This window comes from Saccopteryx bilineata, chromosome 4 (assembly GCF_036850765.1).
Source record: "Saccopteryx bilineata isolate mSacBil1 chromosome 4, mSacBil1_pri_phased_curated, whole genome shotgun sequence".
Lineage (NCBI taxonomy): Eukaryota > Metazoa > Chordata > Mammalia > Chiroptera > Emballonuridae > Saccopteryx > Saccopteryx bilineata.
Window position 1 is genome coordinate 130,559,664 of NC_089493.1, and position 70,843 is coordinate 130,630,506.

The 70,843-nt window shown below is 44.4% G+C and overlaps 2 protein-coding genes, 1 long non-coding RNA gene and 1 pseudogene across 5 annotated transcripts; 1 reads left to right on the forward strand and 3 right to left on the reverse strand.

Annotated features, from left to right (window-relative positions):
- Window positions 1-833: 833 nt before the first annotated feature.
- FAM219B (family with sequence similarity 219 member B) lies at window positions 834-5,274 on the reverse strand. Of its 2 annotated transcripts, none has more exons than XM_066278194.1 (5): window positions 4,980-5,274; window positions 4,688-4,775; window positions 4,035-4,112; window positions 3,545-3,593; window positions 834-1,087 (listed from the first exon to the last, which is right to left on the reverse strand). In XM_066278194.1, exons 1-5 carry the CDS (start codon window positions 5,182-5,184, stop codon window positions 923-925), a joined length of 585 nt encoding a protein of 194 aa, XP_066134291.1. In that variant the 5' UTR covers window positions 5,185-5,274; the 3' UTR covers window positions 834-922. The 2 variants fall into 2 exon arrangements, with proteins under 2 accessions (XP_066134291.1, XP_066134290.1); XM_066278193.1 differs by having other exon boundaries at window positions 834-1,090.
- Window positions 5,275-13,981: 8,707 nt separating this feature from the next.
- COX5A (cytochrome c oxidase subunit 5A) lies at window positions 13,982-35,887 on the reverse strand. Of its 2 annotated transcripts, XM_066278212.1 has the most exons (5): window positions 35,637-35,848; window positions 28,136-28,252; window positions 23,380-23,501; window positions 18,019-18,141; window positions 13,982-14,210 (listed from the first exon to the last, which is right to left on the reverse strand). In XM_066278212.1, the coding sequence occupies exons 1-4, from the start codon at window positions 35,740-35,742 to the stop codon at window positions 18,028-18,030; spliced, it is 459 nt and encodes a 152-aa protein (XP_066134309.1). In that variant the 5' UTR covers window positions 35,743-35,848; the 3' UTR covers window positions 13,982-14,210; window positions 18,019-18,027. The 2 variants fall into 2 exon arrangements, with proteins under 2 accessions (XP_066134309.1, XP_066134310.1); XM_066278213.1 differs by lacking the exon at window positions 18,019-18,141 and having other exon boundaries at window positions 35,637-35,887.
- LOC136336813 (U2 spliceosomal RNA) lies at window positions 23,105-23,269 on the reverse strand (annotated as a pseudogene).
- On the forward strand, window positions 35,864-37,190 carry LOC136336490 (uncharacterized). The gene is made up of 2 exons (XR_010731462.1): window positions 35,864-35,997; window positions 36,472-37,190. It is a non-coding gene; the product is annotated as an uncharacterized lncRNA (long non-coding RNA).
- Window positions 37,191-70,843: the final 33,653 nt, after the last annotated feature.

Consider the following 70,843-nt stretch of genomic DNA (forward strand, 5'->3'; position numbering starts at 1 on the left):
CCTGTAAAAAAATTAAAAAAAAAAAAATTTTTTTTTTGAGATTATAAAAAAAAAAAATGCTGAATAGGAAGGGACCTGATGCTCCCTGCCTCCTTCTGCTGATAACCAAAATCTGCTGGCTTTTGGGCCAACCTTGAGCTCAAAGATGATGCAGAATCTAGCTAAGACCAAGGCAAAGGAGGGCGACCACAGAAAGACACACATGCACCCAGCAGAGCATTTTTTTCTGATTAGGGCTAACCAGAGTCACTAAATCTAGTCAGATCAGTTAGGGATACTCTGGGTCCAGAATAGTCTGGAAGCCTTGATCCTGCTGCGTCATTAAGCAAGCAGCTGTCTTCCTGACAACAGACATGCACAACCAAGAGGGCCAAAGGGCCTGCTTTATGCTCTTGAAGGGCAAACACGTCTTGGAGCTGGGAAGATAAGAGCTTACGGAATTTCTTGAACTGGTCCCACATATTTAAATTCTTTTTCAAAGATCCAAAGCTGCAAGCCACAAAATGCTATTCCCTGCTTCTAAACACCACCACCCAGCACACATGGGCATAGAAGCTCTTTTTCCCCTAAAGAGCATGGCAACAAATACCAGTCTGAATGTCTGCAAGTGTTTTCCTTAGCCATCTTTGTCACTCAACATAGAGCCAGCATTCCTCTATTCCTGCCCTAATTAAAGTGGTTTCACCAAACTGCTCCAACAGCATAGGCAAACTGCAGAATTCCACGTATCACCCTATCACCAAGATGGGGCCTCTGCCTGAAAAGCACCAGGTAAAGATTAACTGAAGGTCACTGACTTCCCAGAAGGTCAGTACCACAAATGATTCTGGAGCTGACAGCAGTTCCCATTTTACTCTGTGACCTCTGAGGAGCCAAAAGGGCTCTGTAGGCATGGCAAGCAGTGCCCTTGTTAGGGGATTGTCTACTGGAGGGTACAGGAAAAAGAGTCCACAGGACAGCACCAGCAGCAGGAGCAAGCTGAGGAGGCCATAGGCTTGGGGGGAATGAGGTCCAAGTCCTCATCATCTGGAATCTCATCCAGGTGATACCCATCCTGGAGCAACTGGCGGCTCACATCCTGGTTCACCTGCTAAAAGCAATAAGAGAAAATTGTAAGCTGCAAAGCAGAAATAACTACTACCCAAAACGCAACCCCACGTCTCTTCCCAGAGCTTCCTGGCCATGCTCCACCCTCAGGTCAACCCCACACAGTCCTGTACTTTTCCTACCTGTGTCTCAGCCAGCAGTGAGGGACACCCAGGGGCCTGAGCCAGCACTGTCCAGGTTGCACTGTCACCAACCCCAGGGGAGCTGCTCTCACTAAATACAGAGGAGCCTGACCAGGCGATGGTGCAGTGGATAGAGCATTGGATTGGGATGCAAAATACCCATGTTTGAAACCTCGATGTCTCCGGCTTGAGCGTGGGGTTGCTGGCTTGAGCATGGGATCATAGACATGACCCTATGGTCGCTAGCTTGAGCTCAACCAAGGTCAATGGCCTGAGCAAGGAGTCACTTGCTTTGCTGTAGCCCCCTGGTCAAGGCGCATATGAGAAAGCAAGCAATGGACAACTAAGGAGCTGCAACAAAGAACTGACACTGCTCATCTCCCTTCCTGTCTCTCTGTCACCAAAAAATAAAAATAAAAGACTACCTAGGAAACTGATATATTAGATTGCAGAATATGTTTGAAAATTATTGCTCTGACCATTCCTACTGGGAATGAAGGCTAAAAAATATGGGACAATGATACCAGAATGTTGAATAGTAAAAGAATATGAAAAGAATATGAATTACAGTAGAACAGGGTAGAGAACAGCTTTGTCTTGCACTGCCAATTAGATATATTGTCCTCAGCTGTCAGCAGAGCTCATTTCTTGCAAAGTGGAACCTGTCAGCCTAGTTTTTTTTTTTTTGTATTTTTCTGAAGCTGGAAATGGGGAGGCAGTCAGACAGACTCCCGCATACACCTGACCAGGATCCACCCCGCACGCCCACCAGGGGGCGATGCTCTGCCGATCTGAGGCATTGCTCTGTTGCGACCAGAGCCACTCTAGCACCTGAGGCAGAGGCCATGGAGCCATCCTCAGCGCCCGGGCCATCTTTGCTCCAATGGAGCCTTGGCTGCGGGAGGGGAAGAGAGAGAGAGAGAGGAAGGAGAGGGGGAGGGGTGGAAAAGCAGATGGGCACTTCTCCTGTGTGCCCTGGCTGGTAATCGAACCCGGGACTTCCACACGCCAGGCCAACACTACCACTGAGCCAACCAGCCAGGGCCTATCAGCCTGGTTTTACCAGTTTTGCTGAGCAGAAGAAAAGTCAGCTTGGGCCTGACTGGGCGGTGGCGCAGTGGATGGAGCACTGGACTGGGATGCGGAGGACCCAGGTTTGGGACCGTGAGGTTGCCAGCTTGAGTGCAGGCTCATCTGGTTTGAGCAAAGCTCACCAGCTTGGACCCAAGGTCGCTGGCTCGAGCAAGGAGTTACTCGGTCTGCTGAAGGCCCGTGGTCAGGGCACATGTGAGAGAGCAATCAATGAACTGAGGTGTCGCAGCGAAAAACTGATGATTGATGCTTCTCATCTCCATTCCTGTCTGTCCCTATCTAGCCCTCTCTCTGACTCTCTCTCTCTGTAAAAAAAAAAAAAAATCAGCTTGGCTAATTTTTCTTGTCTTAGTTTTAACAATTTTAGGCACCCAGGTATTAATTTATAAACTGCCTTTATTTTCTTTGGTGGAAACTTGGAGGTAGCCAACAGTTTCTAGGAAAATAAGGAAGAAGTACCAGTGGTGTATAGTCATGTCCCCAGCACTTCACTTACGCAGTAAACCACGTAAGTCAGAACTTTACATCCCTTGTTTCTGTCTGGGACAGTCACTCTGGAAATGTGTCTAAAAGGCCAGCCCAGGAGTATCTCAGTCTGAGTTCCCATAGATGGAACAACTGAAGGAACAGAAGTTGTCTGGCCTGGAAGAAGGCAAGCTTGGTGGAGACGGCCAGGGGAGGATCAGGAATCCTGATCTCAGATAAAACACACAATCAAAGGAAAGGAGAGTAGAATAACTGGGTGACACTGGAGAGCAGGCCTAGGACTACTGAGTCCAGGCTGCAGAAGACACTTCAAATTAATAAGAAAGACTTAGCTCTAAGAGCTACCTGAAGAAGGAACTGTACATCTGTGTTGGGAGGGAAAGGCAGGCAGCACAGTTCCTTGGAGGTAATGAGTACCTGATTACAAGAAACACCCAAGCAAATGGAGGTGAGTCAACTTAGCTGGGGTTTATCTAGAGGATTCCTTTTCTCAGTGGCCCAGACTAAATCTGTGAGGTCATTTCCATCCCTAAGGGTCTAGGGCTTTCCAGGATTTTCAATAGCCCTCCCTGGACACCTATACCTCTGCTGTGGGAAGAGGGCAGAGCAGAAGACTGGAGAATCAACTGGAAGTGTGGCCCAGCGCCAAGCATACAGTAGGCACTACACAAGCTTTTGGCAGTGGTGGTGACACTGTCCTATGCCTGGCCCGGCACAGGAAGGCACTCTGGACTTGCCTCTGCAGAGGAATACCCGGAGGAGTATCTGGATTCCAGGTCCCCATCACTAGAAGAGGAAGACAGTCAATTCAGGGGGATGCCTGTGGAGCACAGCTGCAAATGGCAAGGCGGACATCATGCAAGGAGTCTGTCTGCAGGACTGAGGAAGCAAGGACCACACACCACAGCACTCCAGCCCAGAATCTGTTGAGTATAAATGGTTCCTTCAATGGCCCCAACAGGGTCAAATCATGGTTACTAACAGTGCATGACACAACAGGGCAGGATGATGTCCTCAGACAAGGCTGGTGCTCCAAGTCCGAGAACAGCAAGAATCTGCTGAGTCCTCAAAGCAAGCCATCTTGGGAAGGGATAGTGTTGCAAGGAAGACAGCCCCAGAACATGCAGGAAGGATCTTGAGAGAGACAGGGACCTGATAAAGATACCACAGGATCTGCCGTTTTACCCAGGTCATTCCCCAGGAGATGTTCCCAGGGAGAGCACTCACCTGTCAGAGTTGAGGGACACCAGGCTTTCATCTGGACTCTGACTAAGAGCAGTATAGCCTTTGTTAAACTTCATCAACCTAAGGGTAGTGGGAGGAGAGATTACGCAGAGATGAAGCACCTGTATTCGCTGGGAAAGCCAGAATTCTTGCCTTTATGTCACGACCTGCCTTCTACCTAGTCACAGAGCCGCCACTGCCAGCCTGGACCTGGCTGCAGCTCCTCAGAAAGCGCAATATCCACACCACTCCCCCGCGGCTCCGAGGAAAGCACGACTTTCATCAATCAGAACCACATGCCCGCGCACACACATACCGCATCTAACTAGAGAACACAGAGTGTCAACTGTTCCTGGCAGAGCTACTGCACAAGGTCCATCCGACCCCCAGGGTCGACCACTCTCTCCGGCTCTTCCCACCCCGCGTGCCACCTGCGCTCCCGGGGACCCAGCCACCACGCATCTGATATAACTCTTGCTCCGAAGCCCTCGCCGGGCACTGTCACACACACACACACAAAGGGTCGTTCATACCAGTAAACCTGACAAGCTGGGGTCCGCGGTCCCTAGCTGCCCTTAACCGAGGGCCCCCGTTTCCCAGCCCCAGAACTAGGCCTTCTCCGGAAACCTTGCATAGGAGACAGCGCCTGCTGGCACCTTTTCCCTGCAGCGTCGGGGCGGCCTCGCGAGGCACCCAGCATGCCTTTTCTCCGCAGAACGGCCTTGGCCAGGTCCCGGTGTTTCTCTGAAAATCAAAGGACGCGGGTCAACGGGCTCTGCCCAGCTCCGCAGGGTCTCCCAAGAGCCAGGAACCTGCTCGTGTTTAACAGATTTTCGGGGCGGGAGCAGGCCGCAGGGGCCTCTCCGGGGTCTCCCCAGCGGGGCTCCGGAGCCGTCGGGTGGATGCGACAGGCCGCCCAGGAATAGACCCCCGTCCGGCCGCACTCACGCAGCTTGGCCTGAATGGAAGGCGCGCGCATCACCATGTACGGGCCCCGCTTCTCCATGGCCGCCGAGGTCTGCTCTCTTGGTCGGGGGGCTCCGCGGGCGCTTCGCCCGGAGGGCGGCCCTGCAGCCCGTGTCACGTGGCCCGAGGCCCCGCCGGGCCAGGGTCCCGGGGTCGAGGCACGCGCCCCGCGATCGCTAGACTCCATCGCCGCCACGGCCTGGCCACGCCCGGCGCAATGGCTGAGGCGCTGTAGACAGAAAGCGAGACGGTCCCCCTTTGAACAAGTCAGCGCGCAGGCGTGGGTCGACTCTGCAGAGCTTTCCGGTCACGCCCAGTGGGGGCGTGGCGCAGCCGCTCGCTCTTCCGGGGGCGGGGTCCTCTCAGTCGCTTCTTTCTGGTGCACTGCGGCACTGGTCAGTCTGCTCCTGAACTTTAGAGGTGGGTTGTTCTCTAATCAGAGTCAAGTGTTGATACTTGGGAGGGTCTTGGGTGTGCCCCTGTGTGCACTTGCTTGAGTGGTGCTTTTCCAGAAGAGCTAGCAGACCTGAGCGAGGGTCACGGACCTTGCGGAGGTCACAGAACTGGAGGCAGCGTCTAGGCTGTTGGCTCTAACGCCAGCCCTAGTTATCTCAACACCACATGGCGGCCTGTAATCTTGGACGAGGGCACACCCTCTCTGTAGGCCTCAGTTTCCACTTCTTTTTTTTTTTTTTTTTTTGTGTGGAGCGGAGATAGACTCCAGCAGGTGCCCGGGGGCTGATGCTCGAATCAACCGAGCCACTGGCTGGGGAAGGAGATGGGGGGGGGGGCGGCGGCGGAGAAAAGCAGATATGGCTCCCCACCGGACATTCAACCCAGGGCTCGGGCTGGAACCTAGGAAGTCAATATGCCCGGCCAATGCTCTAACCATTGAGCACCCGGCAGGGCCAGTTTCCACATTTTAAAACGGAACCAACATCACTGCTCCCTGCACAGAGAGCTACAAGCAAAGGTGAAAAGAGCTGCAGAAAGCAGGGTGGCAGTGCGTGTTGTCTGCGTGTGGCCCAGCAGGATGTCACAGCTCTTGACTTCTCTGGCCCCATGGGATGTGCCAGAGCTGGCTGGAAAGAAGTTCTGGGTCCTTGTAGGAACTGCCAAATCTCAAGAGGCTGCTGGAGGCTAATGCAACTTCTGAGCTCTAGAGCCACAGTGGAGCTGATCTGTGTCTTAGGCAGCATTGAAGAAAACAATTTAGAGCTGGAGGTTTTTTCGTTTTTGGCTTTTAATTAGAGGCACAAAGGAATGCTACTGTTAGATTCCACTTGTGGTTTGACAGAAAAAGCAATCATGGTTCAATTTGATATTTAATCTTCCTGACCTCCTAATGAAGCTGGTTGTTAGGCAATGTTAAGTCTCCCAGAGAAGGAAACCAGGCCAAACGTGAGGATAAAAACAACTTATTGGGCCTGACCAGGCAGTGGTGCAGTGGATAGAACATGAGACTGGGAAGCGGAGGACCCAGGTTCGACACCCTGAGGTCCCCAGCTTGAGTATGGGCTTGCTGGCTTGAGCATGAGATTATAGACCTTACCTCACGGTCACTAGCTTGAGCTCAAAGGTCGCTGGGGTCACTCACTCTACTGCAGCCCCCCCCCCCATCAAGGCACATATGAGAAAGCAATCAGTGAACAACTAAAGTGCCACAATGAAGAATTGATGCTTCGCCTGACCTGTGGTGGCGCAGTGGATGGAGCGTCGACCTGGAAATGCTGAGGTCGCCGGTTCGGAACCCTGGGCTTGCCTGGTCAGGGCACGTATGGGAGTTGATGCTTCCAGCTCCTCCCCCTGTCTCTCTCTCCTCTCTCTCTCTGTCTCTCTTTCTCTCTCCTCTCTAAAATGAATAAATAAAAAAATAAAAAATAAAATAAATTAAAAAAAAAAAAAAAAAAAAAAAAGAATTGATGCTTCTCATGTCACTCCCTTCCTGTCTGTCTGTCCCTATCTCTTTCTCCAAAAAAAAAATTATTTTTATTGGGGCATCTTTGTACAGATGGGCTAAGACCAGAAGCCTAGCCTAGGATGGGGTTTGGCCAGAGGCAGATTAAGGTAAAGTCTGTTGAGCGCAGAAAATATTGAGCACCTTAAATGAGAAAAAAGTTGGGGTTTTTGGGGGCTCAAGGTGTGCACTGGGAGCGCCCTCCATTAACTCTGCAGTATTTCCAGCCACAGGGCAAAAACTTCTGTTAATTATGGCAGTTAAACGGTGGGAGGGTAATGATTAATAACTATAACAATGTTCAGATGAGTAATAGGGACGTGACCAACTGGCAGAATACCCAAGGAAGTAGGTATCTAAGGCACGTTAGAAGTAGGGGCTTTGCTGTCTTCTGGCCTAACCAGCCTTACATGCAATGAACCTAGAATTTGAATCCCGTTTTCTGTGGACTCTAAAGAAACGGTTTTTCTCAATGCTGAGGTCGCCGGTTTGAAACCCTGGGCTTGCCTGGTCAAGGCACATATGGGAGTTGATGCTTCCTGCTCCTCCCCCTTCTCTCTCTATGTGTGTGTCTCTCTCCTTCTCTCTCTCCTTTCTAAAATGAATAAATTAAAAAAAAGAAACGGTTTTTCTCATGACTATGCTACCTGTTAAATTGTTGGGAACCTCACAAAAGGCCAAAGAAAATGTGATCAAAACCCACTTTGTGGATAAAAAGGGGGCCACATGCTGAACCTGACGAGCTCAAGGGAGGCCTGCATGGTAACCACACAGGATGGTCTGAACTAAAAGCAGGTCATGATGGATAGTCATGTCAAGGTCAATGCTTACCTTAATCGTGCCTGTTTTCTTTTGCATCTACAATAACGTACCTGATAACATACATCTGAAAATAAGAGTACAGCCTGACCAGGCGGTGGCAGAGTGGATAGAGCGTTGGACTGGGATGCAGAGGTCCCAGGTTCGAGACCCCGAGGTCACCACCTTGAGTGTGGGCTCATCTGGTTTGAGTAAAGCTCACCAGCTTGAGCCCAAGGTCGCTGGCTTGAGCAAGGGGTCACTTGGTCTGCTGTAGCCCCCCGGTCAAGGCACACATGAGAAATCAATCAATATGAACAACTAAGGAGCCGCAGTGAAGAATTGATGTTTCTCATCTCGCTCCCTTCCTGTCTGTCCCTTTCTCTGACTCTGTCTCTGCCAAAAAAAAAAAAAAAAGAGAGAGAATACAGTAGTCTCATTTATTGCGGGGGTTAGGTTCCAGAACCTGCGATAGGCAAAAACCCATGAAGTAGTGACCTTATATTTATCTTATTAATATATATTTTAAGGTTTTATAAACCCTCCCCACACTCTTATAAACCTTTTCAATTTTTCTTTTTTTAATTAGAGAGAGAGAGAGAGGGATAGACAGGGACAGACAGACAGGAACGGAGAGATGAGAAGCATCAATCATTAGTTTTTCGTTGAGCGTTGCCACTTCCCAGTCGTTCATTGATTGCTTTCTCACATGTGCCTTGACCGCGGGCCTTCAGCAGACCAAGTAACCCCTTGCTGGAGCCAGAGACCCTCGGTCCAAGCTGGTGAGCTTTTTGCTCAAGCCAGATGAGCCCACGCTCAAGCCAGCGACCTCGGGGTCTCGAACCTCCGTCCTTCCACTTCCCAGTCCAACGCTCTATCCACTGCGCCACCGCCCGGTCAGGCCCTTTTCACTTTTTTAGGCTAGAAAATGCATATTTTACCACAAAAATAATTACAATAATATACTGCAAAATCCCGCGATATAGCAAAAAATCATTATACAAAATTAGATATATACAATTTTAAAATCTACGATACAGTGAGACTGCAAAAAGTGAACTGCAATATAACAAGGGACAACTGTAATCTTTTCCGGCCCCCTCAGGGCAGCCACCCAACCAGAACAGAAACTATAAATCCCTCGTTATTATCATGTTAATTATCTCATGCCTGCCTATGTAAAATAAGTTTGAGCATATACATTTTTACTTTTTATCCAGTCCCATAGATTTCCCTACTTTGCTTCCTCCTGCCTCCCTAATCTATCACCAGTAGGCTTCATGTAACCCCTCCCACCTTACCTCATCATTAGTGCCCAGTTTATTGCCACATGATTGGACATGGGCCCTGAATCCAGATTGTTTGCTCTTATTGTTACCACTTATTGGAAAATTATTTATCTTTATGTCTTAAGTTTCTTTAGCTGAGAAATGGGGATAATAGCCTGACCCGTGGTCACGCAGTGGATAAAGTGTCGACCTGGAACTCTGAGGTTGCCAGTTCAAAACCCTGTACTTGTCTGGTCAAGCAAGGCACATATGGGAGTTGATGCTTCCTGCCCCTCTCCCCCCTTCTCTCTCTCTCTCTCCTCTCTAAAATGAATAAAAAAATAAATAAAAAAGAGGGGGATAAAAATAGTACCTATTTAATTGTATTGAGATTAAATTGTCAAGTGCTTGGAATAGCACTTGGTACTCCGATGTAACCTTACGAAGTTTAGTGTTCTAGGTACTTAGTGTGTATTCTTACTTGGCTTTATGCTCCCCAAGGGCAGGCAGCCTTATTTATTGTGTATCCCTTGTTTTTAGCACATAGTATCACATATCTGTTGAATGAATGTCCTATTTCCCCCTCTTTAAGATTTTTTTTTTAAGAGAGGGAGAGAGGAACAGGCAGGCAGTAAAGGAGATGAAAAGCATCAACTTGTGGCACCTTAGTTGTTCATTGATTGCTTTCTCATATGTGCCATGATGGGGAAGGGGGACTTCAGCTGAACGAGCCAGGGACCTTTGGGCTTAAGCCAGTGACCCTATGGGGTCATGTCTATGATCCCATGGTCAAGCTGTCAACCCAGTGCTCAAGCTCTAGTGAGCCCATACCCAAGCCAATGACCTCAGGGTTCTGAACTTGGGTCCTCACTGTCCCAAGTTGATGTGCTATCCACTGTGTTACTGCCTGGTCAGGTTAAATTGATTTTTCTTTTAACTTTTCCTTCCTTCCTCCTTCCCCCCTCCCTGCCTCTTTCTTTCTCTTTCCAGAGACAGTCAGAGAGAGGAACAGACAGGAACGGAGAGAGATGAGAAGCATCAATCATCAGTTTTTCGTTGTGACACCTTAGTTGTTCGTTGATTGCTTTCTCATAAGTGCCTTGACTGTGGGGCTACAGCAGACTGAGTAACCCCTTGCTCAAGCAAGTGACCTTGGGTCCCAGCTGGTGAGCTTTGCTCAAACCAGATGAGCCCGCGCTCAAGCTGGCGACCTCAGGGTCTTGAACCTGGGTCCTTCCGCATCCTAGTCCGACTCTATCCATTACACCACCGCCTGGTCAGGCCAGGATAAATTGATTTTAGGGAGAGAGAAAAGACAGAATCATAGATTTGTTTCTGTATGTGCCCTGATTGGGCCTAGAACTGGCAACCTTTGCATATCAGGACAGTGCTCCAACTTACTGAGCTATCTGGCCATAGCAGATTGTTTCTTGTTGAGTTCTTTATATATTTTGGATATTAGCCCCTTACCAGATATATTATTTGCAAATGTTTTTTCCAGTTCAACAGGCTTTTTCATTTTGCTCATGGTTTCCACTGCTATGCAGAAGTTCTTTAGTTTGATGTAGTACCACTTGATCATTTTGCTTTTGTTGCCTTTCATGTATGATCCAAAAATCATTGCTAAGACCAATGTCAAGCTTACTGCCTATGTTTTATTCTAGGAGTCCTATGGTTTTAGGTCTTACATTAAAAAAAATTTTTTAAACAATTTTATTGATTTTAGAGAGATGGGAAGATGAGAGAGAAGGGGGGAGGAACAGGAAGCATCAACAAATAGTTGCTTCTCATAAGTGCCTTGACTGGGCGAGCCCAGGGCTTTGAACCAGCGACCTCAGCATTCCAGATCAACGCTTTATCCATTACACCACCACAGGTCAGGCTTACATTCAAATTTTTAATTATTTTTTTTCTTGAGACAGGAAGGGAAACAGATGAAAAGCATCAAACTGTACTTGCATCACTTGAGTTGTTCACTGCTTCTCGTTTGTGCCTTGACTGGGGAGGGGAGGGTTCAAGCCAAGCCAGTGACCTCAAGCTCAAGCCACCAACCTTTGGGCTCAAGCCACCGACTGTGGGATCATGTCTATGACCTCATGCTCAAGGGGGCAACCCCACACTCAAGCTGGATGAGCCTGCGATCAATCCAGTGACCTCAGGGTTTCAAACCTGGGTCCTTAGTGTCCAAGTCGACGCTCTATTCACTGTGCCTCCAGTCAGGCTATCATTCACACACACACACACATTTTTTTTTTACAGAGACACAGAGAGAGACAGAGAGATGAGAAGCATCAATCATTAGTTTTTCATTGGGCATTGCAACACCTTAGCTGTTCATTGATTGCTTTCTCTTATGTGCCTTGACTGCGGGCCTTCAGCAGACCGAGTAACCCCTTGCTGGAGCCAGCGACCTTGGGTTCAAGCTGGTGGGCTTTTTGCTCAAACCAGATGAGCCCGCGCTCAGGCTGGCGACCTCGGGGTCTCAAACCTGGGTCCTCTGCATCCCAGTCTGATGCTCTATCCACTGTGCCACTGTCTGGTCCGGCGCTATCATTTTTTTTTTTAAGATTTTATTTATTCATTATAGAGAGGAGAGAGAGAGAGAGAGAGAGAGAAGGGGGGGGAGGAGCAGGAAGCATCAACTCCCATATGTGCCTTGACCAGACAAGCCCAGGGTTTTGAACCGGCAACCTCAGCGTTTCCAGGTTGACGCTTTATCCACTGTGCCACCACAGGTCAGGCCCGGCGCTATCATTTTTATATACATTTTAAACCATTTAAAAATGTAAAAAACAATACTTTGCTTGCCAGCCATACAAGAACAACTGGTGAGCTGCATCTGGCTCAAGGGCCATACTATGCCAGCCATACTTATCTTAGAGATAAAGGAGACACAGCCTGTGACAAAAAAGGCAGAACTTGTTAAGGCATTGCCATAACAAACTTTAAGGGGTTTAGAAGTATTTACAAAAAATTTACTACAATACCCATGTTTCTAAAAGCACAAATGACTTACTCAAGTAAAAACTAAATTTAGAAAAAACAAAAACAAAAAACTAAATTTAGAAATCTCAACAGAACTGAGGATGGAAAGGAAACAGTAACCACATTTTCTAGCTGCCAATTCTTTCCCTCTGCAGTCAAGTCTCCAGCATGTCAAAAAAATGCCAGTAACTTCTTCAACCCTCACCATCTTTCCCTTCATTTTCTGGACTTAACCAGTCTTTGGGAGCTTTCCTCCCTCATTGCCTAAAATCAACTTCTGGGATGCTGAGGTAGATTCCAAACCACAAGGTTGCCAGCTTGAGTGTGGAATCATAGACATGATCCCATGGTCATTGACTTGAGACCAAAGGTCGCTGGCTTAAGCAAGGGGTCATTGGCTTAGCTGGTACCCCCTGGTCAAGCACGAATGAGAAGCAATCATTGAACAACTAATGTGTTGCAACTAAGAGCTGTTGCTTCTTATCTCTTTCCAGTCTGGCTGTCTCCTCTCAAAAAAAAAAAGATTTTATTGATTTTAGAGAGAGGATAAAGAGAAAGGTGAGGGGGAAGAATGGGAAGCATCAACTCTGAGCAGTTGCTTCTCATATGTGCCTTGACTGGGAAGCCCAGTGTTTTGAACCAGTGACCTCAGCATTCCAGGTTGATGCTTTATCCACTAAACTACCACAAATCAGGCATCCACATCTATATCTATGATTATTCTGTTTAATATTTCCTCTGCCTCCCAGTGTCTAGGACAGGGGTCCCCAAACTTTTTACACAGGGGGCCAGTTAACTGTCCCTCAGACCGTTGGAGGGCCGGACTATAAAAAAAACTATGAACAAATCCCTATGCACACTGCACATATCTTATTTTAAAATAAAAAACAAAACAGGAACAAATACAATATTTAAAATAAAGAACAAGTAAATTTAAATCAACAAACTGACCAGTATTTTAATGGGAACTATGCTCCTCTCACTGACCACCAATTAAAGAGGTGCCCCTTCCAGAAGTGCGGCAGGGGGCCGGATAAATGGCCTCAGGGGGCCGCATGCGGCCCACGGGCCGCAGTTTGGGGACTCCTGGTCTAGGATTTACAAGAGCAGGACTATGTTTATATTCATCACTGGGGAAGATAAAACAGAGGAGCAAAGCGGGACCTTATACTACATGGGACAAGGGGAAAGAACTGGCCTGCAGAAGGATTGAACCTGAGAACTACAGTCTACTAAGTACATATTAAATAGATATACGTGGCTGTTTCAATAAATTTCACATTTATACTTCTTATAATAGGGGGGAAAGGGCTTTTTGGTAAGGAGTCAGCCTTCTGAAAAAGGTCATTTGTGTTAAAGCCTTACCCACACATTTACTGACATATCCTTACATGGTTTTAGGAGAGAAGACATTGAAATGTCAACTGAACATTCACTGTTCTCGGATGCTGCAGTCAGTCAGACTGGCCTCAGAAGTCACTGAGGCCTAGAACCTCCTTTTCCAGCAACTGATAACCACTATTTATGGGGCTTCTAAAGCAAGACAGGATTTATTTTATTCTCTCTAGAAGTAAATCCATTTACTCAGTTCTTTAAGCAGAAAGGCTCCAAGTCAACAACAGTAAATTCTTTGGTGCCCATGGGTAACCCCACAGTGCTCAGGAGAACAGGCAGGGAAGGGGAGGGGCACTGAGATGGGTTGGTACCACAGCACACCCTCAGGACCATCTTAATGACGGCTTTTACACTTGATTTCACCTGTCTTGGGAAGGTACACAATTTGATCTACCCCAGATAACCAATCCCCTCACCCCAGGGTTTGCTGGCCTGTCAACAAGGAAATTCAATATAAATAACCTTTAGCCTAATTTACTAGCAAGTGCACCCAAGCAGGTTTATTATATAGCAGACTTTCATGTCAGGTGGTTTCCAGAAAATTAAAATTCTCTCAACACATGACAACAAAACGATTAAACCAAGGTCCCTATAATAGTTTATTTTCTGCTTTTCAATGCAAATCCATGGAACAATATTTCATTTCAGTTCAAACTTATTTCCTTTTTATTAAAGTCCAAGTTACCATTACATGGTTTGGTACTCCAATAATGGAAAACTTGTTCAAATAAGGTAATATGTTATCATCAGTATTTCCAGGTGCTTGTTTACAATCAAGTAGCATTATCAGTAAATCCTTGGGAAGCCCACCTATAAGAGAAAACAAAGAATTAGCCAGGAAATAAAGAAAAGGCATAAACCTTAAAAATAACCTTCAGCAACAACAGCCCAGGAAAATCACTGCTTCTGTGAGCCCTTTCTATGCTCTTCTTTAATCCTTCCTACACTCACCTTGCAGGGAATGTCTGTGGCTTTTAGTTGTTCATGAACCCGATACTTCCTGGATTAGTCTTCCTTTCCAATCAGAAAAGTGTTGGGGTTCCTGACCTGTGGTGGTGCAGTGGGTAAAGCATTCAACCTGGAATGCCGAGGTCACCGGTTCGAAATCCCAGGCTTGGCCAGTCAAGGCACATATGAGAAGCAACTATGAGTTGATGCTTCCAGTACCTCCCCACCCACCTTTCTCTCTCTCTCTCTCTCAAAATCAATAAATAAAATCTTAAAAAAGAAAGAGAGAGAGAGGCCCTGGCCAGTAGAGTGTTGTGGACTGTAAATAGCAAAAAGCCATTGTAGATTCCAGGCTTAGCAAAAGGCTAAGTTCTCCCCCCTTCACCTCCATATTGGCTATGATGCTGAGTATCTGCACCCACTTCACTTGCTTGCATATGTTGCTGGAAGCAATTTACATGCCCTGCCTCTCACTTTGTTTGTTCAGATGTTGGTTGATTTCACTTATGCATGGGGGGGGGGATTCCTGTTTATGCCTTGGGAGAGTTCTGGTTTTAGCCTCAGATGTGTGACTTTGTATCAAGGACTTCCTTGATTTGCTTATGGCTATATAATAAAGCAAACTGGGGCTATGGGGCAGTCAGATATTGCCATCAGCATTTGAAGAGTCCTCCTGGTCCCATCTTTTTTAATAAGTCTGTTTCCTTAATTCTGCACCGTTCTTAGGAGCCACGCTGGTCCGCGGCAGTAGAGCATCAGCCCGGCATGTGGAAGTCCTGGGTTTGATTCCCAGCCAGGGCACACAGGAGAAGCACCCATCTGCTTCTCCACCTCTCTCCGTGTCCTTTCTATCTCCCCCTTCCCCTTCTGCAGCCAAGGCTCCAAAGGAGCAAAGTTGGCCTGGGCACTGAGGATGGCTCCATGGCTTCCGCCTCAGGCGCTAGAATGGCTCTGGTTCCAAAGGAACATCACCCCCTAGTGGGCTTGCTGGGTGGATCCCAGTTGGGTGCATGCGGGAGTCAGTCTCTCTGCCTCCCTGCTTCTCACTTCAGAAAAAGGGAGGGAGGGAGGAAGGGAAAGTGTTGGGGAGTTGCCCTTTAAAAAAATTTTAAACACATTACTACATCAAGAATATACCCTAGGCCCTGGCCGGTTGGCTCAGTGGTAGAGCGTCAGCCTGGCGTGCAGAAGTCCTGGGTTCAATTCCCAGCCAGGGCACACAGGAGAAGTGCCCATCTGCTTCTCCACCCCTCCCCCTCTCCTTCTTCTCTGTCTCTCTCTTCCCCTCCCGCAGCCAAGGCTCCATTGGAGCAAAGATGGGCTGGGCGCTGGGGATAGCTCTGTGCCCTCTGCCTCAGGTGCTAGAGTGGCTCTGGTCGCGACATAGCGACGCCCCAGATGGGCAGAGTGTCGCCCCCTGGTGGGCGTGCCGGGTGGATCCCAGTTGGGCGCATGCAGGAGTCTGTCTGTCTCTCCCCGTTTCCAGCTTCAGAAAAATGCAAAAAAAAAAAAAAAAAAAAAAAAAAAAAAAAAAAGAATATACCCTATATAACAAAGATCTTCTAGACGTCTTGGAATACTACTTGATAAAATACAAATTAAGCCCAAATGTTTAAAAAGAAAATCCATTATAAAATATGAACCACAGATAAGAGCTTTGAATATATAACTAGAAAATCTTCTATTCTGAATACCTAGTTTTCTCCCAAGTACTCATAGAAATTTTTAGTAATACACAAAAACCTTCTCATATATTACAAAGATGAGCTACCTGACTTCACGGAGGCAGTGGTTGTGGACTAAGGTAAAATTAAGATTCCTATTCCAAAAAGCAAGCCCAGAAGTAAATTACAGTAAAACCTCAGACATTTTCTGTTTAGTCTGTCAGTAGGAATGGGAAAACTGAATGTTCACTAATTCAGGCTTACTGGTTCTTTATCTTGTGAAGGATCTGATATTAGCTCCTCAAATAATTTTTTGGGTCCTTTTATTTAAGCCTCATAATGCCTATACAGGACATGCAACATAGTAAGACCATGAACTATAGAGCCAGTCGGTCTGGGTTTAAATGTGGATTCTACTACCTTGTCTTTGGATAAGATGCCTCAATTTCCTCATCAGTAAATAATAAAATGGGAATAATGTAATACTAAATACAATATGCAATATATTATTATAATAAATGGGAATGATTATAATAGGACAGTTTAGGAGGATTAAATGAAGTAATATTTTTATACAGTACCTAAAACTATGCCTGACACATATCAAGAATTATATACACTATAGCCTGGCCAGGCAGTGGCACAGTGGACAGTGTCAAACTGGGACATGGAGGACCCAGGTTTGAAACCCTAAGGTTGCCAGCTTGAGCGTGGGTTCAACAGCTTGAGTGCTGTGTTGCTGGCTTGAGCAAGGGGTCACTCGCTCTGCTGTAGCCCCCCCCCCCCATCAAGGCATATATGAGAAAACAATCAATGAAGCAAGCAGCTGCAAGAAGAACTGATGCTTCTCATCTCTCTCCTCTCCTGTCTGTCCCTATCTGTCCATCTCTGTCACAAAAGGAAATAAAAAAAGAATTATATACACTATGTATCTGTTAAATAAAATAAAAATAGTTATTGCTTATATAGTTTCTGTTTTACAAAGGATTTTCTGCACACTGCTTACCCCTTAAGACAATTTTGTGGCTAGTTTTATTAACTAAACTGATTTCCACACAGAACAAAGTATCAAGTACATTTTTTTGTTTGTTTTTAATTTAATTTTATTTTTACAGAGACAGAGAGAGAGTTAGAGAGAGGGATAGATAGGGACAGACAGGAACAGAGAGAGATGAGAAGCATCAATCATCAGTTTTTCATTGCAACACCTTAGTTGTTCATTGATTGCTTTCTCATATGTGCCTTGACCGTGGGCCTTCAGCAGACCAAGTGACCCCTTGCTTGAGCCAGCGACCTTGGATCCAAGCTGGTGCGCTTTGCTCAAACCAGATGAGCCCGCACTCCAGCTGGTGACCTCAGGATGTCGAACCTGGGTCCTCTGCATCCCAGTCTGATGCTCTATCCACTGCGCCACAGCATGGTCAGGCTCAAGTACATTTTTATTACTGATGTACATTTACCTGACTATTAAATTCTAACCTGGGCACACAAAAACAAAAACATCAATAAACCCCTGCTGTTAAAAAATAAGCAGATGTGGAGAATGGGTAACAGAGAAATGTGGAGGGGGGGGGAACACTCTCAAAATTAATAAAAATAAATAATGTATAAAAGCATGCACAATAAACATCTTGAATGAGGAAAGGATACCCAGAGGGCTTCAACTCTAGATGAAACCAATCATTTCTTGGGGGGAAAATAAAGCAAATATGGCAAAATAATCATTATCTGAAACCTGGGTATGGTTACATTGATTCTCTATGCTATTCTTTCTGCTTGAAATATTGTATGTAGCTGTTGATTAAGGAGACCTTTACTTGCCTTTACACCAGTAACCACCACAAATAACAATCCTAGCTCCTTAAAGTCACCACCATCAGTACTCTCTTAATCGCTATGCTCACAGCTTCTAACAAGACCGTTAGGAGGCTTACTCTAAGAACTCTATAGTGTCACTCCTTTACCCTCCCCAGATGCTTCTATTCTATTTAGTGTGTGCTGCTTACCCACTGGGTTTATACTTTGTCAAGGCCAAGTTCCTCTGGAGTGGAGATTCCTAGTTCATTTAAAGTTGGTCTAAGTTCCTGAATGACATAAGGGTAGATTTCCTTATGAGGTCCTGCTTTGTCCTGATGGCAAAGAAAATATTCATGTTTAGATCTCGGAAAAGCCATTTTTACTTACAAAATAAACTTGAAAATGCTTTTAATCACATAGGCAGAGACCAGTAGCAGAGAACACAACTCACTTTTTTTTTTTTTTAATTTTTAATTTATTTTTTATTTATTCATTTTAGAGAGGAGGAGAGAGACAGAGAGAGAGAAGGGGGGAGGAGCTGGAAGCATCAACTCCCATATGTGCCTTGACCAGGCAAGCCCAGGGTTTTTTTTTTTTTTTGAACCAGCGACCTCAGCATTTCCAGGTCGACACTTTATCCACTGTGCCACCACAGGTCAGGCACTTTTTTTTTTTTAAGAGAGAAAGAGAGAAGGAAATGGAGGAAGGGAGAAATTAGAAGCACTAACTCGTAGTTGTGGAACCTAATTTAGATGTTCATTCGTTGCTACTCATATGTGTCTTAATGGAGGGGCTCCAGCCAAGCCAGCTTGGGTCCTCAGCGTTCTGGGTTGATGCTTTATCCACTGCGCCACCAGTTAGGCCAAATCAACTACTTTTAAGTTAACATATTTGTTCAATAAAGAGGACAACTTTGTGGGCAGTACTCAAGGTAGGTTTTTAAGGTGCTTCAAGAATAAGAAAATTAGACTGGCCCTGGCTGGTTGGCTCAGTGGTAGAGCGTCGGCCTGGCGTGCAGAAGTCCCAGGTTCGATTCCCGGCCAGGGCACACAGGAGAAGCGCCCATCTGCTTCTCCACCCCTTCCCCTCTCCTTCCTCTCTGTCTCTCTCTTCCCCTCCAGCAGCCGAGGCTCCACTGGAGCAAAGATGGCCCGGGCGCTGGGGATGGCTCCTTGGCCTCTGCCCCAGGCGCTAGAGTGGCTCTGGTCGCAACAGAGCGACGCCCCGGAGGGGCGGGGCAGAGCATCGCCCCCTGGTGGGCAGAGCATCGCCCCTGGTGGGTGTGCCGGGTGGATCCCGGTCGGGCACATGAGGGAGTCTGTCTGACTGTCTCTCCCCGTTTCCAGCTTCAGAAAAATACAAAAAAAGAGAGAAAAAATTAGACTAAATCCAAAAAATTTTTCTTTTTAAAGAAAATTTACTGATTTTAGAGATAGAGACATCAGTTTGTTGCTCCAATTATTTATGCATTCACTGGTTGACTTCTTTTTTGAGAGAGAAAAAGAGACAAAGACAGGGAGGAAGATGAGAAGCATCAACTGGTAGTTGAGTCACTTTCATTGTTCATTGACTGCTTCTCATTCATGCCTTGATCAGGGGGAGGGGCCTCCATGCGATCATGTTAAAGATCACACATTCAAACTGGAAACCGCATGTTCAAGCTGGTAAGACTGCACCCAAGCCAGTTGGGATGAGCCAGCAACCTCAGGGTTTCAAACCTGGGACTTCAGCACCCCAGGTTGACACTCCATCCACTGTGCCACCATCAATAAAGCTCACTGATTAATGTATGTGCCCTGACCAGAGATTGAACCCGCAACCTTGGCATATCAGGACAATGCTCTAACCAACTGAACTGCCCAGCCAGGGCCAGAAAAACATTTTTTCAAAATCTGAGTTAATGGAAAACAAGGTGGTGATGACAGAATTCTGTGAAATTAAACATGCCCAGCAGGCAACAGGAATAATTAAGTTAACAGAGGAAAAGTTTTTAAATTTGCCTCCAATTTGAGACACTAATTAAATGAACTACTGGTGTTAAATGAATTGATAGCTTACAGAACCCTTAATTACCCATTGTAGATAAAGTAATGTCACACTTTCTCCTTCACAGACCTTGACTTTCTTTGGTAGAGACCGTGACTTTCCATAGAGAGCTAAACTTAGAGAATACCTGTTTCTAGGACAGGAGAATGTTCAAAAATACTCACCACAATACATAATTACACCTATATACAGTGTGTCCGTAAAGTCATGGTTCACTTTTGACTGGTCACAGGAAAGCAACAAAAGACGATAGAAATGTGAAATATGCACCAAATAAAAGGAAAACCCTCCCAGTTTCTGTAGGATGATGTGGCAGCATGTGCAGATGATGACGTAACACTGTGTATACAGTGGAGCAGCCCACGGCCATGCCAGTGGAGATGTGAATGGTACAGAGGAAAGTTCAGTGTGTTCTGTGGCTCGCTAACTTCGAATACGTGACCAAAGTGCAACGTGAATATCGGCGTGTTTATAATGAACTGCCACCTCATAGGAATAACATTACTCAGTGGGATAAGCAGTTGAAGAAAACTGGCAGTTTGGTGGAGAAACCCCGTTCTGGTAGGCCATCAGTCAGTGATGAGTCTGTAGAGGCTATACGGGATAGCTACCTAAGGAGCCCTAAAAACTCTGTGCGTGAGCCCACATCGAACTGCACTGAATAGTTATGACCGGTCAAGCACCATGACTTTACGGACACACTGTATTGTTACTAGGTTTCCCAGGGACAAATATTTAAAAGTTAAACGGATTAAGACACTGCCAAGCTGCTCTTCTTCTTCCTTTTTATTTATTTTAGAGAGGAGAGGGAGAAACAGAAGGAGAGAGAGAGGAGAGACAGAGAGAGAGAAGGGGGGAGGAGCTGGAAGCATCAACTCCCATATGTGCCTTGACCAGGCAAGCTCATGGTTTCGAACCGGCAACCTCAGCATTTCCAGGTCGACGCTTTATCCACTGCGCCACCACAGGTCAGGCTTCTTCATCTTTTAAATTATTTATTTTTTTACCCGAAACCTATGTACTCTTAATGATGAATGTCATCCTGTTAAATTTAATTTTTAGCCTGACCTGTGGTGGCGCAGTGGATAAAGTGTCAACCTGGAAACACTGAGCTTGCCGGTTCGAAACCCTGGGCTTGCCTGGTCAAGGCACATATGGGAGTTGATGCTTCCTGCTCCTCCCCCCTTCTCTCTCTCTCTCTCTCTCTCCTCTCTATAATGAATAAATAAAATCTAAAAAAAAAAAATTAAAAAAATAAATAAATAAATTTAATTTTTAAAATTTATTGATTTTAGAGAGAGCAAACGACAGACAGAACGAACATTAATCTGTTCCTTTATGTGCCCTGACTGGGATCAAACTGGCAACCTCTGTGTATTGGGACAGTGCTCTAACAACAGGGCAATCTGACCAGGGCGAAGCTGCCATCCTCTGCCTTTCATAATTCTAAGTATCCTTAGTTGTATTTTTTAAATTATAAAATTCTTCATTTAAAAAAAAACTTTGTGCCTAACCAGGCGATGGCGCAGTGGATAGAGCATCGGACTGGGATGCGGAAGGACCCAGGTTCGAGACCCCTCGGTCGCCAGCTTGAGCGCGGGGTTACACTGTTTGCTGAAGGCCCACGGTTAAGGCACATAGGAAAAAGCAATCAATGAACAACTAAGGTGTCGCAACGAAAAACTGATGATTGATGCTTCTCATCTCTGTTTCTGTCTGTCTGTCCCTATCTGTCCTTCTCTCTGACTCTCTCTGTCCTTGTTAAAAAAATTGTGACAGAGACAAGGACAGGGACATACAGAAAGGGAGAGAGATGAGAAGCATCAAGCCTTCATTGCAGCCCCTTAGTTGTTCATTGATTGCTTTCTCATGTGTCTTGATAGGGAATGAGGGGGCTACAACAAAGCGAGTGACCCCTTGCTCAAGCCAGCGACCTTGGTGTTTTCAACCTGGGTCCTCTGCATTCAGTCTGATGCTCTATCCACTGTGCCACTGCCTGGTGGACAAAGCATCAACCGGGGACACTGAGATCCCCAGTTTGAAACTCCGAGGTCGCTGGCTTAAGCATGAGGTCACTGACATGATCTCAAGGTTGCTGGCTTGAGCCCAAGGTCGCTGACTTGAGCAAGGGGTTAGTGGCTCAGCTGGAGCCCCTGGTCAAACACATATGAAGAGCAATCAATGAACAACTAAAGTGACGCAACTATGAGCTGATGCTTCTCATTTCCTCCCTCTCCAAATCAATTAAAAAAATGTATTTATTTGCTCCTTAGAGAAAAATTAGAAACTATAATCAAACAAGAGGGTGAATATGTCTGCCTACATTTCATTTATATTTTTAAGTATATAGTTTAGTAAGGTGGGGTCACACCATTAAAACGGTTTTATAATTTTCTTCAGTTAGCATGCTATAATTGTTTAATACGAATATGTTTAATGTTAAGCACATTTTTACAATGTTAAGAGATGTGTAACCTGACCAGGTGGTGGCACAGTGGACAGAGTGTTGGACTGGAACGCAAAGGATCCAGGTTCAAAATCTCAAGGTCAACAGCTTGAGCAAGGGCTCATCTAGCTTGAGCATGGGGTCACTGGCTTGAGCAAGGGGTCACTCACTCAGCTGTAGCCCCATCCTCACCCCTCAACCCCCCCGTCAGGCCACATATGAGAAAGCAATCAATGAACAACTAAGGTGCTGCAACAAAGAATCGATGATTCTCATCTCTCTCCCTTCCTGTCTGTTTATCCTTATCTGTCCTTTCTAGCTCTGTCAAAAAAAAGAAAAGAGATGTGTAATGATAAATACTTCTAGGAAGTTGCATGTTAGGAAACTAACATTTAATTTTGTATTATAAATAGCACAAAAATAAATTATAGTTAAACCTTTGTATATCCTTAAGATAAATTCTCAAATGGAAGTGCTAAACAGAGTATCAAGCACTTTTTTTTTTTTTTTTTTAAAACAGAGACAGAGTCAGAGAGAGGGATAGATAGGGACAGACAGACAGGAACAGAGAGAGATGAGAAGCATCAATTATCAGTTTTTCGTTTGGACACTTTAGTTGTTCATTGATTGCGTTCTCATATGTGCCTTGACCGTGGGGCTACAGCAGACTGAGTAACCCCTTGCTCAAGCCAGAGACCTTGGGTCCAAGCTGGTTAGCTTTGCTCAAACCAGATGAGCTCGTGCTCAAGGCAGCGAGCTTGGGGTCTCGAACCTGGGTCCTCTGCATCCCAGTCCGACGCTCTATCCACTGCACCACCGCCTGGTCAGGCTCAAGCACAATATTTAAGGCCTGGGATAAATCCTAACAAATTGCACTCCAAAAAAATTAATTTCTATGTATATTTCCTCTAGCTATATAAGAACTAATTTTACTACACTTGATCTTAGCCAAAAGGCCGAGAAGCGATAGAACTAATTTTAGGTAGGTATTTTAATACATAAAAAAATTCAGAATATGCTGACACCTAATCAACATACCACAGATCTTGCAGAACAACTGTAGCATTATTTCACTGACCTTGACAACCTCTAGGATGCGAACAGCACTAGCAAAGTCATTTAGCCGCCTGCATGCCCGCAGAGCAGCATCAATGATCTTGGGCTCTGGAACCAGATCATAGCCAACAAGCGTGTTCATCCCTGTCAAATTAAAAAGAGTTTTAGTTTGATATAGTCCCATTTGTTTATCCTGTCCTTTTTTTCTTTTGCGCGTGGAGATAAATCAGCAAATATATTACTGCGAGTGATGTCAGAGAGCTTACTATTGCCTATGTTTTCCTCTAGGATGCTTATTGATTCACGGTTTACATTAAGTCTTTTATCCATTTTGAGTTCATTTTTGTGAATGGTGTAAGTTGGTGGTCTAGTTTTTTTTTTTGCAGGTAGCTGTCCAATTCTCTCAACAGCATTTGTTAAAGAGACCATCTTTATTCCATGCTCTTACCTCCTTTGTTAAATATCAATTGTTCATAAAGGTGCAGGTTTATTTCTGGGTTCTCTGTTCTGTTCCATTGATCTATATGCCTGTTCTTATGCCAGTACCAAGCTGTTTTGAGTACGATGGCCTTGTAATATAACTTGACATCTGGAAATGTGATACCACCCACTTTATTCTTTTTTTTTTTTTTTTTTTTTTACAGGGACAGAGAGAGAGTCAGAGAGAAGGATAGATAGGGACAGACAGACAGGAACGAAGAGAGATGAGAAGCATCAATCATCAGTTTTTCGTTGCGACACCTTAGTTGTTCATTGATTGCTTTCTCATATGTGCCTTGACTGTGGGCCTTCAGCAGACTGAGTAAACCTTGCTCGAGCCAGCGACCTTGGGTCCAAGCTGTTGAGGTTTTTTTGTCTGTTTGGTTTTTTTGCTCAAGCCAGATGAGTCCACGCTCAAGCTGGCGACCTTGGGGTCTTGAACCTGGGTCCTCTGCATCCCAGTCCAACGTTCTATCTACTGCGCCACCGCCTGGTCAGGCCCACCCACTTTATTCTTCTTTTTCAAGATTGCTGAGGCTGTTTGTGTTCTTTTTTGGTTCCATATGAATTTTTGGAATATTCTATATCTCTGAAGTATGTCCTTGGTGTTTTAATAGAAACTGCATTGAATTTATAAATTGCTTTGGGTAATATGGACATTTTAACGATGTTTATTGTTCTTAGCCATGAATACGGTATATGCTTCCACTTGTTTGTATCTTCCTTGATTTCTTTTATCAATGTTTTATAATTTTCCAAGTACAAGTCTTTAACCTCCTTGGTTAAATTTACTCCTAGGTATTTTATTTTTTTGGTTGCAATAGTGAAGGGGATTGTTTTCTTAATTTCTCTTTTAGACAAATCATTGTTGGTATATAAAAATGCCTCTGATTTCTGAGTATTAATTTTATATCCTGATGCCTTGCTGAATTCATTTATCAGGTCCAGTAGTTTTTTGACTGTGACTTTAGGGTTTTCTATGTACAGTATCATATCATCAGCAAATAATGATATTTTTACTTCTTCTTTTCCAATTTGACTGCCTTTTATTTCTTCTTCTTGTCTGATTGCTGTGGCTAGAATAGCTCATGTAAAACTGTAATTTAGTTACCTATATTTTAACTGACACATAGATGTGATCTTGTCTGTTTGGCTTGTGATACTGATTTATTTATTTTTTTATCTTTTATTTATTTATTTATTTATTTATTTAATTGTGTTTACATAGATTCTAGGGTCACCCCAAATGCATTCCCACTTCCCCCCTATTCCCCTCAACATTTCCCTTGCCTTCCTCCCTGCAATGCCCTCCCCCCTTCCCTTCAGGTTTATCCCATCCTATTATCCCCTTTTCCTCTGTCTTCTTTTCCTCTGGTCCCTTTGATCCCTCTTCTGTTTTAGTTCCGTTCCTCAGTTCACATTATTCCTTGGATTCCTCAAATGAGTGAGGTCATATAATATTTTTCTTTCTCTGCCTGGCTTATTTCACTCAACATAATAGCATTTTATCTTCTTTATGAAGCCTTTCTGACTCCTTTTCCTGGATATGGTAGAGCTGGCCACTTCTTCCTTTTGGTCCTATAGCATTCTGATCACTTCTTTATTGCTGCATCTTTATATTATATTACGATGATCTGCCTTTTCCCTCTTCTCAGCCTCCTGTCTATTTTGTGGTAGGCACTTAAGTACATTATTGCATTTAATTCTTAAAACAACCTGAAAGGTTAGTCATACTACCTCATTTTATAGATGAAGGAAACTGAAGTTCAGAGGTGTTAAATGACTTCCCATCAGTGACACAGCCAGGATATTAAAGAGCCAAGGTTAGAACCCAGTTGTGTCTGACTTTCAATCCTGCACTTCTAACTTCTGTGCCATATAGTCTTTACAAATGATCCTCCATGTGAGTGGAGCAGTGTGATCTGCTGTACTCCTCGTGATACTGTGATTTATAGTAAATGTATATTTTGTCTACGTTGCTGTTTCTGGCACGGAACCTCCCAACCCCCTTGGAATTTCTTGAGGAGGTAACTTTTGGATCCCCACACCCAAGAGTGGGGTTGATCACCAGCACAGGACAACCCTGTGGTTATAAAATTGGAATTTATAGTCCCACCCTGATTTCCAGGGAAGAAAGAGGGGCCTGAGGTTGACTTAATCACCAAAGGCCAAAGACTTTGTCAATTGTGACTAGGTAAAGAAGTCTCCATAGAAATCACAGGCCAGGACCTTGGTCCTTTTCTGGAGAGTCTCCATGCTAGGGCACTAGAATGTTTCCATAAGTTACTCTGCCAAGTCCCAAGCTCATGAGGACAGAAGCATTTTCATCTGGGACCTCACCATATTTATCTCTTCATCTAGCAGTTGATTTGTATCCTTTAATAACCTTTGTAATAAATTGATACTGTAGTGAGTAAAAAGGTTGAGTTCTGAGAGCAACTGGAACCCAAGGAGGGGGTTGTGGGAATTCTGATTTCTAGCTGGCAGGTCAGAAGCATAGATGAACAACCTGGGCTTGCAACCAGCCTCTAACGTGGAAAGTAATCTTATAAGACTGAGCCTGTGGAAGCAGATTCTACTTCCAGGTAGGGTAGATAATGCCACATTGAGTTGAATTTCTGGACCCCCTGCTGGCATCCAGATTTATTTGCTGGTGTGCAAAAGCTTCCACACACACATTGGAATTGAGTCCTGGAACCTTATCAGGCCTCTATTCTCTTATCTACAAAATGAGAGAATTTACTTCCAACAAATTCTAGATGAAAAGATCATAGTGGCTCTTCTACAATGAATTAGTGGAAAGCCTGCAGATTGAAGAAAACAAACAAAAGAACCCCAAGAATTTCTTTCAATGCAAACACAATTTTTGTAATAATTTGCTGGTTTCTTTTCAAATAAGAGAGCCATTTTCTTTTTCTTTCTTTTTTTACAGAGACAGAGTGAGAGTCAGAGAGAGGGATAGACAGGGACAGACAGACAGGAACGGAGAGAGATGAGAAGCATCAATCATCAGTTTTTCGTTGCAACACCTTAATTGTTCATTGATTGCTTTCTCATATGTGCCTTGACAGTGGGCCTTCAGCAGACCGAGTGACCCCTTGCTCAAGCCAGCAACCTCGGGGTCTCTAACCTGAGTCCTCCACATTCCAGTCTAACGCTCTATCCACTGCGCCATAGCCTGGTCAGGCAAGAGGGTCATTTTCAACTGGTATCTTTAACTCTTAGTACAATGTGTGCAATCAAACTTTTATTTTAAAATAAATTTGATTGGAAAATAATCTAAAAACCACCAGAGAAATGCTAAAGGAGCAGAGTTAATGAAGGCCAAATGAACACACTAAAGAGACACAAAGAAACATCAATGCATGGACTTAAACATGCAACCAGAAAATGACTGGGCATGACTACTTTTAGCTTTACACAAATGACACATCATAAAATTTAAGATTCTCTTAACAGAAGTACAGAATTTCTGTTCTTTTCATTACTTCTCAAAATTATATAGTAAGAATTTCCTTGGTTGAAGCAAAATGGAGTGATTACGTTACTACAGAGAAGACTGAAGCACTTAGATTTCTTGCTTTTACTTTAAAATATTTAAACAAAGGACACCAGTAACTATAATGCTAGAATATAGTCATAGAGACTGGTCCAAGATAAAATGCCTACACTTAAAATAAGTTATCTGTTAGACAAGTTACATTAATGCTATTCACTCCTGTTAACTGCACATCTAAAAATTTAGGAAAAATTTAAGTTCTAGGTTACTTACTTTGGACACTTATTCAGGACAAGACAAATGATAACATAATAAAAATAACAAAAAACCCAAATTATAACCAAGAGGGGAGAAAAAACAAATGACTTCTTACCTAAATTATCTAAAAGATACAAATATTAACTCTTGCTCACCTTGGCCTGTGGTTTCAATCAGAAGTAATCCCCTGGGAGACATTTTTGGTAGTCACACCTGGGGATGGGGGAGAAGTGGTAGTGGCACCTAGTGGGTAGAAGCCAGGGATGCTGCTAAACATGCTGTAATACAAAGGACAGACCTTGCAGCAAAGAATTACTTGGCCCAAAATGTCAACTGTATCTGCTTTAAACCCTGTTCTACAGGAAACATTCATTACAAAAGCTTTATTTCCTAACTTCAAGTTGCATGAGAGTACTCTGTTAACACGATGCATGATTTCAAAATAGTTGCTTTAAAAAAAGTAGTGGAAGACTACAAAGTAGTTCATAATCCTATACCAGAAGAGACAAAATAGACTACTTAGCAATCCTTTTTCCATTACCTTTACGCAATTCCCAGGCATCAATATCTGGCTTGTTGAAGTATGTCACCCAGCGAGCATCAAACTCCTCGTCTGTCTCATGTGACCCATGGGAGTAGCAGCAAACTGACTGGATAGCTACAAGGGAGAAAGAATAACTTCAATGGACAAAAGTAGTACTTGACATATCATGTCAATACATTAAGATTTTTTTGTTTCCTTTTTATTGTGTTAAAATATACACAGCATAAAATTTACCACATTAACCATTTTAAGTGCACAGTTCCATGGTATTAAATACATTAAACGCATTAAGTTTTTTTTTAATTTTATTTATTCATTTTAGAAAGAAGAGGGGGGGGAGAGAAGGCGGGGAGGAGCAGGAAGCATCAACTCCCATATGTGCCTTGACTAGGCAAGCCCAGGGTTTCGAACCAGCAACCTCAGCATTTCCAGGTCGACGCTTTATCCACTGCGCCACCACAGGTCAGGCCACGCATTAAGTTTTGAATCAACTACATGTCACAGTAGAAAAATTATTCAGCAGGTCAAATAAAACAAATCTTATGTATTGATAAAAAAAAAAAATCTTAAAAAATTAAGCAAAGAGCCTGACCAGGCGGTGGCGCAGTGGATAGAGTGTCGGACTGGAATGCGGAAGACCCAGGTTCGAGACCCCGAGGTCGCCAGCTTGAGCCCAAGGTTGCTGACTCAAGCAAGGGGTTACTCGGTCTGCTGAAGGCCCGCGGTCAAGGCACATATGAGAAAGCAATCAATGAACAACTAAGGTATCGCAACGAAAAATTGATGATTGATGCTTCTCATCTCTCTCTGTTCCTGTCTGTCTGTCCCTATCTATCCCTCTCTCTGTCTCTGTAAAAAAAAAAAAAAAAGCAAAAGCAAAGAAAATTAGAACAAAAAGTACTATAGATGTATGTTTATGCTCACCATTCAATGTGTAGTGCCAACTTAAAATTGTTAACATTGGTTATGTTTGCAAGGAAAAACTATTTGTTTATACATTTCCACAATATCTAAATTTTTATAATAAGCAAGAGTATTTCTAATTTGTGAGATTTCAAGAAAACAAGACAGCCTGACCAAGTGGTGGTGCAGTGGATAGAGCATCGGACTGGGATGCAGAGGACCCAGGTTCGAAGCCCCCAGGTCGCCAGCTTGAGCACAGGCTCATCTGGTTTGAGCAAGGCTCACCAGCTTAAACTCAAGGTCGCTGGCTTGAGCCAGGGGTCACTTGGTCTGCTGTATCCCCCAGTCAAGGCACAAATGAGAGAGCAATAAATGATCAACTGATGTGCCGCAAGGAAGAACTGATGCTTCTCATCTCTCTCCCATCCTGTCTGTCCCTATCTATCCCTCTCTCTGTCACCAAAACCCAAACAAAAAAACCAAAACTCCCAGTCATTAAACCCTTTGTAGTACCAAATGAAAAGCCTTTCCATTCTAGTTACTGCCTGTCAAACACTCACTAATTAGGAGTTAGAAAATCTGGGTTCTTTCTAAACAGCTTCTATATAGTAGGGGAGGGGAAGAAGGTAACTTTACCCTTAGGTTTTGGAAGCAGCAGAGCCTAATTATCCGACCACTAATTAACTCGTTTTATTTTCCTTATTTGTGAAATAGGGAGTGATACCACTACTTTAGCAAATTATGACGATTAAAAATGAAGGCCAAGAGCCTTACCAATAGTGGTACAGTGGACTGTGTCAACCTGGGGTGCTGAGGTCCTGGGTTCAAAACCCCAAGGTTGCCAGCTTGAGCCCCTCCCCACCCCCTCCTCATCAAGGCACATAAAAAAAACAATCAATTAACAACTAAAATGAAGCAACTATGAGTTGATGGTTCTCATCTCTCTCCTCCCTCCCTCCCTTCTTCTCTCCTCTCTCTTTCAAATCAACTAAAAAAAAAAAAAAAAAAAAAAAAAGCAAGCAAGTAATAAAGGCCAAGTAACACTGCCTCGGACTTAGCAAGTAGTTCTCAATAAATGGTAGCCATCAAGTAATCCTTATCTAAAAATGTCTTAGTTGATCTTTTATTTATAGAAATCATAGTTTATAGAATAATTGCTTCTCAGCCTTTTGCCTAAGATCAAGTGTAGTATAATTTATAAAAATAAAACACTTTTCAAATTGCATTTCTCATTAGATAAGTTAGACAAGCTTGGTTTACTCTCCAGTTATTTTTAAAGGCTTATCAAAAACAAAACAAAAACAAAAAACAAGCCTGACCAGTGGTAGTGCAGTGGATAAAGTGTTCACCTGGAAAGCTGAGGTCCCCAGTTTGAAACCCTAGGCTTGCCTAGTCAAGGCACATAGGATAAGCAACTACTACGAGCTGATTCTTCCTGCTCCTCCCTCCTTCTCTTTCTTTTGCCTTTCTCTAAAAAAGATAAATAAATAAAATCTAAAAAACAAACAACCTCCCCAAAACAATCCTACAGAGAAACCTTTGGATTCTAAGTATCCTCTGAAATGCCACAACTGGCAAGAGAAAGTGCTAAAAAAAATTTTTTTTAAAGAAACAAAACAGAAAAGGATGAAAAGATGTCAAACCAGTCAGTTCTGGAGATGGACTGTCACTGCTAGATTAAGCAAAAGAATTTTCACTTGAATTACCATTTGCACCTATACCAAAAAACCAGTCATTAGTCAGATTGGACCACAGCATAAGTCCCAATCTTACCAGAGACCTAAACTACCTCCACAGTCTGAGCTCAGAATGAAGTGGGACATGTGGATAACTGGAATTGGACACCCTTTCATTTCTATGACAAAAAAAAAAAAAAAAAAAAAAAGGCTCTCTGGACCTAAAACTATCTGGTAAGTGCAAACATTTAATCAAAACTATATGGCCTGACCGGGCTGTGGCGCAGTATAGAGCGTCGGACTGGGATGCAGAGGACCCAGGTTCGAGACCCCAAGGTCGCCAGCTTGAGTGCGGGCTCATCTGGTTTGAGGAAAAGCCCACCCACCAGCTTGAACCCAAGGTCGCTGGCTCCAGCAAGGGGTTACTTGGTCTGCTGAAGGCCCGCGGTCAAGGCACATATGAGAAAGCAATCAATGAACAACTAAGGTGTTGCAACGCGCAATGAAAAACTAATGATCAATGCTTCTCATCCCTCTCCGTTCCTGTCTGTTCCTGTCTGTCCCTGTCTATCCCTCTCTCTGACTCACTCTCTGTCTCTTTAAAAAATAAATAAATAAAAATAAAAAAACTATATGAATATCGCCTGGCACAGTGAATAAAGCAATAACCTGGAATACTGAGGTTGCCAGTTTGAAACCCTGGACTTGCCTGGTCAAAGCACATACAGGAAGCAACTACTATGAATTGATGCTTCCCGTTTCTCCCCTTCCCCCCCACTCCTCTCTAAAACAAAACAAAAGAACCACAAAACAAAACAAAACAAAAAAAACCCCAATATGGATGTTTAATAACTCTTATAAGACTAATATTCAAACTTAATGTATCAGCACAGATCACAGCAATCCTATTCACGCTTACCAAAAAATTTTAACTTCCTTTTTCAAAAACGAAAGTTATCCTTAACTGAATACTTAAAAAGCAAATGTAAAATGATACAACCACTTCAGAAGACTGTTCTTACCAAGTTAAACACATACCTACTATGCCATTCAGTAATTCCACTTCTTAGTATTTACATAATAAAAAATTAAACACATGTATTCTCTTCCCAGAGGTAATTACTAAATATACTTTTATTACCACCCCCCAGAAAAGGGTTTCATGATAACCAATTCTTTATTTTTTTCTATTTTATTTATTTATTTATTTAGTGACAGAGAGAGAGAGGGACAGACAGAAAGGGAGATGAGAAGCATCCTTTGTTGTGGCACCTTAGTTGTTCATTGATTGCTTTCTCATATGTGCCTTGACCGTGGGGCTACAGCAGATTGAGTGACCCCTTGTTCAAGCCAGCAACCTTGAGCTCAAGCTGGTGACCTCGGGGTTTCAAACCTGGGTCCTCTGCATCCTAGTCTGACGCTCTATTCACTGCGCCACCGCCAGGTCAGGCCATGATAACCAATTCTTTTACTCACTGCTGGGCACAGATTTCACCAGATGACTGACAACTTTGTAACTGTGAAAAAGATGACCAGCAACTGCACTTCCTAGTCAAGGAGATCAATGGAGCATCTTCAGTAATGTGTTTATCTTCCTTGGGGGGGGGGGGGGGGGCGGGCAAATTACAAACTGATTTTATTTAAAAAAAAGCCTTACACAAAACAACTACTGTATTTTCCCATGTACGAGATGCACCTTAATTTGGGGGCCTGAAATTTGAAAAAGAAAATATTACATAAAGTTATTGAACTCAAATTTTATTCACCATAAAATTCATACAACTCCTCATCACTGTCTAAACTCCCATCCATTAGCGTGTCTTCATCTGTGTCTGATGACAAATCAGTTTTCATATATTGCTCATCCTTACTTCCATTTGTGGCATTTGAAATTCCACAACCACTGTATAAGACGCACCCAATGTCCTAAATATAGACACTAAGCATGCACCAGGGGCACACATCCCTTCCAGGTAAGCAAAATGACCCTAAAAAAACGTTGTTTAAATTATATTCCTAATTCCAGTAATGGGCAGAATAGGATCTATTCTCATAGCTATTAACATGCCCCCATATGCTTAACATTTAGATTTTTAGGTAAACAGTAGGCATTCTAACCCTCCCCACCACTGACCCTCCCTATTTAAGTATGACCTTTCCACTTAGCTTTAAGGCTTGTAAGGCAAAGTATATATTTTAGAAAACAATTGCTCAGTGCTTTCATACAACCTAAAGGACCAAGAGTAAAAAAGAGAGAGAGAGAGAGAGAGAGAGAGAGAGAGAGAAAATCAGCTATAAAAAAGAACAAAAACAAAAAACTGGGACATTTCTACATCCTCAATCTATTTCTAGCCTGACTGGTGGTGGCACAATAAATAGAACATCGAGCTGGAACCCTGAGGTCCAGGTTCAAATTCTCAGGGTGGTTGGCTTGAGTCCAAAGGTCGTTGGCTTCAAGCTCAAGGTGGCTGAACTGAGTATGGGGTCACAAGCTCAGTTTGACCTCCACCTCTACCCCCATCAAGGCACGGGAAGTAATCAATGAACAACTAAAGTGAAGCAACTCTCCCCCTTCTCATCTCTCAAACAAAACAAAACAAACTAAAACAAAACTTAGGAAGGCTTCCTTTTAATAACTAATCCGCTGGAACAAGGCCCAAAGAATGAACATTTTGGTGGTTATTCTAGGAGTAAAGGAAAAGAGTCATTAATAGAGAGGGTACATGAACGAACTCAAAGGCATAGTTACTGAGGTGCAAGCAGAAGTGGACTTCAGGGTGGCCCAAGTGCTAGAAGCCCAGAAATGTGGGAGTGGTGCAGAAAAGATGATTGGAAGGTGATAAAAAGTGCCACTTAAATTCAGCCGTGCATCAAGAAAGGGGAAGAGAAAAACTCCCATCCTTTCCAAATCATCAAGGTAAAGATGTAGGAGTCAGGCTTGCGTAAGTTTTAAGGGTTGACTACAGAATCTAGCCTTTGTTGAAAACATTTTAATTATCTAATGCAGCGTTTAGTGGAAAACACTTGTTTCAAGGTGGAGGCTTCTTCACAGACCAAATATGGAATTTAGTTCGCTACTTAACTAGAGCAAACTTGAAGCCCCTCAGGTTAACCCCAGAGTTCTTTCCAGTACTTTCATTTGACCTTGGATCACCTCTTCCAAGAACCTTAATTCTTTCTGACTTTCAACTGCACAAAAACCTCTTCAGTATCACACTGGTAATAAATCCCAACCTATAATATACAAAAGGGAAATGCACCCTAGTAAAGCAAATATGTATTAAGCCTGAATGCCAGACAAGGTGCTAGAAAGAGTTACTTTATCCCACTTATACCTCACAACTACCAAATATTGTCCTGACTTAAAATGAAGCAACAAAGTCTAAAGCTTAACTAACACATCCAAGGTTACAACAGCTAGTAACTAGCCAGCCACAACTGTTAAGCAATACGGACTCCTTGTGGCAAATATTTCCGTGTACGGGACAAACACCTACAATACTCCTTTTTTGTTTATGAATCACATTCAAGAGTGGAAAGAGAACGCTAAGAGATACTGCAGAATATAACAATTCTTTTGAAGATCATAAAAACCTCCCCAAAATGTGTCGATAGGAAAAAACCCAACAACAAACACACACAAAACCTCACAAATAAAACACCAGGATGGTTTGAAAGGCACCATGGCTAAGAAGCAGAACGTGGTTCCAACCCTAATGAAGGAGCCAGATTTCCGAAAGGGGCTTCAGCTACCTCATATAAAAATGAGGGGCTCTGCAATATGCCAGCCTCACCGTTCTATAAGTTAAGGAAGATAAAGTCGAGGCTGAATGGAGCGAAACCTATTCCTTCAGGGCTGAAGGGTCTACTTAAAACACCCCTAACAGCCTGACCTGTGGAGGCGACCTGGAAATGCTGAGGTCGCCAGTTCGAAACCTTGGGCTTGCCTGGTCAAGGCACATATGGGAGTTGATGCTTCCTGCTCCTCCCCCCTTCTCTCTCTCTGTCTCTCTCCTCTCCCTCCCTCTCTGTCTCCCTCTGTCTCTCTCTCCTCTCTTAAAAATAAATAAATAAATAAATAAAAACACAAAAAACAAACCCCACCCCAAACAGCCCAGAAAACCTTCCTAGCTCTGAGTTTGTGCGTCCCTCTGTTAACACTTGCACGCCCGGGGCCGAGGGGTGCCGCCGACGCGACCGTCATGGTCCAAGGTCAAAGTGCGACGACAGTTAAGAGTTGCGCTGCGGTCACCGGGCACCGGACAGGGCCCGGCAACACGTCTCCGTGCCCCGCAGTGAAGCACACAATACGGCCTCCTCCCCGCGTCCGGGCACCCGACTCCCGGAACGGGAACGTCCCCAGCACGGCCTGTTCCGCCTCCTTTGCAGTCCTGCAGTCCTCGGAACACGACCACACACACGTCGATCTATCGTGAACGTCCAAGGGTCAAAACGTGGCACGGCGGTCCGGGGAGGCCACACGAGCGCGCAGACCCGGAGCCGCCAGATGGAAATCTCACGAGGAGGCACGGCGTGTTCTCCACCAACCAGCCTCCCCGCCAGAGCACGGAGCGGCGCCCCCTGCGGCACACGGTCACCTTCGCCAAAGCGCCAGCGGCGGGACGGTTACGGCACCGGAACCGGAGGAAGCGGGTGGCCGCGCGCGGGACGCCCACAGCAGGTCCCCACCTGACCATCCACGGCGCCGCCCGCACCAGGAAGTGGCTCCAAGGTAGGCCCCAAGGGCGCGCCCTCGCGTCCTCCACGGCTGGAAGCGGCGGGGAGGGCAGCCAACGGACACTAGGCTCGGACACCCGCCCTCAGAGCAACCTAGGCCGCGGGGCGAGCCTGCCCTCGCGTGGCCGCAAGGACTCAGGTCACCGCAAGGACACGCGGACGGCGGCAAGAGGCAGCCTTACCGGCGAGACCCGGGGCCGGGGCGGGGTGCAGGAGGCCTCGAGGGCTGGCCCGGGCTGCTGCGACTGCTGCTGCGGCGGCGCAGCGGCGAAGACCGACGCCCAGCATTGCGGCGATGGCGGTGCGCAGGAGGCAGCTGAAGTGAAGCCGGTTCTGAGCTCGCGGGGGCCGGACTCACGCATGGACGCACGGCGGGCGGAGCACGAGGCCCCGCCCACTGCAGCGCGCGCCTCGGCGAGAGTGGGCAAGGCGGGGGCCGCGAACGCGCTACGGCGGCGCGCTCAGTACAAACTGTTCCTGCGTCGCCTTGCGCGGATTTCTGGTTGAGTGGCTCGCGGCCGCCATCATGGAACCTGGATGGAGGTGAGGGGTGGGGCAAGCAGTGGGCTTGGTCGGGGTTGAAGTCCGGTCCGAAGGTGAATGCCAATGATGATAATAACAATGGCAGGTCACAATAAAAATAATTTTGCTTCCTCTTCCACCCAGTTTTGAACCTAAAAGATAGCAGAACAAGCGGTTAAAAAGAAAAAAGCGACTGTACATATTGTTGTAAAGTGACTAGCGAGTTCCACAAAAACACCCAAATCACAGGAAAATTTCAAAAGAGGAGTTTATTATCCAGCTAGCTACACGGGGCACAACGCCAAATCATGTAAGCCCCAATACAGTTCTGAGCCTGCTTTTATAGACAAAATCACGTACTGGGGTAGAGTGGGTAGGAAGGGGTTTGTGATCCCTTTGTCTAGAGGTATATGTCCTTCTCATGTCTTTAGGATGGGAGGGTGAGTCAGAGTGTCGGAATTCTTAATTAAGGTACATAAACATTCTTTTCTAAAGGCTTTTAAGAAAAGAGAAGAGCCTGACCAGGTGGTGGTGCAGTGGATAGAGCATCGGACTGGGATGCAGAGGACCCAGGTTCGAGACCCGGAGGTCACCAGCTTTTGAACATGGGCTCATCTGGCTTGAGCAAAGCTAACCAGCTTGGACCTAAGGTTTCTAGCTAGAGCAAGGGGTTACTCGGTCTGATGTAGCCCCACAGTCACGGCACATATGAGGAACTAATCACAATGAACTAAGGTGTGTCGCAATGAAAAACTAATTATTGATGCTTTTCATCTCTCTCTGTTCCTGTCTGTCCCTGTCTCTGTCTGTCCTTGTCTCTGACTCTCCCTCTGTCTTTGTAAAACAAAAACAAACTAATATATATAATAAATAAAAAACATTTAAAAAAAAGAAAAAAGAATGTGACATCTTAGGACAAGTGGTGCAGCCCACCAGCCATGAAAACTGAGTACATCCAGTACATGGCTGGAAGAAAAAAGATAAACAACTGAACTCTGTGTACCCAGATCAAGGAAGCCCCTACCCTAGAGACTTAGCCAAGAGCAAGGTCAGCTAATCGCACCTCTCCTGCCCTTGTAAACGTTGTTTGCTTGCTCAGCCTAGATAGCCACCCTATAAAAAGGAGCCATTTTAGAAGCTCGGGTCTGCAGTGTTCCCTTGCATGGGTTGCCTGCAGTCCCTGCGCAGGTTTGCAATAAAACCTATAAAATTCACTTTGGGTTTGTGAATTCACTGTGGTCTGTCTCCTGGGATATAACAAGAGGAAGGGGTTTTCAGATAAGTTCTATCTTCTTTGCTCTGTAGTTAATTTATGACTGGTTAGCTGACCCAGTTGTCCTTGCAAGCCCTTCCTCCTGCATTCTTTTCTTTCCTTTCTCCATAGAAAGGGGGGGGGGGGGGTAAGAGGTTTGACTTTTCCTCTTTAAAATGGCATTGCTAATGCTAAGTTTTTTTTGTATTTTTCTGAAGTTGGAAACGGGGAGGCAGTCAGACAGACTCCCGCATGCGCCCTACCGGGATCCACCCGGCACGCCCACCAAGGGGCGATGCTCTCTGCCCATCTGGGGCGTCGCTCTGCCGCAATCAGAGCCATTGTAGCACCTGAGGCAGAGGCCACAGAGCCATCCTCAGCGCCTGGGCAAACTTTGCTCCAAGGGAGCCTTGGCTGCGGGAGGGGAAGAGAGAGACAGAGAGGAAGGAGAGGGGGAGGGGTGGAGAAGCAGACGGGCGCTTCTCCTGTGTGCCCTGGCCGGGAATCGAACCTGGGACTCCCGCACGCCAGGCCGACGCTCTACCACTGAGCTAACTGGCCAGGGCCGCTAATGCTAAGTTTTATAGTTTCTTGGCACCTTATCACTATATGACCAACCTTATGTATAACTATTACTTTTTTTTTTTTGGTGTGAGAGACAGAGAGAGAGAGAGGGACAGTGACCATAAGGGAGAGAGTTGAGAAGCACCAACTCATAGTTGTGGCACCTTAGTTGTTCATTGATTGCTTTCTCATAGGTGCCTTTGTTGTAAAGTGACCTGCGAGTTCTAAAGATACACTAGGATTACAGAAGGATCTGAGGAGATTTATTCAAGCTAATCTGACTGCTGGGGCTGAAGTCCTAAATTAGCAGCCATGAGGAGCAAGAATCTCAAGTTTTTATAAACAAAAACTACAGCCTTTGCAGAAGCCATTACATAGAAGCAAAAACTTGCAGTTAACTTATCAGGTTACATGATCTATGCTTAACATTCTGTGGTTTCTAGCTCAGTTTGCAAGTTTGCACAGAAACATAAAAATTTTCCAAGGGGGTTACAGAAAGTCATACAAAATACAAGAAATGGCATTTATTTCTGCTAACAGTTTTACAATTTCCTGGCACCTTGTCACATTCCCCACTGGTTTTATTTAAGTTTTAATCAAATCTTTGATTTATTTTCCTCTATAGAGTTAGGAGAGTAAGTGCTTTGGAGAACTATTAATTTTACTGAGTTTATTCGCTGTTGGATGAGATGCAAAAGGTTGTTGAGCAGAGAAGGGCCTATGGTTAGGCCTAGAACTAATAAGAGTAGGGGTCCTGCGATGGATGAGAGTCAAGTGGTCAGCCAGGGGGACCGGTTGTACATACTTTGGAACTAGTTCTGGGATTTTTCCCTCTCTTTCATTTTTTTTGTTTTGTTTGTTTGTTTGTGTTTTTTTTTTACAGAGACAGAGAGAGAATCAGAGAGAGGGATAGACAGGGACAGACAGACAGAAACAGAGAGATGAGAGGCATCAATCATTAGTTTTTGTTGTGCATTGCGACACCTTAGTTGTTCATCGATTGCTTTCTCATATGTGCCTTGACCGCGGGCCTTCAGCAGACCGAGTAACCCCTTGCTCGAGCCAGTGACCTTGGGTCCAAGCTGGTGAGCTTTTGCTCAAACCAGATGAGCCTGCGCTCAAGCTGGTGACCTCGGGGTCTCGAACCTGGGTCTTCGGCATCCCAGTTCGATGCTCTATCCACTGTGCCACCGCCTAGTCAAGCCCTCTTTTTCTTTTATCTAGGTTTTTCTGAACTAGTTCTAGGCTTTCCCTAATTAATCCTGAATTGTTGGCATAGAAGCAGTATTCTTCTTCAAGGGCTATACAAAGCCCTCCTTGTCTTAGAAGCAGTATATCTAGGCCCCTCTATTTTGTAACACTACTTCTGCTAGAGTCAATATGTCGCTGGAGCTCAGAGACAGAGCTCTTCAAATGTTGTATGTCAGCATCTACCTGGCTACTTAACTCTTTGAGGTCTATATTACCCTTGACTAAGGCTGTGGTGTTGAAAGCGGCTGATCTTATAATTCCTAGAGTGGCTATATGGGGTATTAATATGGGGGCTCACTTTTGGCGGTGCGGATGGTCTACGGCAGTGATAGTCATCCTGGTCCCTACCGCCCACTAGTGGGCATTCCAGCTTTCATGGTGGGCGGTAGCAGAGCAACCAAAGTATAAATAAAAAGATAGATTTAACTATAGTTAAGTTGTTTTATAAAGATTTATTCTGCCAAACTTAGCGAAAATCCAACATAAAGTACTTGGTAAGTAATTATTATTATATGCTTTAACTTGCTGTCACTCTGCTTTATAAATTTTATAAAGTAAAGTTAGTTACTTCCCTACTTTATAAATCACCATTACTGTGGAACCAGTGGGCGGTTAGAAAATTTTACTACTAACAGAGATACAAAAGTGGGCGGTAGGTATAAAAAGGTTGACTACCCCTGGTCTAGGATTTGATATATATAGGCTCTCCCTGATTCCCTGTTATAGAGGAAGACCTGGGGTAGAGTATAAATTAGGATGTTGAGGAGGTCCTCTCCAGACATGAATAGGTCAGAAGAAGCACGTTTAGTTAGACTATTGGTGCATTACTGTTCCCGAAGATGGTGGCATTGCAAAAGTCAGCCTAGGGGGACTTGCTTAAGGGATAACCTGGGGAGAGAATACAAGTCCTTTTTCACTGTATGTTCCTAAGGTTGAGTACGGGTTGGTCCTAATCACAGGCAGAGGAGTTGGTTGTCTGGGGGATAGCATCAGATAGTCCTACACCTACATAGTATGGGGGTCTTGTATTTAGACATAGCCACAGTCCCTTCCTAGATCTGGTCGGGAGGTGTTTATAGAATGGTCTACAGCTTTAAGTACAGAAAGAAGTGGTGGTGCTATAGGGGGTGAATGTGGCTTTGGGCCACTTGGGGTTTTTTTTGTTTTTTTTACAGAGACAGAAAAAGTCAGAGAGAGGGATAGATAGGGACAGACAGACAGGAAAAGAGAGAGATGAGAAGCATCAATCATCTGTTTTTCGTTGTGGCACCTTAGTTGTTCATTGATTGCTTTCTCATATGTGCCTTGACCGTGGGCCTTCAGCAGATGGAGTGACCCCTTGCTCAAGCCAGTGACCTTGGGCTCAAGCTGGTGAGCTTTGCTCAAACCAGATGAGCCCGTCCTCAAGCTGGTGACCTCGGGGTCTCGAACCTAGGTCCTTCGCATCCCAGTCCAATACTCTATTCACTGCGCCACTGCCTGGTCAGGCTGGCCACTTGGGTTTTTGCGGCTGTCTGGTAACTGGGTGAGTCTAGCTTTAACTGAGATGGGTAGACTGATAGGTAGGTTTTTCCTTATTTGTACTTTTCTTCTAATTTTAATGAGGGTCTCTAATTGTCTGCTAGTTTCCTTTAATTTTATTTCCTAAGTTCACTCAGTGTCCCAGAACTTGCTATGAGGTGTCTTGACTTTAATATATAGAGGGTTACACTTGCTGGGGGTGTAGGCTAATCTCCCAACATGGTCGAATTGGCTACAGTAGATGGCAAGATTTGGGTCATGGTCCCTGGACCTTCCTGGGTAAGTTGACCAAGTGGTATAGGAGGGTTCAGGACAAAAGTAGTTTGTACTAGATTGGCAGATTAAATTCATTGGGTTGTACCCTGGGTATACATCAAGGTGTCAGATTTCTAAGTATCTGTTCATAATTCTTTCCTGGCAAGCTCTTGCTTTCCAAAATAGATAATTTTGTGCTGCTTATGGTAAGAGAGCACACATGTCTACAGTGAACCTAGACTCTTTATTTGACTCTATAAATTATGTGCCTGCAGTATATGTTGGGGTCCAAGGGGGGTTTGGCTCTATTTCCCAGTAACTGGACAGGATTTCCCCAGTGTCATTAATTAGTTCCTATGTAATGTTAGGTTTTGGCCTTTGGGGATTTCCTTGACTCTTGAACGTAGAACATAATATTATGATTACAATTAATAAGAAACTGAGTGAGGCATCCTGTGCTCCTCTCACTGACCACCAATGAAAGAGGTGCTCCGTTAGCCCTGGCCGGTTGGCTCAGTGGTAGAGCGTCGGCCTGGCGTGCAGAAGTCCCAGGTTCGGTTTCTGGCCAGGGCACACAGGAGAAGCGCCCATCTTCTTCTCCACCCCTCCCCCTCTCTTTCCTCTCTGTTTCTTGCTTCCCCTCCCGCAGCCAGGGCTCCATTGGAGCAGAGTTGGCCTGGGTGCTGAGGATGGCTCTGTGGCCTCTGCCTCAGGCACTGGAATGGCTCTGATTGCAGCAGAGCGAAGCCCCAGGTGGGCAGAGCATTGCCCCCTGGTGGGCATGCTGGGTGGATCCCGGTCGGGCGCATGCGGGAAGTCTGTCTGACTGCCTCCCTGTTTCCAACTTCAGAAAAGTACAAAAAATTAAAATTAAAAAAAAGAAAGAAAGAGGTGCCCCTTCCGGAAGTGCAGCGGGGGCTGGATAAATGGCTTCAGGGGGCCGCATGTGCACCACGGGCCGTAGTTTGGGGACCTCTGCTCTACAGACTTGTCACTGACTAATGGCCTACCAGAACGGGGTTTCTCCACCAAACTGCCAGTTTCCTTCAACTGCTTATCCCACCGAGTAATGTTATTTCTATGTGGTGTCACTTCGTTATAAATGCACCGATATTCACATTGCACTTTGGTCACAGATTGGAATTTAGCGACCCACAGCATACACTGAACTTTCCTCTGTACCGTCCACATCTCAACTGGCATGGCCATGGGCTGCTCCGCTGTATACACGGTGTTACGTCATCATCTGCATATGCACACATGCTGTCACATCATCTTACAGAAACTGGGAGGGTTTTCCTTTTATTTGGTGTGGATTTCACATTTCTGTCGTCTTTTGTTGTTTTCCTGTGACTGGTCAAAAGTGCACCACGACTTTACGGACACACTGTCTATCTTGTTGCAATTGTTGTTTGTCTATGCATCTGAACAGGGATCCAGACTCCTGTTCTAGCTTTAAGTATATACACAGAATCAACAGATTGATTATAATTAATAGAGGAATTGAGACATATAAAAAGAACAATTCACATAGGTAATGAGATTAATGGATTCATTCCAGAACACAGGACCAATTATGAACATACAGGGTAGACACGTACCCTATATATTATGGGATTCATTGCGTGTAAATGTCAATGAATAGGTTCCTGATTAATAAATATATGAACTTTTCCATGTACTCATATGATGTAAATCTATTCCAATTTTCCATAAATCTGTATGTGTAGGTCCTTCTATAAAGTGAGGAGCTGGGGGAGACATTTCTCCATCATGCCATACAATAGGCTCTCCAGTGCTATTGGTAAATATGGTGTTATTCCCGTTTCTAGGTTAACATATGTAAAGAATATTTGGTCTGGCCTGACCAGGCGGTGGCGCAGTGGATAGAGCATCGGACTGCGATGCAGAGGACCCGGGTTCGAGACCCGAGGTCGCCAGCTTGAGTGCGGGCTCATCTGGTTTGAGGAAAAGCCCACCAGCTTGAAGCCAGGGTCACTGGCTCCAGCAAGGGGTTACTCCGTCTGCTGAAGGCCCGCGGTCAAGGCACATATGAGAAAGCAATCAATGAACAACTAAGGTGTTGCAACGTGCAATGAAAAATAATGATTGATGCTTCTCATCTCTCTCCAATCCTGTCTGTCCCTGTCTATCCCTTTCTCTGACTCACTCTCTGTCTCTGTAAAAAAAAAAAAAAAAAAAAAAAAAAGAATATTTGGTCCGAGCAGAGTCAACTGGGGCCCAATCAGTGATGCTCTAATAGGAAGTATTAAGAAGTATTCTTCCTATTTCTCCTTTACACGTTTCCCACATTAGGAAGATTGGAAGCACTATCAGTGGTGCCATTAGATAACTCATTCTAAAAGGTCCACCCTGGCCGGTTGGCTCAGCGGTAGAGCGTTGGCCTGGCGTGCGGGGGACCCGGGTTTGAATCCCGGCCAGGGCACATAGGAGAAGCGCCCATTTGCTTCTCCACCCCCCCTCCTTCCTCTCTGTCTCTCTCTTCCCCTCCCACAGCCAAGGCTCCATTGGAGCAAAGATGGCCTGGGCGCTGGGGATGGCTCCTTGGCCTCTGCCCCAGGCGCTAGAGTGGCTCTGGTCGCGGCAGAGCAACGCCCCTGGGGGGGCAGAGCATTGCTGCCTGGTGGGCGTGCCGGGTGGATCCCGGTCGGCGCATGCGGGAGTCTGTCTGTCTCTCCCCGTTTCCAGCTTCAGAAAAAATACAAAAAAAAAAAAAAAAAAGGTCCACCCTTGTAATATATATAAAATAAGGTGATGTGACCTGTTTTGTATAGTAGATAACCAACCCTGTGATTTTTATCTTTAAGCAATGATCTCCTGCACCTATACAAACAGGTAATCTATGTGAGCCAACAGTATAATTTGATATAACGTCCTTCTTTTTCAGGCCTTAAGGGTCCATGGCTGTCAAATGGTCCTGGAACCCAAACAGAATTATTAACATAAACAGAAAAAGGGGATGCCTTTCCAATGTCTAGTTAAAGGAGGATTAGGAATATATATTCAGTAAGAATAGTTAGTTCCACTTACTGTTACAGACACAACGACCAATATTGCTAGAAACAGAGTCAAGGATGTTTTTAGAGTCTTAGTCCCAATTAAAACATTTTCTGCCTCCTGGGATAGTTTCTTCAGTTGCCCTCTAGGAGGCGGTTCAGCTTTTTATTTTATTTTATTTTATTTTTATTTTTTACAGAGACAGAGAGTGAATCAGAGAGAGGGATAGACAGGGACAGACAGACAGGAGCGGAGAGAGATGAGAAGCATCAATCATTAGTTTTTCATTGCACATTGCAACACCTTAGTTGTTCATTGATTGCTTTCTCATACGTGCCTTGACTGCGGGCCTTCAGCAGACCGAGTAACACCTTGCTGGAGCCAGCGACCTTGGGTTCAAGCTGGTGAGCTTTGCTCAAACCAGATGAGCCCACGCTCAAGCTGGCGACCTCAGGGTCTCGAACCTGGGTCCTCTGCATCCTAGTCCAACGCTCTATCCACTGCGCCACCGCCTGGTCAGACAGCGGTTCGGCTTTTTGTGTTGCAGTTGTCTTCGCCTTCACTTCTCTGATAACCTTTGGCTCTAGGCTTAGTCTCTCCATTCCCTCTTCTGGCGGCTCAAAGATGTCAAATCTCCCTCTCTTCCATTTCCAACTCATGCCGAAGCTTCAATCTTCTGGAAGGTATCCACTGGTCTCCTATATCTGTGGAGATAAGAGCAAATCCTCGCCCCCCTATTTTGTCCACACTGCTATTTTAATCAGCAAACTGTACCTGTCCAAAAAACTCATCTTGTGTAATATTAACAGGAGGGTTAGTGTTAGCATTCTGATTAGCTTGAATATGAGCCTGATCCTCCTACCAAGTTAAAAATTGTAAATATTCCACCCTTGATAGAACAGTCCGAGCTAATATCTCCCAACAACAGAAGGAGGGGGTGGAGGCTAGTTATCTTGGTCAGTTTTGAAAGGGTTAGTACTATGTTGAACCTCTGCGCCAGAAAGTTTAGACTGTAATTTAAAAAGTCACTCCTTTAATTGTTTATAAGATAAATGTTCTTCTTTATCAGAGGCCAAATTCCCAATTTCCTCTGGGCCTCTTTTGCAGGATGTGGCCTGACAAGCAGCCAACTGCCTGAAGCAGGTTGAGACAAATTCTTGAAATGACTTATTAGGGCCTTGCTAAATTTTGCTTAATTCTTTTGTTTCACAGATCTGAGCACATCTTTATACACAAACAAGACAAATTTCAGCACAGAAATACGAGTATAACATGTATATAACACAAGTATATAACTTTGATTAGTCCTAATACTTGAATTACTATTTGACTTCTTTTTTTTTTTTTTTTTTTACAGAGGCAGAGATAGACAGGGACAGACAGACAGGAACGGAGAGAGATGAGAAGCATCAATCATCAGTTTCTCGTTGTGCGTTGCGACTTCTTAGTTGTTCATTGATTGCTTTCTCAGATGTGCCTTGACCGTGGGCCTTCATCAGACTGAGTAACCCCCTGCTGGAGCCAGCGACCTAGGGTCTAAGCTGGTGAGCTCTTTGCTCAAGCCAGATGAGCCCGCGCTCAAGTTGGCGACTTCAGGGTCTCGAACCTGGGTCCTTCCGCATCCCAGTCCGACGCTCTATCCACTGCGCCACCACCTGGTCAGGCGTCTATTTGACTTCTAACTTTGAATATACCTTACAATGCACTAACCAAATGAGCAAGTCTTAAGGATCCACATTCTATTCAATTTAAATTTAAATGAGGATTAAATGTAAGCCTCCTTTAAGAAGGATTACAAGTTCCAATTTTAAAGCAAAAAATGTAGAGATGAAACTAGTTTTTCAATATAAGAGCCGACATTTCCAATTTTGCATGCAAGAACTTAATTCAGGCCTTAAAAAGCCACATTTTAGACCAGTGGTCCCCAAACCCCAGGCCGCAGACCGGTACCGGTCTGTGGGGCATTTGGTACTGGTCCGCAGAGAAAGAATAAATAACTTACATTATTTCCGTTTTATTTATATTTAAGTCTGAACGATGTTTTATTTTTCAAAAATGACCAGATTCCCTCTGTTACATCCATCTAAGACTCACTCTTGATGCTTAGCTAGGTCACGTGATACATTTATCCTTCCCACCCTAAAGGCCGGTCCTTGAAAATATTTTCTGACATTAAACCGGTCCATGGCCCAAAAAAGGTTGGGACTACTATTTTAGACAACATCAAACAAAAACTAAACGGAAACTAGACTCAGACAAAACAGAGAGAAACCCTGGATTTCAGAGCACAGTCAGAATAGAAAGATGCCTGCCTGATCTCAGGGCATTTTCTGACAGAGAGATTAATGATGGATGGGACTAATCAAAATCTCCCCAAGAAAAAAAGAAACTCGTGGCCTCTGGGAGATTTTGTAATAGGATCCGTCAGGAGTCCCCCATCTAAATTTCCATGCAAAGAAAAAGAAAGAAAATAATAGTTCAGAGGATTGTAGCTAAAACATTAAAGAAAATCAGACCATAACAGGAAAAGCTGTAACTTTCCTAATACCTGAGTTTCCTAATCATTCTCAAATTCTATAGCTGCTGCAACTGGCAGTTCAGGTTGACCATGCTGAGACCTCTCATCCACCCCAGTTCCAGCTGAATGGCAAACTAAGTTAATAAGTTCTGATAACCCACTACCATTGGACTGACCTTTTTTTTTTTTTTTTTTTTGTATTTTTCTGAAGCTGGAAACGGGGAGAGACAGTCAGACAGACTCCCACATGCACCCGACCGGGATCCACCCGGCATGCCCACCAGGGGCAACGCTCTGCCCACCAGGGGGCGATGCTCTGCCCCTCCGGGGCGTCACTCTGTTGCGACTAGAGCCACTCTAGCGCCTGGGGCAGAGGCCAAGGAGCCATCCCCAGCGCCCGGGCCATCTTTGCTCCAATGGAGCCTTGGCTGCGGGAGGGGAAGAGAGAGACAGAGAGGAAGGGGGGGGTGGAGAAGCAAATGGGCGCTTCTCCTATGTGCCCTGGCCGGGAATCGAACCTGGGTCCCCCGCATGCCAGGCTGACGCTCTACCGCTGAGCCAACCGGCCAGGGCCCTTTTTTTTTTTTCTTTTTAAATAACAAAAATTTATTTCTCAAAGTTCTGGTGGCTGAAATTCTGAGATCAGGGTGCCAGTACCATGAGGTTCTGATGAGAGTTCATTTCTGGATTGCAGACTGCTGACTTTCTTTGTGTCCTCACATGGCAAAATAAAACAAAACAAAAAAACCAGAGAGCTATCTGGTTCATCTTCATGACCTAATTACCTCCCCAAAGTTTCACCTTCTAATGCTATCATATTAATGATTTAGGGTTTCAACAAATTAATTTTGGGGGACACAAACATTCATTTCCTTATGAGTATCAATCCCCTAAAACACCATTTCAACACATTTCAGAAAGCAAGGGCTGAGGCACCACAGACAGATTATTTAGATCCAGTAATACATTTGCTTGCTTTAAATGAGTCTATATTTGTAACAAAATTCTTTTTTTAATAAAATTTTTATTAATTTTAATGGGGTGACATCAATAAATCAGGGTACATATATTCAAAGAAAACATGTCCAGGTTATCTTGTCATTCAATTATGTTGCGTACCCATCACCCAAAATCAGATTATCCTCCGTCACCTTCTATCTAGTTTTCTTTGTGCCCCTTCCCCTCCCCCTCCCTCTCTCCCTCCTTCCTTCCCCCCATCCCCCATAATCACCACACTGTTGTCCATGTCTCTTAGTCTCGTTTTTATGTCCCACCAATGTATGGAATCCTGCAGTTCTTGTTTTTCTCTGATTTACTTATTTCACTCCATATAATGTTATCAAGATCCCACCATTTTGTTGTAAATGATCCAATGTCATCATTTCTTATGGCTGAGTAGTATACCTTGGTGTATATGTGCCACATCTTCTTTATCCAGTCTTCTATTTTTATTTACAGTGAGTAAAGCCTTTAAGCAAACTCTTGCCCAATACAGCAAGAATCCATAAAAGAGTAGTGTCCTTAACATGTTCACCAAGTCCAAGTTGGCACCATCACCATGCCAAATCCCTGAAAAATGCAACCCAACCCCAGTTCAGTCTGTTAGGAGCTGTCACAAGGAGCAGGAGTCCAAGAAAAGTCCACATCCAGGAAAACTCCGCATGGCACTGGAATTGTCACAATTCTATACTTTGCAGCTCATGACCAAGTCCCAATGACCACTGCTTCTAGCTGGTAATGATTCAGGTAGACTGAAAAAGCCATCTGCAGCATGTGTGGAGATGGAGCTTCTGTTCTCCTCTGCCTGGAGAGATGAGACCAGGTTGCTTTTTCCTGGAGCTCTGCGACTGTGGCATGGTAAAGAGAAGCTTGGGATACACTAAGCTGGGTGGCAAAGGTAGATTCATAATAGAAGTTGGCAAAAGGGGGAAAGAGAGCTCTAAATTAGGAGTAGGTCCCAGCCTGAAATATGAGTGGGGCATTGAGGTAGGAGGAATAGAGGAAACACTAAATATTAAACAAAGCAGCAGAAAATAGGACTATCACCACCCACAACAGAGATCTTCGAGAGAAGAATAAAAAACCTGACTATTCAGGCAAGACATAGTTAAGTGGCCCTTGTGCAAATGAGATCAGTTTACCTGCTTCTTGGAAGAAATACCCTAGGCTCGTCCACAGTGTTGTAGATGGGGCCAATGGCCCTGGGCACCTTCAGCCTTCAGTGGCAAACCCCAGCATTCTGGGCAAGGTTAGGTCATAGGTGGTTAGAGCAGGGCTGGAGGAGACTGAACCCTCCCTCAGAGGAGCGAGGGGGAAACCTACCTTCCAGTGTCCCTGTTTCCTCACAGCAGAGGCATGTAAGTCTGGCAGGCTTTAGCTCAATGACTTTCCTTTCCACTATTGAAGCAGGACCCAGATGGCATCCTATGAGACCCCTTTGGGGTGTTGGAGCCTTTAAGGGCATATCCTAAAAGCTGGTAGTTCACCTGATCTCTATTGGGCTTTTTCTGCTTCTTGGTATCTTAAGAGCCATGCTCAGAAGATCTCACTGAGGGGTTTGAGGATCCCCTTCCACCTATATAAATTTTTTCCATGTATCTGAGCTATTTGGAAAAAGACAAAACAGTGTTATTAGCTGGATCAAATAAAAGAAGTTTGCAGGAGAAAAAGATTTGACATCTCCTGTTCATTAGCATTCAAAAGAAGTTTAAAAATTTTTAAGTAAAAAGCATGATATGGTAGACCCATAGGAGTTCCTGGATATGACTCCCCCCTTTTAAATTTTTTTAAATTGACCTTAAAATATTTGCTGGATACACTTTAATAATACCTTGACTTTAAATATTGTAAGAAATATACATAATTCGATAGGTTTGACAAAATACAGTAAATATTTTTGCTCCATATGCAGGAGGATTGTCAGTTTAACTAGTTTAGGAAATCCAATAATAGAACAATGCATACAGACAATGAGCTATAACATGCTTAGCAGCCTCTCCTGTTCTGACAGAGGTTACTATAAATCCAGAATATGTATCCACTGTAATGTGGGCATAGGACTGTTTGTCAAATGAAGGTATATGAGTAACATCCATTTGCCAAAGTTTGGACCAGGCATTTAAAGGAATGATTTCTCCATTTCTCCACTCTGATGAGCTCTGCAGAGAGACTTCATTACTAATCTCCACTGTCATAAATTAAGTAAATTTTTTCCTATGGGGGTAAACCAATAACAATGCCTTCTAACTAAATACCATAGTTTGTCTAAAGTTTCTTTCTTAACTTTGACTTCGGAATCATGTGACGTCTTAAGCAACTGTGAATAGGCACAGGCTTCATGGTCACTTGATGGGGAATTCCCATTGCCCCACTATCCCAGAGTAGGGACTTACCCATCTGCATGAATTCCTCTAGTTCCCTTGGGCTGAAAACCAAAAGCAGTCTCGAAGACTTATTTCCTCCTCACGTCCCCGGTTCAGGCACCATTTGTGGTTAATATTCAGGGTTTCATGAAGAGGAGCCACAAAGGACTGAGGCTGCAACAATACTGCAAGTGGAGGATCCCAGTCTCTCTAGGATTGAGGTGCCTTAGAGAGATGAGCTATCCAATTTATTAAGCAGAAACATGACATCATGCATAAGAAACTAACAAACAATACAGTGTACAATTTTATTATTTTGTTTGCAGAACTGATTAGATTTCTCTTGCCCTTTCTGAGACATAACACCACACCATCTGCTGTCTGATTCCTGACCTGAAGGAAGCTCTAGCAGGGCCAAGCTTCCACGTCCTTGAGCCTTCCCTGGACGTGACTGTCTTCAGTCATGTGTGCTTGGTCTCGACCTTCATTACCTCATGATGGGAACAGAAACTCACTCGGTGCTTTGGCTTTACTCCAACAGCTCTATAGGCACAATGTAATTTCTAATTAATGTTTAAGGTTTTTGCTAAGTCCTGTGATATTTTGACAATGAATGCCAGCCTATTTTCAGAACCTATGGTGGTGGGTAGACTGTTATCGGGTAATTATTTTATGGAACAATTTCCTAAGTACTGTGGTGGCGGTTTCTGATCTAGTGGGAAAGGCTTTAACCTACCCAGAGAAAGTGTCTACACAGACTGGGACATGCCTGTACCCTGAATGGGGTGGCTTTATTTTAGTGAAATCAATTTCCCAATGTTCCCCTGGCATGGCTCCCTTTTCTCTAACTCCTATGAGAATTTTCCTACCTTGTTTAGTATTACCCATGCGCAAGACTGACGACATCCTACAGTGCTGCTCAGTATTTGGTCTAGGTGTGGTATAAGATAACTAGTTTGGAGCAAATCAGTCATTTTGAATTTTCCCAGGTGGGAAACTTTTTTTTTTTTTTTTAACAAAGATAAAGTCAGAGAGAGGGATAGATAGGGACAGACAGACAGGAATGGAGAGAGATGAGAAGCATCAATCATTAGTTTTTTGTTGCAACACCTTAGTTGTTCATTGATTGCTTTCTCATATGTGCCTCGATGGGGGGGGGCTACAGCAGACCGAGTAACCCCTTGTTCAAGCTAGCGACCTTGGGTCCAAGCTAGTGAGCTTTGCTCAAACCAGATGTGTCCATGGTCAAGCTGGTTACCTCAGGGTCTCAAACCTGGGTCCTCTGCATCCCAGTGTGATGCTCTATCCACTGCGCCACTGCCTGGTCATACCCCAGGTGGGAAGCTTTGCCGTGGACCAGCACAGCTCCTAATTCTAGGTTTTGAGTGAGAATGGTGTGGAATTAAGAAAACAGATTCAGGCCCTGGCCGGTTTGCTCAGTGGTAGAGCGTCGGCCTAGCGTGCGGAGAACCCGGGTTCGATTCCCGGCCAGGGCACATAGGAGAAGCGCCCATTTGCTTCTCCACCCCTCCGCCGCGCCTTCCTCTCTGTCTCTCTCTTCCCCTCCCGCAGCCAAGGCTCCATTGGAGCAAAGATGGCCCGGGCGCTGGGGATGGCTCTGTGGCCTCTGCCTCAGGCGCTAGAGTGGCTCTGGTCGCAACATGGCGATGCCCAGGATGGGCAGAGCATCGCCCCCTGGTGGGCAGAGCGTCGCCCCTGGTGGGCGTGCCGGGTGGATCCCGGTCGGGCGCAAGCGGTAGTCTGTCTGACTGTCTCTCCCTGTTTCCAGCTTCAGAAAAAATGCAAAAAAGAAAAAAAAGAAAAAAAAAAAAAGAAGAAAACAGATTCATTAGGAAAAAAGGATGGGATCAGGAGAACTCTTCAATGCTGATGGCAATATCCGAGTGCCCCATAGCCCCAGTTTGCTTTATTATATAGCCATACACAAATCAAGGAAGTCTTTGATACAAAGTTACACATCTGAGGCTAAAACAGGAACTCTCCCAAGGCATAAACAGGAATCCCCCACCATGCATAAGTGAAATCAACCAACATCTGAGCAAACAAAGAGTGAGAGGAAGGGCATGTAAATTGCTCCCAGCAACTTAAGCAAGCAAGTGAAGTGGGTGCAGATACTCAGCATCATAGCCAATATGGAGGTGGAGGGGGGAGAACTTAGCCTTTTGCTAAGCCTCGGATCTACAAAGGCTTTTTGCCACTTATGGTCCACAACATATCTCCCTTTTCTTTTTTATTTTTAATTTGTGTGCTGAGATTTGCACTCATCTGATTTTCTAGTTTCCCAGATTCTAATTTGGAGACAGACTGAAAAAATACAGAATAAACACAAAATTAGTATAGCCAATGCTAACAGATACCCAAACAAATATTCTAATACATTACAGGGAATAAAGGCGCTTTTTTATTGTATTTTTCTGAAGTTGGAAACGGGGAGGCAGTCAGACAGACTCCCGCATGCGCCCAACCAGGATCCACCCGGCACGCCCACCAGGGGGCAATGCTGTGCCCATCTGGGGCGTTGCTCTGTTGCAACCAGAGCCATTCTAGTGCCTGAGGCAGAGGCCACAGAGCCATCCTCAGCGCCCAGGCCAACTTTGCTCCAATGGAGCCCCAGCTGTGGGAGGGGAAGAGAGAGACAGAGAGGAAGGAGAGGGGGAGGGGTGGAGAAGCAGATGGGCACTTCTCCTGTGTGCCCTGGCCGGGAATCAAACCCAGGACTCCCACACACCAGGCTGATGCTCTACCACTGAGCCAACCAGCCAGGGCCGGGAATAAAGCCTTTAAGCAAATTCTTAGCCAATATAACAGGATCTATAAAAGAGTCTTTGCTGTTTTGAATGTCCTTAACATGTTCAACAAGTCCAAGTTGGCACCATCACTATTTCACATCCCTGCAAATGCAACCCAACCCCAGTTCACTCCATTAAGAGCTGTCACAAGGAGCAGAAGTCCAGAAACACATCTAGGAAAAGTCCTCATGGCACGGGAATTGTCACATTTCTACACTTTGCAGCTAGTGTCCAAGTCACAATGACCACTGCTTCTGGCTGGTAATGATTCAGATAGACTGGAAAAACCATCGGCAGCATGTGTGGAGATTGAGCTTCCATTTTCTTCAAAACTGGAGAGATGAACCCAGGGGGCCTTTCCCTGGAGCTTTTCAGCCATGGAGTGGTGAGGAGAACCTTAGGATACACTAAACTGTGTGGCAAAGGTAAATTCGTAACAGAAGTTGACAAAAAGGAGAAAGAGAGCTCTAAATTAGGAGTAGGTCCCAGCCTAAAATTTGAATGGGGTATTGAGGCAGGAGGAATAAAGGAAACACTAAATATTAAAGCAGCAGAAAATAGAACTATCAACACCCACAACAGAGATCTTTGAGGGATGAATAAAAACCCAAATATTCAGGCAAGACATAGTAAGTGGCCCTTGTGTTTACAAGAAATGAGATCATTTTATCCGCTATTTAGAAGAATACCCTAGGCTCATCCACGTGAGATGTGAGATGGGGCCGATGGCCCTGGGCACCTTTAGCCTTCAGTGGCAAGTCCCAGCAGACTGGGCCAGGTTAGGTCACAGGTGGCTGGAGCAGGGCTGGAAGAGACTGAACCCTCCCTTAGAGGAGTGAGGGGGCAGCTTAACTTCTCATGTCCCTTTTTCCCACAGCAAAGGCATGTAAGCCTGGCAGGCTTTAGCTCAATGACTTTCCACTATTGAAGCAGGGCCCAGATGGAGTCCTATGAGGCCCCTTTGGGGTGTTGGAGCCTTTAAGGGAGTATGCCAAGAGCTGGTATTTCACCTGATCTTTTTTGGGCTTTTTCTGCCTCTTAGTCATTATAGACCTTAAAAGCCATGCTCAGAAGATCTCACTGAATGGTTTGAGGATCCTCATTCACCTATATAAAATTTTTCCATATATCTGGAGCTATTTGGAAAAAGACAAAACAGTGTTATTAGCTGGATCAAAATAAAAGAGGGTAGAGGTTGCAGGAGAAAAAGATTTGGCATCTCCTGTACATCAGCATTCAAAAGAAATTTTTGAAGTAAAAAGCATGATAAGGTAGACCTGCAGGAGTTCCATGATAAGACTCCCCCTTTTATATTTTTTTAAAATTGACCTTAAATATTTGCTGGGTACATTTTAATAATACCTTCACTTAAAGATTGTAAGAAATACCCACAATTCAAAAGGTTTGACAAAATATGCAAATGTTTTTCCTACTTTATTTTTTATTTTTTTATTTTTCTGAAGTTGGAAATGGGGAGGCAGTAAGACAGACTCCTGCATGCACCCCACCAGGATCCACCCGGCATGCCCACCAGGGGGCGATGCTCTGTTGCAACCAGAGTCATTCTAGTGCCTGAGGCAGAGGCCACAGAGCCATCCTCAGCGCCTGGGCCAACTTTGCTCCAATGGAGCCTTGGCTGCAGGAGGGGAAGAGAGAGACAGAGAGGAAAGAGAGGGGGAGGGTGGAGAAGCAGATGGGCGCTTCTCCTGTGTGCCCTGGCTGGGAATTGAACCCGGGAGTCTTGCACGCCAGGCCGACGCTCTACCACTGAGCCAACCAGCCAGGGCCGCTTTTCCTACTTTAAAGATTATAAGAAATACCCGTAATTCGAAAGGTTTGACAAAATATAGTAAATGCTTTTCCTACATATGTAGAAGTATTGTCAGTTTTGATCAGTTTAGGAAGTCCAAAAATAGAAAATGCATACAATGAACTATAAAATGCTTAGCAGCCTCTCCTGTTCTGGCAGAGGCTATTATAAATTCAGAATAAGTATCCACTGTAATGTGGACAAAGGACTGTTTGCAAATGAAGGTATATGAGTAACATCCATTTGCCAGAGTCATCCTGGTAGGAGTCCTTGAGGGTTAACTCCAAATGAAGAGACAGATTGTAGTATAGCACACCTTGGACGGGATTTAACAATCTGCTGTGTTGCTTCCCAAGAAAGTTGAAACTGTTTACGCAGGGCTGCAGTGTTCTGGTGATGAATAGTATGAGACTGGATTGCTTGCTCTGTCATGGTTGCTCCAATAATTTTCTTTTGGGTAGTTTGATCAACAGGGCATTCCCTTGTGCTAAAGCTCCAGGGAGCATGGAGTTAGCTCAAATATGTCCTATAAAACATGGAACTCTATGTTGACATACAAGTCTTTGAAGAAGGAGAAACTGCTGAAATAGTTCCTCATCAGTAGTTGTCCCTAAGATAGCAGTCTCTATAGTGGAAACAACCATAAGTAAATATTTGCTGTCTGTATACAGATTAAAGGAGGAACATGGCAAATGCTGAAAAGCCATGATAATGGCATGTAATTCTACTCTTTGAGCTGATTTCCATCGATTATTAAGCCTGCTATTCCTGAGCTGGACCCATCAGTACAGACTGTAGGTGCTTCAGAAAAGGGCTCATTAACAATTGTCTTAGGAAAGACAAATGTAGTAATTAATGAAAATTGAACTACTTTATCAGCTGGGTAGTGAGAATCAGTTTGGCATATAAAATTGCAAAAGCAATTTGCCATTTAGTGGAAGTTTCCCAGAGCCATTGTTGTTGATCCTTTGAGAAAGGAACAACAATAATTTGAGGCTCAAAACCTACAAACTATAAGATTCGCCTATGCCCCTTGATAATGAGGCGACAAGATCAAAATACCGAAAACTTTCTTAGGTGTAACAGCTAAATGAATCCATTCAATAGGACCTGAAGCTTGCCACAATAGTCCCGTTGGAGTGTTACTCGAGGGACAAATTAGTAAGGCAATTGATTCTTCAGGATTTATGCATTTTAGTTGTGCTTGTTGCAAGGTATTTTCTACAAGCTTTAAAGCTTGCTGTACTGCAGCTGTAAGTAGCCAAGGAGAAGCTGGTTCAGCTGAGCCTCTTAGAATATCAAAAAGTGGCTTCAGTTTCCCAGTAGTTAATTTCAAGGAATGTCTAAGCCAATTAATGTCTCCTAATAGTTTCTGGAAATCATTTAAAGTTTGTAAATGATCTGTCCTGATTTCTAATTTTTGTGGACGAATTTGTTGTCCCTCAATAATATGTCCTAAATAAGAGAAATGTAAAGATTGCTGTACCTTTTCAGGAGCTATATAAAGTCCTGATTTTTTTTCAAAGAATATTCTAGTTGTTGCAAAATTGTCAACACAGTGTCTTTATCTGAATGAGCGATAAGAATATTACCTATATAATGAATTATGTATGCCTTAGGGTGCTGGAGAGATAGCTTGAGCAACATATTTTTGGCACAAGGTAGGACTGTTAGCCATACCTTCAGGCAAAACTCTGTACTGGTATCGCTCCATTGGAGCCTAGAAATCAAGTGAAGGAACACTGAATGCAAAACACTTTCAATCATGAGGGCTTAAAGCAGGGGTCTCAAACTCAACTCAGCATGTGGGCCGCAGAGCAAGATCATAGCTGTTCAGCGGGCCGCACTAGGTCTACAAAAGGCAACTGTTATGCAACACTTTTCTCACTGCAGTTGAAAACAAAACAAAACAAAACAAAACAAAAAAAGCCCTGGCCGGTTGGCTCAGCGGTAGAGCGTCGGCCTAGCGTGCGGAGGACCCGGGTTCGATTCCCGGCCAGGGCACACAGGAGAGGCGCCCATTTGCTTCTCCACCCCTCCGTCCGCGCTTTCCTCTCTGTCTCTCTCTTCCCCTCCCGCAGCCAAGGCTCCATTGGAGCAGAGATGGCCCGGGCGCTGGGGATGGCTCTGTGGCCTCTGCCTCAGGCGCTAGAGTGGCTCTGGTCGCAATATGGCGACGCCCAGGATGGGCAGAGCATCGCCCCCTGGTGGGCAGAGCGTCGCCCCTGGTGGGCGTGCCGGGTGGATCCCGGTCGGGCGCATGCGGGAGTCTGTCTGACTGTCTCTCCCCGTTTCCAGCTTCAGAAAAATGAAAAAAAAAAAAAAAAAAAGAAAACAAAAAAAAATCAGTACAACAAGCACAATCATACATGCAGTTTACTCAGTGTCACAAAACGACCAGAAACTGTAGTTCGCATCACAACTGCTGTTAACTAAGCTAATATCTAGCTAGGATGCTAGAGAAATGAAAAATACAAGTAGGCCCCTAGGCTTACTTAATTTTATCCAAAATATTTTGAACTTCGTGGATTAGTCTGCGGGCCGCACAAAATAGTTCGGCGGGCCGCATGCGGCCCATGGGCCACAAGTTTGAGACCCCTGGCTTAAAGGAATAGTAAAAAAGCAATCCTTCAAGTCAATAGTTACAGGGTGGAAATTCCATGGAATGGCAATAGGAGAAGGGAGTCCTAGCTGGAGAGGACCCATAATTTCCATAGTCTTATTTATTGCTCTCAAATCTTGTAATAGCCTTCAGTTTCCTGATTTCTTTTTAATAACAAATGTAGGCGGATTCCATGGACTATTAGATGGTTCAATGTGCCCAAGCTTTAACTGCTCCTGTACCAATCAAGCAGCTGCCTTAAGATTCTCCAGAGAAAGGGGCCATTGGTCTACCCATACAGGATTATCTGATTTCCAAGTAATTGGGTCTGCACAATGCATTATTGGGGTAGCAGGAGCTATCAAGGCACTTATGCTAAATTTTGATATCCTAATCCATGCCTTCTGGTATTGGGTGCCACTTCTATGGAGGTGAGAATTCCCTGCTGTTCTTTTTTTTTTTTTTTTTGTATTTTTCTGAAGTTGGAAACGGGGAGGCAGTCAGACAGACTCCCGCATGCACCCGACCGGGATCCACCTGGCACGCCCACCACGGGGCAATGCTCTGCCCATCTGGGGCGTTGCTCTGTTGCAACCAGAGCCATTCTAGTACCTGAGGCAAAGGCCATGGAGCCATCTTCAGCACCTGGGCCAACTTTGCTCCAGTGGAGCCTTGGCTGCGGGAGGGGAAGAGAGAGAGAGAGAGGAAGGAGAGGGGGAGGGGTGGAGAAGCAGATGGGCGCTTCTCCTGTGTGCCCTGGCCGGGAATCAAACCCGGGAGTTTTGCACGCCAGGCTGACACTCTAACACTGAGCCAACCGGCCAGGGCTCCCTGCTGTTCTTTCCTTAGTCCCTTAGTGGGCAAAAATCCTTGATCAAACATTTGAGTACTGATTAAACCATTAGGACTGACAAGCAATGTTCCCATCTTTTTCAAAACATCTCTACCCCACAGATTAACTGGCAATCCAGGGAGCGCATAAGGCTGAAAAAGTCCAGAATGACCTTCTTTATCTTCCCATTGTAAAAAACTAGAGCTTTGTTGAGGAGATTTACCCTGCCCTATACCTTGTAATTCTGTGGCTGCTGCATGAGTGGGCCAGGAAGGAGGCCAATGTAGCTTAGCAATAACAGATACATCAGCTCTAGTATCTAAAAGTCCTTTAAATTTATACCCTTGTATTGTTAGTTCTATTTCAGGGTATTCCTGACCTATTTTTTGAATCCAATTGGCAAAATCAGTGGAGCTGAATCCTCAAATTTTTCAGGGTTCTTTTTGCAAGGTTTGGCCTGAGAAGCAGAATTAGCATCCTTTTACTATTCTTCTAACTGCCTGAAGCAGCTTGAGACAAATTCTTAAAATGACTTATTAGGACCCTGCTTAATTTTGCTCAATTCCTTTGTTTTACCTACCTGAGTATAACCTTACACATAAACAAGACATTTTATGCATAAAAAACACAAGTATAACATATAACTTTGATTAATCCTAATATTTGAATTGCTATTTGGCTCCTAACTCTGAACACACCTCACAATGCACTAACCAAATCAGTAAGTCTTAAGGATCTACATTCTATTCTATTTAAATTTAAATGAGTGCTCCTTAGAAGTTCTAAAATAATTTTATATTTTAAATATTAGAGCCAGCATTTCCAATCTTTGCATGCAGGAAATCAATTCAGGCCTCAAAAACAGACACATTTAGACGTTAAACAAAGACTTCACAGAAACAAGAATTAGATCAGGTGTCCCCAAACTACGGCCCGCGGGCCGCATGCAGCCCCCTGAGACCATTTATCCGGCCCCCCACCGCACTTCTGGAAGGGGCCCTCTTTCATTGGTGGTCAGTGAGAGGAGCACTGTATGTGGCGGCCCCCCAACGGTCTGAGGGACAGTGAACTGGCCCCCTGTGTAAAAAGTTTGGGGACCCGTGAATTAGATGAACCAGACAAACCAGAAAGAAACCCGGGATTTCAGAGCACAACCAGATTAGAAAGATACCTGCCTGATTTTAGTCAGGGCATTTTATGACAGAGGAACTGAAGGATGAGCCTAAACAAAATCTCCCTGAGAAAATTTGCTCTCGGCAGCTGCTGGGAAATTTTCCATAGTCAGATCCAACACAGGTCCCCTGCCTCAATTTCCTAGCAAAGAATAAGAAAAAAACAAAATGATAGTTCAGAAGATTGTAGTTAGAACATTAAAGAAAATCAGACCATAACAGGAAAAGCCATAACTTTCCTAATATCTGAGTCTCCTATCCATTCTCAAATTCTATAGTCCTGTAACCGGTGGCTCGGGTTGACTATGCTGAGATTTCTCCCCTACCTCAACAGCCTTTTCATGAAAGTCTGACTTCCACAGCAAATAATCACCCCCAGAGAGACAAGCACGAGCAATCGCCTTCCAGTCATTTGCGGGAAGAGCTTTTGCACTAATAGTATCTAATAAACCACATGAAAAAGGGGCAGTAGGCCTATACTGAACACAAACAAGTTTAAGCTCTTTCAGAGTTCTAAAAGGTACAGGTTTATGTTCTCACACTAGACTCTCTGTATCATCCTGTCTTTCTACAACAGGAAAACAGGTAAAGCCATTTATTGTTTCCCTACATTTTGAGCCTGGTCTATAGATTGTTGGAGAGGGGATTTCCCAGATTTGAGCCATAGACTCCGAAACCAGCCTGATAAGGGAACGGAGGAGCAGAGGGTTGAATGTAGGAAGGAGCTGAGGGCAGCGGAGGCCCCGTGGCTAAGGCAGCCATAGCCGCAGATTTTTTATCCCCTGAGTCATCCTCAGACTCCAAGTTATCCTCGTATTCTCATCCTTCTGTTTCCAGCTCACCCTGATACTCTTCAGGCAACAATTTGTCCTCATACAGAAACATTTCTACAAAAAAGTTCCTTATTTTTTACCCTAACTGCTTCATAATTTTTTACTTTCGACTACACTTTCCCCAAAAACGTTCTTTACTCACTGTACACACTTCACTTGGGGAGTTCCATCACCTGCCTTCAGTTTAGTTTTCTCATACTCAAGTCTTCTGTTCAGGCGCCACTTGCCATGGACTAGTGTGGCTCCTAATTCTGGGTTTTGAGTGAGAACGGTGGGGAATTAAGAAAATGTTAGGTTCAAGGAAGTGTGCTGTGGCTGCCAGAGTCTAACTCTTAGAAAAACAAGAGCAGGGAAGTGTTAACAAGGTCCCTGTGAGGCCAAGAACAAAGAGTTTAGCACAAAGTTGGGAGACTATGAGTCAAAGACCCTTATTAGAAGTTTACGTTTGAAATTCTTCACTGAGCTATGCCCCCCCCCCTGTTGCTATGCTGTGTGCGACCTTTCTAGTGAATAGCTAACTGCCATATCTGCTTCTGTATAATACTTGCTCAGCCTAGATAGCTACCCTATAAAAAGGAGCCATTTTAGAAGCTCGGGGCTGCAGTGCTCCCTTGCGCGTGTTGCCTACAGTCTCTGCACAGGTTTGCAATAAAACTTATAAAATTTATTTTGGGTTTGCTGTGGTCTGTTTCCTGGGATGTAACACATGGAGGCCCCAGTGAGATAGGCCGTGTAAGATCCCTCCTCACGGAGTGGGCTGCAGCAGACGTTGGTAGCTGGCCAGCCTCCAGCAGTTGCCGTTTGGAAACTGAATTTGGCTGATTCGAAACATTTGGAGTCTTGAGACTGTTTGGTAAGGAAGCTTCCTCTTTGAATATTTGGAAACAGAGCTCTAGTTAGAAAAGGGTGTAGTGGAGCAGGCGGGATGCCACCTGATTTCTCCCCACCTGGTCGGTCGGGGAACGAAGGACGCTGCCTTCTCCCTTTGGTTTTGGTTTAGAAGTTTTGTTTGTTTTGTGTGCATATTTGGTTTGCTTGTCTGCTTTGCCCATTGCTTCCTCACAGGATTCCTTCGAGATTCAAGGGCCATGGGTCAGGGGCAATCTGCTGCCCTAAAGCCTCTTCAGTACTTGCTTGATGACTTTTCTGATTTCTCTCGCAGGCACTAGACTATGGGACTCCTGTTGATTCCGCCACGTTGCGGACTCTTTGTGAACTAGAATGGCCAACTTAAGAGCAGACTGGCCAAACCAAGGATTTCTAGACCCATAGAAAACATAGAGAGTTTAGTGTACTACCACCAGCGCCCACCTGCAGGCAGGTGGCACAGTCAGTATGCAGCCAGTATAGCAACAGAGGTAGAGAAAGAAAAGGCAGCCAGGCTGCAGCTGGCTGCAGGAGAAGCGGCAGGCTCCCCTCACAGTTTCAGGCACTTGCCCCTCCCCCTTGGGCACCAGCTCAAGGGCTAAGCCACTGCTTAGTCAGGCAAAAGATAACAGTGCAGTAAGCTAGAGGTTATCATCACCTTGCTACAACCCCTGCCCTCCTCTGCTTTGGCTCTGGGAAATCTCCGCCTCCATGTGGAGCCAGATCCGAGGAGAAGATTTAGGGAATACGGCCCCTTCTAAACTCACTGCTTTAGCCGTAATAGTCAAGAATTATAGGAAAAAGGTCCTCAGGGAATTATAGGGTTACTATGTCCCTGAGGAAATTGAGGCCATTCCTTATTTTTCTCTGAAAATCAGTAGTTCATTAGGAATAGTAGTTTATAATCTCTTGTTGTAAATCGTACTAAATTTATACTAATAGTAAAGCATATGGAATTGTATAGTTTGTCAAATACAAAGACTTCCTTTTTTGTACCAAGAATCTGTTGTTGTAAAAAAAAAACCAAAACATTTTCTATGTTATAAATGTATATGTTATTTCAACAGTCTTTTGTTAATTCTCCTTTTCATTTGCTATTTCATAGCCTGTGATATTAAAATTTTAGTTTAAATATTAGGGGATATATAATAATTCAGTAATTGTTAATTGTTCAATATTAGGTCACAAAACCCAGAGTAACAAATATTACTATTGATTAGCTTAATAGAAGAATTCTTAACATAATAGGTAGAAAAAAGAACTCTAAAGACATAATCCTGGGCCCTGGCCGGTTGGCTCAGTGGTAGAGCATCGGCCTAGCATGCGGAGGACCCGGGTTCGATTCCCAGCCAGGGCACACAGGAGAAGCGCCCATTTGCTTCTCCACCCCTCTGCCACGCCTTCTTCTCTGTCTCTCTCTTCCCTTCCCGCAGCCAAGGCTCCATTGGAGCAAAGATGGCCCGGGCGCTGGGGATGGCTCTGTGGCCTCTGCCTCAGGCGCTAGAGTGACTCTGGTCGCAACATGGCGACGCCCCGGATGGGCAGAGCATCGCCTCATGGTGGGCGTGCCGGGCGGATCCCGGTCGGGCGCATGCGGGAGTCTGTCTGACTGTCTCTCCCTGTTTCCAGCTTCAGAAAAATGCAAAAAATAAAAATAAAATAAAAAGACATAATCCTGAACCTCCACCTGATTTCAGACCCTCCACAGTCTCCAACCACTTACCATCACAGATCAAATCTTTTCTTTCCTCGGTCTAATAGGCTTCTTTAAATACAGGATTCCCAATTTTGTTCTCTTAGTCAAGCCCCTCAGTAAGATCTTCTGAGCATGGCTTTTAAGGTCTATAATGACCAAGAAAGTAACAGAAAAGGCAAATAAGGCCCAAAAGAAGTCAGGAAATACCAACTTTTGGCTCCAGTGCCCTAAGGGGCTTCATAGCATTTCATCAAGGCCCTGCTCCAGAGTGGAAAGAAAGGTCATTGAACTGAAGCCTGCCAGGCTTCCTGGTTCCACTGGTTGACACACCTGTACTATGGAAAGGGGGACATGAGAAGGTAAGCTGCCCCCTTGCTCCATGGAGGGAGGGTTCAGTCTCTCTAGCCCTGCTCTAGCTACCTGTGACCTGACCTTGCCCAGCGTGCTGGGAATTGCCACTGAAGGCCCAAGGACATCGTTCACGAGCCTAAGGTATTTCTTCCAAGTAGCAGATAAGCTAATCTCATTTCTTGTAAACACAAGGGCCATCTTACTATGCCTTGCTTGAATATTTAAATTTTATTTATCCCTCAAAAATCTCTACTGTGGGTATTGACAGTCTGATTTTATTGTTTTATTTAATGTTTAGTATCTCCTTTATTTCTCTTATCTCAATGCCCCATGCCTATTATAGGCTGGGACCTGCTACTAGTTCCAGCTAGAAGCAGTAGTCACTAGGACTTAAACTCTAACTGCAAAGTGTAGAAATGTAACACCCTTTCCCTAAGTACTTGCAGGTTTTATAGGTTACTCAACAAACTGTTCAAAAACTGTCCAAGAGGCACTTCTAGCAGTATACCACTCAAGGACTGACTCCCATGTAGACGAGTCCACACACCATGATCCTGACCACCCCCACTACTGCCAAGGTAGAAGGCATACTCGCCTGGGTTCACCGCAGCTGGCTGACGCTTGCAGTCCCAGCAGAGACACCTTTGTGGACAGCAAAGACTGACCTCGCCAACCCTTGTAAGCTGACCCTGAGAAGGACAGCATGCCCTGCTTCAGCCACAAACCAGAAATTAACTGGTTCACGCATGGGTAATGCCTAAAGAAACTCACTAAAGACCTCCTTTTAATTAGACTTTGGGGAGGGAGGGAAACTAAGGTAAAGAAAAGCCAAGTAAGTCATCTTAAGGTTTAATGCATGTACTGCTATGAGTCATACAGAAAGGGGGTGTAGGCCCCTTGGCTGAGAGAGAAGCTACAAAGTAAATGAAAATTATATATGTGCTTATAAATACCACTATAAAATAACCTGTGAAGCCTGACCAGGTGGTGGCGCAGTGGATAGAGCGTTGGACTGGGATGTGGAAGGACCCAGGTTCGAGACCCCAAGGTCGCCAGCTTGAGCATGGACTCATCTGGCTTGAGCAAAAAGCTCACCAGCTTGGACCCAGAGTCGCTGGCTCCAGCAAGGGGTTACTCAGTCTGTTGAAGGCCCGCGGTCAGGGCACATATGAGAAAGCAATCAATGAACAACTAAGAAGTCACAACGCGCAACGAAAAACTAATGATTGATGCTTCTCATGTCTCCGTTCCTGTCTGTCTATCCCTCTCTCTGACTCTTTCTGTCTCTGTAAAACAAACAAACAAACAAAAAAACAAACAAAAAAAAACCTGTGAATGTTGGTCATGTGTCCAATAGGCTACTTATGAAAAGGGCACCTCCAAAAAGCAATCTTTTTTATTTATTTATTTATTTATTTATTTATTGTATTTTTCTGAAGCTGGAAACGGGGAGAGACAGTCAGACAGACTCCCACATGCACCCGACCAGTATCCACCCGGCACGCCCACCAGGGAGCGATGCTCTGCCCCTCTGGGGCGTCGCTCTGCCATGACCAGAGCCACTCTAGCGCCTGGGGCAGAGGCCAAGGAGCCATCCCCAGCGCCCAGGCCATCTTTGCTCCAATGGAGCCTTGGCTGCAGGAGGGGAAGAGAGAGACAGAGAGGAAGGGGGGATGGAGAAGCAAATGGGCGCTTCTCCTATGTGCCCTGGCTGGGAATCGAACCTGGGTCCCCCGCACACCAGGCCGACGCTCTACTGCTGAGCCAACCGGCCAGGGCCCAAAAAGCAATCTTTAAAGGAGAATTACTTATTACTGATTTAGTCCTCACTAAAGATTAAGGTTTTTAGAAATTAAGAATTCTAATAAATTGGAAAGGAATTGTATGGTTTTAATAATATAAGGTATAGAGGTACTTTTAAAAGGAAAAGAAAAAATAAGTTATTGTGAAAGCTGGTTATATATAAATAGTAAAAAAAGTTCATAAAAGTTGAAGGTTTGCCTGACCTATGGTGGCGCAGTGGATAAAGCGTCGACCTGGAAATGCTGAGGTCACTGGTTTGAAACCCTGGGCTTGCCTGGTCAGGGCACATATGGGAGTTGATGCTTCCAGCTCCTCCCCCCTTCTCTCTCTCTGTCTCTCCCTCTCCTCTGTAAAAAAAAAAAAAAAAAAAAAAAAAAAAATTATAAAAAAGGCCTGACTTGTGGTGGCGCAGTGGATAAAGCATCAACCTGGAAATGCTGAGGTTGCGGGTTCAAAACCCTGGGCTTGCATGGTCAAGGCACATATGGGAGTTGATGCTTCCAGCTCCTCCCCCTTGTCTCTCTCTCTCTCTCTGTCTCTCTCCCCCCCTTTCCTCTCTAAAATTAATAAATAAAATAAAATTAAAAATTAAAAAAAAAGTTGAAGGTTTATGTAAGTTGCAAAAGGTTTGTGCAAGTTGTAAGAAATTAGTACAAAAAAGAAAATACAAGGCAGAAAGAAATTAGTATAAAAATTTATTCTCTTCATCCCCTTAGCTCACTACGTTACTTACTGCTCTTACCAGACCCCTCATTTGGCTTATAGTAGGGGGGTCACCATTAGTCCATATATTATCAACTGCCTCATGCAATATGTACAAAAGAAAATTCAAGCCGTAAAGCTTGTAGTACTAAGGGCACACTATCAGCGTGCCAGCACATACTAGGGAGGACCCCTGACCCAATTAGCTTATAGCTACAGCTAAAGTAGAAAATTCTCATAAGTCCCAGCCTTATACCATTCTCCCCACTGATGAAGAATCAAGGGTTTGATTTATGCCCAAAAGAAATGGGGGAACGTTAGGTTCAAGGAAGTGTGCTGTGGCTGCCAGAGTCTAACTCTTAGGAAAACAGGAGCAGGGAAGTGTTAACAAGGTTCCTGTGAGGCCGAGAACAAAGAGTTCAGCACAAAGTTGGGCAACTATGAGTCAAAGACCCTTATCAGAAGTTTATGTTTGAAATTCTCCACTGAGCTACGCCCCCCCCCCCCCCCCCCCCCCGTTGCTATGCTGCGCACGACCTCTCTAGCGAATAGCTAACTGCTTGCTCAGCCTAGATAGCCATCCTATAAAAAGGAGTCATTTTAGAAGCTCGGGGCTGCAGTGCTCCCTTGCGTGGGTTGCCTGCAGTCCCTGCGCAGGTTTCCAATAAAACTTATAAAATTCACTTTGGGTTTGCTGTGGTCTGTCTCTTGGGATGTAACAAAAACAGATTCATTAAGAAAGAAAAAAGGATGGGACAGGGAGGATTCTTCAATGCTGATGGCAATATCTGAGTACCCCATAGCCCCAGTTTGCTTTATTATATAGCCATATGCAAATCAAGGAAGTCCTTGATACAAAGTTATACATCTGGCCCTGGCCGGTTGGCTCAGCGGTAGAGCGTCAGCCTGCCGTGCGGGGGACCAGGGTTCGATTCTCGGCCAGGGCACATAGGAGAAGCGCCCATTTGCTTCTCCACCCTCCCCCCCTCCTTCCTCTCTGTCTCTCTCTTCCCCTCCCACAGCCAAGGCTCCATTGGAGCAAAGATGGCCCGGGCGCTGGGGATGGCTCCTTGGCCTCTGCCCCAGGCGCTAGAGTGGCTCTGGTCGTGGCAGAGCGACGCCCCGGAGGGGCAGAGCATCACCCCCTGGTGGCTCTGGTCGTGGCAGAGTGACGCCCCGGAGGGGCAGAGCATCACCCCCTGGTGGGCACAGCGTCACCCCCTGGTGGGCGTGCCAGGTGGATCCCAGTCGGGCGCATGCGGGAGTCTGTCTCTGTCTGACTGTCTCTCCCCGTTTCCAGCTTCAGAAAAATACAAAAAAAAAAACAAAAACAAAAACAAACAAAGTTATACATCTGAGGCTAAAACAGGAACTCTCCCAAGGCATAAACAGGAATCCCCCCACCATGCATAAGTGAAATCAACCAACATTTAAACAAACAAAGAGTAAGAGGCAGGGCATGTAAATTGCTTCCAGCAACTTAAACAAGCAAATGAAGTGTGTACAAATACTCAGCATCATAGCCAATATGGAGGTGAAGGGGGGAGAACTTAGCCTTTTGCTATGCTAAGCCTCGAATCTACAAAGGCTTTTTGACATTTACCGTCCACAACAAAGTTTGATGCATATGGAGTGTTAACGTCCATCCTAAAGTCTCTGGAATTATGATTCTCTTATCTGGCAGGACCTACCAGCTATCAGCCCTTTTGGCAGCCTTCTTCTCTTGGGTTAAAGCAGTTTCTTCTTGAGTGTAGCAAGTGGTGTCTGGAAAATTCAGGCAAAGGCAAAGTCACTAAAACTTGTAGAGGCCCTACTGGTTTTATGCCTACTGCTCGGGCCTCTAGGTCCGCTGCTTGGTTCCGATGAGCTTTTTTGGAATCTCCTTTTTGGTGTCTTTTACAGTGAATGATTGCTACAGCTGAGGGGAGTTGGATTGCTTCTAATAAGGCTAAAATTTCTTCTTTGTTTTTGATGGCCTTCCAAGCTGAGGTAAGGAGTCCCCTTTCTTTTCTTTTTTAAAATTAATTTATTTAATTTATTGTGTTTACTACATAGATTCAAGTGTCCCACTGAGTACATCCTCCCCATCCCCGTGTTCCCCTCAACCTCTCCTTTGCCCTCTCCCCTCCACATCCTCCCCTCTTCCCTCCAGTATTTGCTTTCCTGCTCTCTATAACACTGTGTTATGTATATATAATTTCACCAATCTCTTTATCTTCTCTGATCCCATCCTCTCATCCCCTTTCCCTCTGTCTGCTTTCCCTCTGGTCCCTTTGATCCCGCCTCTGTCTCTATTCCGCTCTTCAGTTCACATTGTTCATTGGATTCCTCAAATGAGTGAGGTCATATGATATTTTTCTTTCTCTGCTTGGCTTATTTCACTTAACATAATAGTTTCCAGGTTCATCCATGTTGTTGCAAAAAGTAAGATTTCCTTTATTCCATTGTGTATATGTACCACTGCTTTTTAATCCACTCATCCACTGACAGACACTTGGGCTGTTTCCAGATCTTGGCTATTGTAAACAATGCATTAGGTCGGACATTAACACTCCAAATGCATCAAGCTTTCCACTTGGGAAAATCCAATCTATTGTAAACAATGCTGCAATAAACATGGGGATGCATTTCTTCTTTTGAATCAGTGATTAGGTATTCTTAGGATATATTCCTAAAAGTGGGGTGGCTGGTTAAAAAGCAGTTCCATTTTTAATTTTTTGAGGAATCTCCATACTGTTTTCCACAATGGCTGCACCAGTCTGCATTCCCACCAGTAGTGCAGGAGGGTTCCCTTTTCTCCACATCCTCGCCAGCAATTACTATGTATTTTTTTGTTAATGAGCGCCATTCTGACTGGTGTGAGGTGATATCTCATTGTGGTTTTAATTTGCATTTCTATAATGATTAATGATGTTGAACATTTTTTCATCTGCCTATTGGCCATCTGTATGTCCTCTTTGGAGAAGTGTCTATTCATTTCTTCTGCCCATTTTTTGCTTGGATTTTTTACCTTCCTGGTGTTCAGTTTTACAAGTTCTTTATAAATTTTGGTTATTAACCCCTATCAGATGTATTGTCAAATACGTTCTTCCATTGTGTGGTTTGTCCTTTTATTTTGTTCATATTGTCTTTTGCTGTGCAAAAGCTTTTTAGTTTGATGTAGTCCCAGTTGTTCATCCTGTCCTTTATTTCACTTGCCCATGGAGATAAATCAGCAAATATATTGTTGCTAGAGATGTCAGAGAGCATACTGCCTATGTTTTCTTCTAAGATGCTTATGGTTTCACAACCTACACTTAAGTTTTTTATTCATTTTGAGTTTATTTTCATGAATGTTGTAAGTTGATGGTCTAGTTTCAATTTTTTGCAGGTAGCTGTCCAATTTTCTCAACACCATTTGTTAAAGAGAATGTCTTCTTCTTCTTTTTTTTTTTTTCTAAAGAGAATGTCTTTATTCCATTGTATGCTCTTACCTCCTTTGTCGAATATCAATTGTCCATAAAGGTGTGGGTTTATTTCTGAGTTCTCTGTTCTGTTCCATAGATCTATATGCCTGTTCTTATGCTAGTACCAAGCTGTTTTGAGTACAATGGCCTTGTAGTATAACTTGACATCCAGAAGTGTGATACCACCCACTTTATTCTTCTTTTTTAAGGTTGCTGAGGCTATTTGTGGGGGTTTTTTGGTTTCATATAAATTTTTGGAATATGTGTTCTATATCTTTGAAGTATGTCATTGGTCTTTTAATAGGAATTGTATTGAATTTATAAATTGTTTTGGGTAATATTCTTCCTATCCATGAACACGGTATATGCATCCACTTGTTTGTATCTTCCTTGATTTCTTTTATCAGTGTTTTATAATTTCCTGAGTACAAGTCTTTAACCTCCTTAGTTAAATTTATTCCTAGGTACTTTATTTTCATTGTTGCAATAGTGAAGGGGATTGTTTTCTTCATTTCTCTTTCAGACAGTTCATTGTTGGTGTATAAAAATACCTCTGATTTCTGAATATTAATTTTATATACTGCCACCTTGCTGAATTCATTTATCAGGTCCAGTAGTTTTTTTTTTTTTTTTCTGAAGCTGGAAACAGGGAGAGACAGTCAGGCAGACTCCCGCATGCGCCCAACCGGGATCCACCCGGCACGCCCATCAGGGGCGACGCTCTGCCCACCAGGGGGTGATGATCTGCCCCTCCGGGGCGTCGCTCTATTGTGACCAGAGCCACTCTAGTGCCTGGGGCAGAGGCCAAGGAGCCATCCCTAGTGCCCAGGCCATCTTTGCTCCAATGGAGCCTTGGCTGTGGGAGGGGAAGAGAGAGACAGAGAGGAAGGAGAGAGGGAGGGGTGAAGAAGCAGATGGGTGCTTCTCTTGTGTGCCCTGGCTGGGAATCGAACCCGGGACTTCTGCACACCAGGCTGATGCTCTACCACTGAGCCAACCAGCCAGGGCCAGGGCCAGTAGTTTTTGGACTGCGACTTTAGGGTTTTCTATGAACAGTATCATATCATCAGCAAATAATGATAGTTTTGCTTCTTTTCCAGTTTGGATGCCTTTTATTTCTTCTTCTTATCTGATTGCTGTGGATAGGACTTCCAGAACTATGTTAAATAAGAATGGTGAAAGGGGGCACCCCTGCCTTGTTTCTGATCTTAAGGGGATTGCTTTTAATTTTTTCCCATTGATTATAATGTTGGCTGTGGGATTGTCTTAGATGGCCTTTATCATGCTGAGGTATGTTCCCTGTATTCTCACTTTGCTGAGAGTTTTGATCATAATGGGTGCTGGATTTTTATCAAATGCTTTTTCTGCATCTATTGATATTATCATGTGATTTTTCTCCTTCCTTTTGTTTATATGATAAAGCACATTGATTGATTTGCAAATATTGTACCAGCCTTGCCTCCCCAGAATAAATCCCACTTGATCATGATGTATGGTTTTTTTCATGTATTGCTGGATCTGGTTTGCTAATATTTTGTTTAGAATTTTAGCATTTAAATTCATCAGGGATATTGGCCTATAGTTTTCTTTCTTTGTATTGTCTTTGCCTGGTTTTGGAATAAGGATTATGCTTGCCTCATAAAAGGAGCATGGAAGTCTTCCCTCCTCTTGAATTTTTTGAAATAGCTTGAGAAGGATAGAAGTTAGTTCTTCTTTGAATATTTGGTAGAATTCACCTGTGAAGCCATCTGGCCCAGGGCTTTTTGTTGGGAGTGTTTTGCTAACTGTTTCGATCTCATTTGTTGTAATTGGTCTGTTTAGATTTTCTGTTTCTTCCAGATTAACTTTTGAAATATTATATGTTTAAGGAATTTTTCCATTTCACCTAGGTTGTCTAATTTTTTGGCATACAGTTCTTCATAGTATTTTCTTACAATCCTTTGAATCTCTGCTGTGTCAGTTGTTACTTCTCCACTTTCATTTCTAATTTTATTTATTTGAGTCCTCTTTCTTTTTTCTTGGTGAGTCTGGTTAAAGGTTCATCAATCTTGTTTACCTTTTCAAAGAAGCAGCTATTGGTTTTGTTGATCTTCGGTATTGTTTTTTTGTTTTTTTTTAGCCTCTATGTCATTTATTTCCACTCTGATCTTTATTATTTCCTTCCTTCTACTTTCTCTGGGCTTTACTTGCTGTTCTTTTTCT

Coding starts and splice junctions, on each gene's coding strand:
- FAM219B (XM_066278193.1), bottom strand. CDS start 5,184: ATGGAGTCTAGCGATCGCGGGGCGCGTGCCTCGACCCCGGGACCCTGG. Junction 4,113..4,687: donor CCCGACGCTGCAGGGAAAAG/GTGCCAGCAGGC, acceptor CACTACCCTTAG/GTTGATGAAGTTTAACAAAG. Junction 3,594..4,034: donor GTGTCCCTCAACTCTGACAG/GTGAGTGCTCTC, acceptor TTCCTCTTCTAG/TGATGGGGACCTGGAATCCA.
- COX5A (XM_066278212.1), bottom strand. CDS start 35,742: ATGCTGGGCGTCGGTCTTCGCCGCTGCGCCGCCGCAGCAGCAGTCGCA. Junction 28,253..35,636: donor CCCGGCCCCGGGTCTCGCCG/GTAAGGCTGCCT, acceptor TCTCCCTTGTAG/CTATCCAGTCAGTTTGCTGC. Junction 23,502..28,135: donor TGCCTGGGAATTGCGTAAAG/GTAATGGAAAAA, acceptor TTAATTTGACAG/GGATGAACACGCTTGTTGGC.